The 72,089-nt window shown below is 45.8% G+C and overlaps 1 protein-coding gene across 2 annotated transcripts; it reads right to left on the bottom strand.

The window, feature by feature from the left end:
• Positions 1-25,854: 25,854 nt before the first annotated feature.
• Positions 25,855-57,494, bottom strand: LOC147673709 (uncharacterized). Of its 2 annotated transcripts, XM_086947629.1 has the most exons (4): positions 57,387-57,494; positions 45,271-45,429; positions 27,351-28,793; positions 25,861-27,320 (listed from the first exon to the last, which is right to left on the bottom strand). In XM_086947629.1, exons 1-4 carry the CDS (start codon positions 57,483-57,485, stop codon positions 25,959-25,961), a joined length of 3,063 nt encoding a protein of 1,020 aa, XP_086803755.1. In that variant the 5' UTR covers positions 57,486-57,494; the 3' UTR covers positions 25,861-25,958. The 2 variants fall into 2 exon arrangements, with proteins under 2 accessions (XP_086803754.1, XP_086803755.1); XM_086947628.1 differs by having other exon boundaries at positions 25,855-28,793.
• Between the last annotated feature and the right edge of the window lie 14,595 nt (positions 57,495-72,089).

Here is a 72,089-nt window from a genome sequence, read left to right as displayed (position 1 = left end):
CTGATTTGCATATAGCCATGTTCTGAGCTGGGATGGGGCAGTGAGATAAATAACGGTGATGGATCAAGCCCTGATCTTTGGACTGGGTAAGAGTGGTCTGCTCAATTCAGACACTCTGTTCATCACCACCCCCTTTTGTAAATCGATTTTGGCCACTATAGGTGTGGCAGGGTATACTCAGACATGAGTCCCTTTCTCACTGCTCCATCAGGATTCAAGCAAGCCGGGCCGAAGAGGCTGAAATGCCAGAAACCGGTCCCCGGTAGCTTGTCTCCTTTCTGGTAAAGAATTGGCTTGGTAGTTTAGTCTGCCCTGTTCCCATGATGCACTGGGCCAGGGACAGACTGATTTGCATATAGCCATGTTCTGAGCTGGGATGGGGCAGTGAGATAAATAACGGTGATGGATCAAGCCCTGATCTTTGGACTGGGTAAGAGTGGTCTGCTCAATTCAGACAATCTGTTCATCACCACCCCCTTTTGTAAATCGATTTTGGCCACTATAGGTGTGGCAGGGTATACTCAGACATGAGTCCCTTTCTCACTGCTCCATCAGGATTCAAGCAAGCCGGGCCGAAGAGGCTGAAATGCCAGAAACCGGTCCCCGGTAGCTTGTCTCCTTTCTGGTAAAGAATTGGCTTGGTAGTTTAGTCTGCCCTGTTCCCATGATGCACTGGGCCAGGGACAGACTGATTTGCATATAGCCATGTTCTGAGCTGGGATGGGGCAGTGAGATAAATAACGGTGATGGATCAAGCCCTGATCTTTGGACTGGGTAAGAGTGGTCTGCTCAATTCAGACACTCTGTTCATCACCACCCCCTTTTGTAAATCGATTTTGGCCACTATAGGTGTGGCAGGGTATACTCAGACATGAGTCCCTTTCTCACTGCTCCATCAGGATTCAAGCAAGCCGGGCCGAAGAGGCTGAAATGCCAGAAACCGGTCCCCGGTAGCTTGTCTCCTTTCTGGTAAAGAATTGGCTTGGTAGTTTAGTCTGCCCTGTTCCCATGATGCACTGGGCCAGGGACAGACTGATTTGCATATAGCCATGTTCTGAGCTGGGATGGGGCAGTGAGATAAATAACGGTGATGGATCAAGCCCTGATCTTTGGACTGGGTAAGAGTGGTCTGCTCAATTCAGACACTCTGTTCATCACCACCCCCTTTTGTAAATCGATTAGGTGCGCCAGCGGCGCGGCCGCACAGTCGCCGGCAGTTATGGGGAGGTGGGAGGGAGGAGCAACTCGGAGGCGGGAGGCGGGGGCAGCGAATGGCAGTGGGCAGTCAAGGGGGCGGGCTGCAGGGGACGCAGCGGCGAGGGACAACGAAGGTAACAGAAGGAAAAAGATGCACAGAAATGAGGGAAAAACAAGTGGCACCGAGGGCAGAAGGGCATAAAAAACAAGTGGCACAGAGGGCAGAAGGGCACAAAAAACGAGTGGAACAGAAGGCAGAAGGGCACAAAAAACGAGTGACACAGAGGGGAGAAGGGCACAAAAAAACGAGTGGAACAGAGGGCAGGAGGGCACAAAAACGAGTGGAACAGAAGGCAGAAGGGCACAAAAAATGAGGGAAAAACGAGTGGCACAGAGGGCAGAAGGGCACAAAAAAAAAGTGGAACAGAGGGCAGAATAGCACAAAAAACGAGTGGAACAGAAGGCAAAAGAGGCACAAAAACGAGGGAAAAACAAGTGGCACAGAAGGCAGATAGGCACAAAAACAAGTGGAACAGAAGGCAAAAGGGGCACAAAAACTAGGGAAAACAAGTGGCACAGAAGACTAAAAGGGCACAGAAATACCGGAAAAACTAGTGGCACAGAGGCAAAATCCAGAATACAGAAATACAGGATCAGCTGAGAACAGAAGGCAGAAAGGGCAGAGAGGCACGGGGCAGCAAGGGGAACAGAAGGGAAAACCGGGCAGGGACACGGGGGCAGCGAGGGCTAGAGAAGGAAAAACCGGGCAGAGACACGGGGGCAGCGAGGGGTACAGAAGGAAAAACCGGGCTGAGAGACACGGGGACAGCAAGGGGAACAGAGGGAGGAAAACAGGCACATACCACGTGCAGGCAGCGGCGGAAGACAGACAACAGCAGTCATAGACACAACAATGAAAATACAGGCAATACAATAAAAGCAATAAAGCGGAGGATGATCAAACCTAGCTATGGCCTACCACTGGCCACCAGGGATGAGGCGCGGGTGGTAGCCTGTGGGTGGTGGAGGGCCTCGAACATCCTCAGCAGTAGCAGCTGGGGTAGGGAGACACAGGCTGTGCTGTGCGGAGGGGGAGCGACCTACCTGGTATGGTCAAGGCTAGTAATGAGGAAGACATTTCTAGGGAAAGGGAAAACCCAGTATCCCACCCACTTGTATTGCTGCTTTAACTGCATGAAGAAAGAACAGATCAGACCATACTATTTTTATCTGTCTGAATCATATTCAACATTTGTTTGCATGTGTTTGTAGTATGCATTCCAAAGTGTGTGATATATGTTGTATCGACATCTGGAAAAAGGCAGACTTTACATGTACACTGAGGTATAAATGAATGTGCATTCCATAACAGTTATTTGTGTTATGGAATCAGAATATTGAGACCTAAAGGGCCAGTTTAGAGTTTGTCGGGCAGCCTGACTGTCTCCCATATTTAGTGATCACCGCCGGCTTTGCAGGGATCTCTGTGCCTTCAGAGTATCAGCCATCACGGCGATTCCTTTGAAAGTAGTGCAAGTTGAGTCCATGGCCGCTGACTTTCAGGGGACCGAGCATCAAACTTGTTTGTGTTTCAAAAAACTTCTCATGGCGGGAGCTTGTTATGGAAAACCAACAAAACTAATGCTTACCACATCTTGAGAATATTCTGCAAAGGTGTAGGGTCATTTTTTCTGATATTTCCCTATGGTGGAAGATAGAGGAAAAATACATCAGACTGCACCTCTAAATAGGTCAGGCGCTCTGATATCTTTACTCCAAAAGGCCGTACTGCATTGACCCGTCAGAGTAAGGTTTCCAACGTGCAGAGGGAGCAGGGCACTGCCATCAGAAAGATTGCAGTCCACCCGACCCAGAATAGTGCTGGCAAACTGTGGGTTTGATGGACAGGGTACTCCACCATGTTTGTGGTGGAATAACCTGCATGTCAAACTCGCAACAAGGCCCTAAATACTGTGCTACATACTATTGCAGCAAAAATATCAACAACCACAATATAATCAAGTGAAGTGTGCATATGGAAATATAGGTTTTCTTAGAAATGGGGGTCTCTAGTTGGCAATAGTTTGCACCTTTGTCCAAATAGGGACCCTTGCTTCTAGTCAGGGAAAGGGGGATACCATCCTGAATAACCTCTGCTTACCCCCTTGGTAGCTTGGCACGAGCAGACAGGCTTATCTCAGAGGCAGTGTGTAAAGCATTTGTGAACACATACAGGAATACAGTGAAAAGACTACAAATGGGCACCACACCAGTTAAGAAAAATAAATCATCTTTACTAGACTTAATACAAGACTGAAAGACAAAAATCCACAATACTGTAATAAAAATATGGCTTTAAAATGGTAGAAATAGCTTAGGTCAATGTAGATGGTAAAAGCGACACTTTACTCTCAAAGTACCTTGGATGCGTCATGCAAAACAAACAAAAGCGTCACAGGGAAGGTGATGTGTCAGTTCCTTGCTCCGGGGGAGTTGATGCGTTGGTTTTTAACTGCAGCGCAGGGGAGGTGATGTGTCTGTTCCTTAACTGAGACGAGGTGATGCATCGGTTTCTTACTGTGATCCGGTGCAATGCGACAAGATGGCACCTCGATGCAGTGTGACGATCCAGTGCGATGTGACAAAAATGGCGTCTTTGATGCAATGCGACAACGTCGGGCGAAATTGATGATCTTTGGAGCCGCGACATGGCCTGAACACGCTTCTCCGGTTAAGCGACGGCGCACACTGCGGCGGCGGCACGCTTCTCCGGTGATGCGACACGCTTTGTTGGTGATGCGATGGCGAACAGCTGCAGCGGCAGCACGCTTCTTCGGCGATGCAACAGCAACTGCTGCGGCACCGACACGCTTCCTCTCGTTGTGTCACGCTTCCAGTTCCCAGCGACACTCAGTCTCTCAGATGGCCCAAACAACAGCAGGCACCTCACTGCAGGTAGAATTCCCAGCAAGGGAGTTCAGGAGGAGCTGATGGTGAAGTATTTGTGTTCCTGAGACTTCAGACAGGAGGCAAGCTCAGTTCAAGCCATTGGAGATCTTCCTCAAGGTGGGAAAGCAAACAGCAAAGTCATTTTATCCTTTCCTTGGCAACAAGTAACCACTGCAGGCCAACCCCAGACAGCAAACAGCACAGGGGCAGTAATCCTCCTTCAACTTCTCCAGTTTCTTCTCCTTGGCAAAGGTTCCTCTTGATTTCCCAGAAGTGATCTAAAGTCTTGGGGTCTGGGTCCCAATATTTATACTAGTAAATCCTTTGTCCTCTGAAGGCAGAGGGTGCCTGTGCCTAGCCAAAACCAGTTCTGTGCAACTTCCTGGTAGGAGGTGGAGACGGCATTTTTGAAAGCATCTCTGGCCCAGGAAGCTGAAAGGAAATCTCCTCCCCCTACTCTCTATTCTATGCGGGTTCAGGGGAGTGAAAGGAAATCTCCGCCCCCACTCTCTATGCTGTCAAGATCCTATTCAGCCCAGCCCTGACTCATCAGACTGGTGGAGCCCAAGCCCTCCTGTCACTCACAACCCAGACATGCAATACACAACCTAGCAGAGGCAAGCTGGATGGTTAGGCAAGAAAATACCCACTTTCTAAAAGTGGCATTTTCAAACACAGAATCTTAAAAACAACTTCACTAAAAGATGTACTTTATCATTCTGAGTTCAGGCATACTAAATTTGGTTTTCTACCATGTTTCCTGCGTCAGTTAGGATTATAAGATGTTATAATCAAACTGCCCATTCCGGCCTATGGGGACAGGTAGCCTTGCAATAGTGAAAAACGAAATTGTCTGTAATTCACTATCAGGACATGCCACACACACCAGGCAGGTCCTTTTTTTTTTTTTTGTCCTCATTACGCAACAGTTAAAAGTCAGGAGTTTTCAGGGACCTTTCTCAGCTTCTTGGCGCCCTTAGAAAAAGAAAAGGAAACCCCTTACGTCCACATACTTATAGTGAGAAGGCTGGTTATACGTAGTAGGTTGAGCTAGCCATTTTTGCTACTCTTACATGCCATTCTCATCATTGTTGCGATAGCGTAATCATTGGACAGTGGACAGTGGACGGAGGAGGTGTTAGGGAAACCAGGAATGTTAGCTTCCTATTACATACACATATTATATAAACCACACACATTAATTCACCTCTTATGGTATTCTTCCCACAAGTCCCAGAATCTATATTTTTTAGAGGCATGCTTCTTATTTTTATCTAAATTAAACACTTTCAGGATTGAAGCCAACCATTCATTATGAGTAGGCGGAACCGGAGTTATCCATTTTACACAAATCTCCCTCCTTGCCAAAAGAATCAAGATAAAAAGTAAATTTTCTTGATTTTTAGTAAGAGGTCTTTCTACATTTGTTCTTGATATCCCAAAAATAACTAGGTCCATACTTACAGAGAGTTGTCTTCCAAATACCCCCTCTAAGGTAGTACCCACTTCCTTCCAAAAGGCATCCAGGCTAGAACAGCGCCAAAACATGTGTAGATCATCAGCCAGCTGTAAATTGCACTTTGGGCAGTTCTTCACTGTGGCCCCGTTAAATTTGGATAACCTTTTCGGTGTCCAGTAGGCTCTGTGTACAGTGAGCAAATGATTTCTTTTAAGAGCAGCAGAAGTTACAATTGACCAGCAAATGCTCATAGATACTTGCCATATGTTACTTATATCCAGCGTCGGCAGATTTTTCCCCAGATACCTTCTGGAATTCGAAACTCTTCCTCTCCAGCCGAAATTAAGGCCCAGTACCAGAAAGAAGTTTCTTTCCGAAATGGTTTATCCGTCTGCATCTTTATCTCCAGGGTGGTATTCCCTTTTCTAATTTCTTTAAGAGACTTACTCCAACTCAATAATTGGTAGTATTTGAATTTCGAAAGAGTATAGTTCGTGCAACGAGACAAAATATCCCAATCAAGCAGTTTGTTTTGAAACAGGAGTTGACCCCAGTCAATTATTCCTGCTGATCTTAGCGATGTTGCTAAGCTATCCTTAAGACAGTCTGGTGTGGTCTGAGAATCCCAGATCGGGGCCTTATCACTGTAGAAGGGGATATCCAATGTAGATCTGATACAATACCATACTCTAGCGGCAGATTTCAGGACCTTTAGTTTAATTTTTTTAAAGAACTTTGGATGCCCAAATTTGTATAGAAAATGGCTGGTATTGCTTGTTAAAACACGTAGGAATAGTGGGTAGTTTACATATGGACCCAACAGCACCCTACTACTTTTGAATTGGAAGGCCCTGCAGTATTCTAATAAATCTGGGCTTGCTATTCCTCCCTGCTCTTTAGATCTTCTTAATTTACGCCATGCAATTCTTGGTTTTTTAGATGACCATATGAAACTGGATAAGTCTCCCTGGATTTTTTTGATCTTATCTCTATTGAACTCGAGAGGGATAGCGTTGAAGATGAAGGTGAATTTTGGTAGAATTGCCATTTTTATAATGTTTGATTTCCCCAGGAATGTTAATGGCAGGGCTTTCCAGACTTTCAGTAACTTTTTTACTTCAACCTCTACCCTATGTAAATTTATTTGGGTAATTTTATCAATCTCCTTTACCAGATCAATACCCAGATATCTTATTTTATCTTTAGTAAAGGGGATACGAAGTTTTCATTCCAACTTACGGTTTCAGTTTTTGTTTGATTTATCTGATAACCAGATATCCTCCCAAAGCTTATCAAAGTCTCTTCTGTTGTTTTAAGAGCCTCTTCTAGGTCTAAGGTAAAGATCATGAGATCGTCCGCATATAACGCGACTTTCTTGTGCCACCCTTAGAAGGAAAATGGGGAGATTGAAGGGAGATTCCTAAGATGTTCTGCGATCGGCTCAATATAAAAATTAAAAAGTAGGGGGGAGAGGGGGCAGCCCTGGCGTGTACCTCTACCTATCAGAATATTATTTGTTAGGTGGCCGTTAATTAATATCTTAGCTCTGGGCGAGTTGTAAATATTTTCTACAGCTTTTACGATGTTTTCCCCCAGATTAAATTTCTTTAATACTTCGCTTAGATAAGACCAGTTTACTCTATCAAATGCTTTAGCAGCGTCAATCGTAATTATTGATAGTGGGATCTTTTCTACGGTAGCGATATCAATGGCTGCAATCAACTCATGCGTAAGGTCCTGTAGATGCCTTCCTGCCATGAAGCCTTTTTGATTAAAGTTTATTAATGTTCCCGCTATTTTCCCTAGTCTCTTTGCTAGGATTTGAGTAAAAATCTTGTAGTCGCAATTTAGGATGGATATTGGGCGGTAGGATTCGCATTGCTTTGGATTTTTACCTGGTTTCAGTATGATGGAGATGGTGGCGTCATTCCATGACTCCGGAATTTCAGCGTTGTTTATAAAAATCTTGTTAACTAGTGGTGTTAAATGGGGAACCAGCGTATCTTTTAACTTTAGATAGAGTTCGTTTGGGAGGGCATCAGGCCCTGCAGCTTTTCCTCTTTTTAACTCTTTAATAGCTTGGGCAACTTCTTCTGGTTTTATTCCACTATTTAAAGTTATTTTTTCCTCTGGGGTTAAAACTGGAGTATTTTGTGTTAGTAGGAAGTTAGTTATTTCTTCTATTTTTGGGTTGCAATCCTCAGAGTAGAGTTTGGTAAAAAAAGCCGAGAATTCTTCCTTTATAACTTTCTCTTCAAACCCATTTTGTGAGCTGTCTGTCGGATGTATATAGTTTATTTTATTTCTAACTTGGTCTGTTTTAAGCTTCCACGCAAGCATCTTTCCACAGCCTTCTCCATACTCATAATGGGCAAGTTTACTACATTCCCATCTTTCCCTAATTTTTCCTTCTAATAATGTCGATATTTTTTCCTTCCAATTAAGCCTTTCCCTCATTAGTTCTTGGCATCTCGGGGAGGAAGTGTCTACTAAAATCTGGCGGTCCAGTATTTTTATGTTTTCTTCCATTTTCTGGATCTCTTTTTTTGTCTCTCTTGATTTATGTATAGTCAAGCTACAAATCTTGCCCCTAATTACTGCCTTGTAAGCATCCCAGATCAGTTGCGGCGAAGCGCTCCCATTATTGTCTTGAAAATACTGATCTGTCTCTAGTGAAAGTTGATCGATTATTGTGGGATCCTGGAGTACTGTACGGTCTAAAGTCCATCTCGGTATAGTTGTAACATCATTTATTTTTAATGTCATTTGGACAGCCGAGTGATCTGAGAGATGAGCGGGAAGGCGGGTCATTTTATGAGTGTTTTCTACTAGTGCTTGATCTATTAAGAAATAATCAATTCTTGACTGTATTCTCAATTTTTTATTGTTAAACGTAAATCTATCCTGTTTGGAGCCCTTTTCGTCCCATACATCAAGAAGATTTAGATCTCTTTAATATATTATCAGCCATTCTCTCTTTCTGGTAAAGAATTGGCTTGGTAGTTTAGTCTGCCCTGTTCCCATGATGCACTGGGCCAGGGACAGACTGATTTGCATATAGCCAGGTTCTGAGCTGGGATGGGGCAGTGAGATAAATAACGGTGATGGATCAAGCCCTGATCTTTGGACTGGGTAAGAGTGGTCTGCTCAATTCAGACACTCTGTTCATCACCACCCCCTTTTGTAAATCGATTTTGGCCACTATAGGTGTGGCAGGGTATACTCAGACATGAGTCCCTTTCTCACTGCTCCATCAGGATTCAAGCAAGCCGGGCCGAAGAGGCTGAAATGCCAGAAACCGGTCCCCGGTAGCTTGTCTCCTTTCTGGTAAAGAATTGGCTTGGTAGTTTAGTCTGCCCTGTTCCCATGATGCACTGGGCCAGGGACAGACTGATTTGCATATAGCCAGGTTCTGAGCTGGGATGGGGCAGTGAGATAAATAACGGTGATGGATCAAGCCCTGATCTTTGGACTGGGTAAGAGTGGTCTGCTCAATTCAGACACTCTGTTCATCACCACCCCCTTTTGTAAATCGATTTTGGCCACTATAGGTGTGGCAGGGTATACTCAGACATGAGTCCCTTTCTCACTGCTCCATCAGGATTCAAGCAAGCCGGGCCGAAGAGGCTGAAATGCCAGAAACCGGTCCCCGGTAGCTTGTCTCCTTTCTGGTAAAGAATTGGCTTGGTAGTTTAGTCTGCCCTGTTCCCATGATGCACTGGGCCAGGGACAGACTGATTTGCATATAGCCAGGTTCTGAGCTGGGATGGGGCAGTGAGATAAATAACGGTGATGGATCAAGCCCTGATCTTTGGACTGGGTAAGAGTGGTCTGCTCAATTCAGACACTCTGTTCATCACCACCCCCTTTAGTAAATCGATTTTGGCCACTATAGGTGTGGCAGGGTATACTCAGACATGAGTCCCTTTCTCACTGCTCCATCAGGATTCAAGCAAGCCGGGCCGAAGAGGCTGAAATGCCAGAAACCGGTCCCCGGTAGCTTGTCTCCTTTCTGGTAAAGAATTGGCTTGGTAGTTTAGTCTGCCCTGTTCCCATGATGCACTGGGCCAGGGACAGACTGATTTGCATATAGCTAGGTTCTGAGCTGGGATGGGGCAGTGAGATAAATAACGGTGATGGATCAAGCCCTGATCTTTGGACTGGGTAAGAGTGGTCTGCTCAATTCAGACACTCTGTTCATCACCACCCCCTTTTGTAAATCGATTTTGGCCACTATAGGTGTGGCAGGGTATACTCAGACATGAGTCCCTTTCTCACTGCTCCATCAGGATTCAAGCAAGCCGGGCCGAAGAGGCTGAAATGCCAGAAACCGGTCCCCGGTAGCTTGTCTCCTTTCTGGTAAAGAATTGGCTTGGTAGTTTAGTCTGCCCTGTTCCCATGATGCACTGGGCCAGGGACAGACTGATTTGCATATAGCCAGGTTCTGAGCTGGGATGGGGCAGTGAGATAAATAACGGTGATGGATCAAGCCCTGATCTTTGGACTGGGTAAGAGTGGTCTGCTCAATTCAGACACTCTGTTCATCACCACCCCCTTTTGTAAATCGATTTTGGCCACTATAGGTGTGGCAGGGTATACTCAGACATGAGTCCCTTTCTCACTGCTCCATCAGGATTCAAGCAAGCCGGGCCGAAGAGGCTGAAATGCCAGAAACCGGTCCCCGGTAGCTTGTCTCCTTTCTGGTAAAGAATTGGCTTGGTAGTTTAGTCTGCCCTGTTCCCATGATGCACTGGGCCAGGGACAGACTGATTTGCATATAGCCAGGTTCTGAGCTGGGATGGGGCAGTGAGATAAATAACGGTGATGGATCAAGCCCTGATCTTTGGACTGGGTAAGAGTGGTCTGCTCAATTCAGACACTCTGTTCATCACCACCCCCTTTTGTAAATCGATTTTGGCCACTATAGGTGTGGCAGGGTATACTCAGACATGAGTCCCTTTCTCACTGCTCCATCAGGATTCAAGCAAGCCGGGCCGAAGAGGCTGAAATGCCAGAAACCGGTCCCCGGTAGCTTGTCTCCTTTCTGGTAAAGAATTGGCTTGGTAGTTTAGTCTGCCCTGTTCCCATGATGCACTGGGCCAGGGACAGACTGATTTGCATATAGCCAGGTTCTGAGCTGGGATGGGGCAGTGAGATAAATAACGGTGATGGATCAAGCCCTGATCTTTGGACTGGGTAAGAGTGGTCTGCTCAATTCAGACACTCTGTTCATCACCACCCCCTTTTGTAAATCGATTTTGGCCACTATAGGTGTGGCAGGGTATACTCAGACATGAGTCCCTTTCTCACTGCTCCATCAGGATTCAAGCAAGCCGGGCCGAAGAGGCTGAAATGCCAGAAACCGGTCCCCGGTAGCTTGTCTCCTTTCTGGTAAAGAATTGGCTTGGTAGTTTAGTCTGCCCTGTTCCCATGATGCACTGGGCCAGGGACAGACTGATTTGCATATAGCCAGGTTCTGAGCTGGGATGGGGCAGTGAGATAAATAACGGTGATGGATCAAGCCCTGATCTTTGGACTGGGTAAGAGTGGTCTGCTCAATTCAGACACTCTGTTCATCACCACCCCCTTTTGTAAATCGATTTTGGCCACTATAGGTGTGGCAGGGTATACTCAGACATGAGTCCCTTTCTCACTGCTCCATCAGGATTCAAGCAAGCCGGGCCGAAGAGGCTGAAATGCCAGAAACCGGTCCCCGGTAGCTTGTCTCCTTTCTGGTAAAGAATTGGCTTGGTAGTTTAGTCTGCCCTGTTCCCATGATGCACTGGGCCAGGGACAGACTGATTTGCATATAGCCAGGTTCTGAGCTGGGATGGGGCAGTGAGATAAATAACGGTGATGGATCAAGCCCTGATCTTTGGACTGGGTAAGAGTGGTCTGCTCAATTCAGACACTCTGTTCATCACCACCCCCTTTTGTAAATCGATTTTGGCCACTATAGGTGTGGCAGGGTATACTCAGACATGAGTCCCTTTCTCACTGCTCCATCAGGATTCAAGCAAGCCGGGCCGAAGAGGCTGAAATGCCAGAAACCGGTCCCCGGTAGCTTGTCTCCTTTCTGGTAAAGAATTGGCTTGGTAGTTTAGTCTGCCCTGTTCCCATGATGCACTGGGCCAGGGACAGACTGATTTGCATATAGCCAGGTTCTGAGCTGGGATGGGGCAGTGAGATAAATAACGGTGATGGATCAAGCCCTGATCTTTGGACTGGGTAAGAGTGGTCTGCTCAATTCAGACACTCTGTTCATCACCACCCCCTTTTGTAAATCGATTTTGGCCACTATAGGTGTGGCAGGGTATACTCAGACATGAGTCCCTTTCTCACTGCTCCATCAGGATTCAAGCAAGCCGGGCCGAAGAGGCTGAAATGCCAGAAACCGGTCCCCGGTAGCTTGTCTCCTTTCTGGTAAAGAATTGGCTTGGTAGTTTAGTCTGCCCTGTTCCCATGATGCACTGGGCCAGGGACAGACTGATTTGCATATAGCCAGGTTCTGAGCTGGGATGGGGCAGTGAGATAAATAACGGTGATGGATCAAGCCCTGATCTTTGGACTGGGTAAGAGTGGTCTGCTCAATTCAGACACTCTGTTCATCACCACCCCCTTTTGTAAATCGATTTTGGCCACTATAGGTGTGGCAGGGTATACTCAGACATGAGTCCCTTTCTCACTGCTCCATCAGGATTCAAGCAAGCCGGGCCGAAGAGGCTGAAATGCCAGAAACCGGTCCCCAGTAGCTTGTCTCCTTTCTGGTAAAGAATTGGCTTGGTAGTTTAGTCTGCCCTGTTCCCATGATGCACTGGGCCAGGGACAGACTGATTTGCATATAGCCAGGTTCTGAGCTGGGATGGGGCAGTGAGATAAATAACGGTGATGGATCAAGCCCTGATCTTTGGACTGGGTAAGAGTGGTCTGCTCAATTCAGACACTCTGTTCATCACCACCCCCTTTTGTAAATCGATTTTGGCCACTATAGGTGTGGCAGGGTATACTCAGACATGAGTCCCTTTCTCACTGCTCCATCAGGATTCAAGCAAGCCGGGCCGAAGAGGCTGAAATGCCAGAAACCGGTCCCCGGTAGCTTGTCTCCTTTCTGGTAAAGAATTGGCTTGGTAGTTTAGTCTGCCCTGTTCCCATGATGCACTGGGCCAGGGACAGACTGATTTGCATATAGCCAGGTTCTGAGCTGGGATGGGGCAGTGAGATAAATAACGGTGATGGATCAAGCCCTGATCTTTGGACTGGGTAAGAGTGGTCTGCTCAATTCAGACACTCTGTTCATCACCACCCCCTTTTGTAAATCGATTTTGGCCACTATAGGTGTGGCAGGGTATACTCAGACATGAGTCCCTTTCTCACTGCTCCATCAGGATTCAAGCAAGCCGGGCCGAAGAGGCTGAAATGCCAGAAACCGGTCCCCGGTAGCTTGTCTCCTTTCTGGTAAAGAATTGGCTTGGTAGTTTAGTCTGCCCTGTTCCCATGATGCACTGGGCCAGGGACAGACTGATTTGCATATAGCCAGGTTCTGAGCTGGGATGGGGCAGTGAGATAAATAACGGTGATGGATCAAGCCCTGATCTTTGGACTGGGTAAGAGTGGTCTGCTCAATTCAGACACTCTGTTCATCACCACCCCCTTTTGTAAATCGATTTTGGCCACTATAGGTGTGGCAGGGTATACTCAGACATGAGTCCCTTTCTCACTGCTCCATCAGGATTCAAGCAAGCCGGGCCGAAGAGGCTGAAATGCCAGAAACCGGTCCCCGGTAGCTTGTCTCCTTTCTGGTAAAGAATTGGCTTGGTAGTTTAGTCTGCCCTGTTCCCATGATGCACTGGGCCAGGGACAGACTGATTTGCATATAGCCAGGTTCTGAGCTGGGATGGGGCAGTGAGATAAATAACGGTGATGGATCAAGCCCTGATCTTTGGACTGGGTAAGAGTGGTCTGCTCAATTCAGACACTCTGTTCATCACCACCCCCTTTTGTAAATCGGTTTTGGCCACTATAGGTGTGGCAGGGTATACTCAGACATGAGTCCCTTTCTCACTGCTCCATCAGGATTCAAGCAAGCCGGGCCGAAGAGGCTGAAATGCCAGAAACCGGTCCCCGGTAGCTTGTCTCCTTTCTGGTAAAGAATTGGCTTGGTAGTTTAGTCTGCCCTGTTCCCATGATGCACTGGGCCAGGGACAGACTGATTTGCATATAGCCAGGTTCTGAGCTGGGATGGGGCAGTGAGATAAATAACGGTGATGGATCAAGCCCTGATCTTTGGACTGGGTAAGAGTGGTCTGCTCAATTCAGACACTCTGTTCATCACCACCCCCTTTTGTAAATCGATTTTGGCCACTATAGGTGTGGCAGGGTATACTCAGACATGAGTCCCTTTCTCACTGCTCCATCAGGATTCAAGCAAGCCGGGCCGAAGAGGCTGAAATGCCAGAAACCGGTCCCCGGTAGCTTGTCTCCTTTCTGGTAAAGAATTGGCTTGGTAGTTTAGTCTGCCCTGTTCCCATGATGCACTGGGCCAGGGACAGACTGATTTGCATATAGCCAGGTTCTGAGCTGGGATGGGGCAGTGAGATAAATAACGGTGATGGATCAAGCCCTGATCTTTGGACTGGGTAAGAGTGGTCTGCTCAATTCAGACACTCTGTTCATCACCACCCCCTTTTGTAAATCGATTCTCTCATTTTGGGCAAGGTGTTCAATTTCCCTTTTGGTATCCGATCTGTATTTGGATTTAAAATTATATTAAAATCTCCACCTAGGATCACAGGAAAATTTACCGATATTAAATGGGAGTATAATGATTGTAATGGGGTGGGATCGTCTATGTTAGGGCCATAATACCCGGCTAAAATAAAGGTATTGTTGAGGAAGGTGATCTTGGCTAGGGCCCATCTCCCTTTAGGATCAGTCTCGGTGGATAGTATTTTTGCCTTCAGGGATTTTTTTATGAGAATAACAACCCCTATTGTGGCGCAATGTTGGTCCGTACAAACGTAATCCTCAACCCAATAAAGTGTTTTAATGATCTCCTCCCATTCTGATTTCATTAAATGAGTTTCTTGTAAAATTAATATTTCGCTATCGGCAATTTTTAAATATTCAAAGATTTTCCTTCTTCTGCTCTTGACCCTTAACCCGTTAACATTCCAGGTGATTATTTTTATATTCTTCAGATTTTTTTCCATCTCCCTCGGAGAGGTGTGTGGCGCTCTTTACTGATCATCTGGTTCCTGAATTTCTCCTTTAATTTGGAATGAGGACATTTTTTTGTTTTTTTCCCTATTTTGCTCCCAACCCTCATGTGCTCCCCACCCTCCCCTTCCTCCCCTCTTAAGATGGCTAAAAGCCACTTGTGTATGTGAGAGTTTACCAAAATTATAGAAAAGAAAAGAAAAAAGGAGGGACGGGGAGACACAAACCCTCCCTGGGAAAGCCTCCCTTTCCTTTGGGCCTTAATTATAGCCCTCTATGAGCCCCGTGCCTGTAAAAGAAAAGAATAAATAAGGATGCTGGTGTTATAAGTGTTATAATTGTTATAAGTAAGTCTTAATTCTAGCTTTCATAGGATCATTTTAAGGTCATTTTAAGAGTAGTCACCATATCAAAAGTGTTTGACGTTTAATCTAGGAGTGAGTTTGAGAATGAATTTGAATCTGATCCCGCATCTGTACTAACAAATTGTCAACTTCTAGAGGATCTTTAATATTATACATCTTGTTCCTCCACATAATTCTTAGTGAAGCCGGAAACTTCATTTGGACTGTAGCTCCAAGTGATTTTAACTCGGGCATTTTTTGACCCAATTCCCATTGCCTATCTTGAGTCACCTTCGCAATGTCGGATCGGATCCTAAAAGACCAGTCATCTCTGTTAAGTGTTCCTGTTTTTAAAGCTTCACTCAGGATCCTCTCTTTGATGTTATATGATTTAAAATTCACCAAAATCTTCCTTGGGTTCTTTCTTTCCTTGGATTTCCCAAAGGGGTCACGGTGAACCCGTTGAATGTCATTTTCCAGGTCTGAGGATTTACACCACGGAAAATATTCATAATGAATTTCTTAATGTCTGGCCCTTCTCGCCCTTCTGGCACATTAAGAAATCTCAGGTTTGATCTCCTAGACTGGTTCTCCAAGGCCTCGAGCTTTTCCTCCATACTTTTGTCCTTTGCTTTTAAATCTCTTATATTTTTTTCTGATGCTTCCACCCTCCTTGTCAGGCCCACAGCTACAGCTTCTACTGTAGAGACTCTCTCATTTAACGCCAATAACTTTGAGTCTAAAGATTCAAACCTATCGTGAAGTTTGATTTGGATATCTTAAATCTAGATGTCATCTCCGTAAACATTTTTTCCATAAGGAACTCCATATTACTGCTAGACTCACAATGATTTTTAGCGGGATTATCAGCTTTATCTGCGTTGGAGTTAGTGTTAAATATATCTGAGGAAGAAGCGTAAGGTACAGCGTCAGAGGGTACAGACTCTGTAGCGATCTCTGGCTCTGGTACTGGAGACATAGTGGAACAACTAGTGGTAGGATCAGTTCCAAAGAGGCCTTGAGGTGTGTTTATTGTCTGACTCAGATCCTACCTTTTACTTACAATGCACCTGGCCTTTGGGCCTACCTTAGGGGTGGCTAACATGTAGAAAAGGGACGGTTTAAGGACTGGGAAGTGAGTGCACTTGCAAAGTCGACATGGCAGTCCCAGTCCCAGGCTGCATACAAGCTCTGCAATGGCAGTCCTGAGCCATATTTTACACACTGTTTCTGTGGGTGGCACAACCAGTGCTGCAAGCCCACCAGCAGCATTTGATCTACAGGCCCTGGGGACACATGGTGCACTGTACTAGGATCTGTAAATTGTAAATTGATACTTGTATAGCACACTACTCACCCGCAAGGGTCTCAAGGCGCTTGTACAAATACCGCTGTGGAACCCATCCTGGCTTTCCCTGTGAGGCGTCCACTCCTGGGCACCCCCAAGGTGGAGGCCAGGCATCCTTAGCGTTGTGGGGGCCGTTGTGGAGATTAAGCAAGCTATTGCCCAGAGTTGCAGAGTGGGACTCCATGATTGGAATAGGCACTGAGGCGAGAATTATCAGGTCCGTGGAATTTTGAACCCAAGACCCGCCGAGGCGGGGAATTGAACCCTGGTCCCGGGCCAGACCACTTAGGTGTTAAGGCTTTCACCACACCCCCAATGTAAAGCCCTTGTTTGTATGCTTCATATTTTTTCCTACAAAAGGTATCAGCATCAACGTTGTTTTCTTTTTCGAAGTCTCATCTTGACAGCGAATGCAATATGCTTTCAACACTTTTTGGGAGATTACAGTGGGCTTGGAACCCTTCCATTGCTTATCAATGATTGGCTTCACCGTCCCTCTCATTTTCTTGATTAATTTTGATCAGTGCATGCCAGATTCATTTGCTTTTTAGGTCGCGCCTAGAACCAGCGCCCATGCGCTGCTCCGCGAGGCTTATTTTAGAGGCGTAGATGAATAGAAGCTCCGCCCACTCTCCATCCATATTTGCCATTGGCTTGTGTCATTGTCTGTCCTAAATGATGGCTTCTGGTTTGTTGATAGTTTTGTTAGTCCCTCCATAGTACCCCATCCTCTTCCTTTGTCACCTCCCATGGTGACTGGCCCCTTTACTTCGGTTGTTACATGGTACGTGTTATTTAGACTGTGAGCACTATTTTCTTCAATGAGGTTCTCCTACTGTAGGCACAACGTGCTTTGATGCCTTCTTTACTCCCCCCTCTCTCTCGTTGTCCATGCCTTCTCGCTCCCCCCGCCCTCCTGTTTTCCGTGCCTTCTCGCCCCCCCACGCTCCCGTTGTCTGTGCCTTCTCCTCCATCCCGATATACGGGCCTTCTCCACCCCATCCGTTGTCCGGGCCTTCTCTCCCCGCTACCCCCCACCCGCCCTCCCTCCCGTTGTCCTGATGCCTAACATTTCCAATGCAATAGGTCTCACGTAAATGCAAGACCTATTGCATTGCAATGCTTCTTTACTTGTAGCTAGTATATGGAGGTGCTGTGTCACCTGGTCGATCCAGTCTGAATGAGACAAGGCATGCTCTGTGACTGTGAACATTAGCAGCTTGTTGCTCGTTATTACTTGTAAACTAGTATTTATCGCCGTGTGTTAATTCAGTCTGCATAAAAGTACCCCTATTAAAAATATAATTTGCTTTGTAGGACTGAGCAGAGGTATTACCTCTATATAAGTGTAGATGATGGAATGCACATTTAAACACTTTGTTTAAATTAAAGGATGTAAGAAATGAATCACATATAAAGCTGGGGTATAGGAAATGAACTTCATTTGTGGGGTGCACCCCCAGAATTTTTCCTTACCTGTTTTCGCTGACTGTAGAACCAGTGGTAGAGTGGCTGTGCTCTTACCAACATTATGACATCGGTATCCCCTAACTGTCATATAGCTTACTTATGTAAGCAAGTTAAATGTCAATTGTGGACTGTAGCACCCTTTGTTCCATCTGCTACAGTGGCAGTGCAAATATGGCTTCTGGTCTACCTCTGCAGCCTGACTGCAGCAGTGTTGAAACTGCAACTCAACTTGTCAAATAAACCCTTTTGACAGGTAGAAACCTTTCTTTTAAATAATAATAAGTCCCTCTACATAGACCTCATTTCCCACAAGACAGGATGCATGGTTTTTAAATGTAGAAAATGTAGAAATGTAATTTTAACATGTTCTTAAAGTCACTGGCACCAAGAAACACATTTTCACTGAGGCAGGTCTAGTTGTAATATGTAGAAAAACAGATTACGGATTTTAATTCTAATGCTGTATCTGGAGAATAGGACTGTCTAGAAAAATAATTAAACAACTATTATTAGCAGGAAGTATTCCATTTTGGGCATTAGCACTTCTTGAATTCGCCACTTTTAGTAATCAGCTGAAAGCAGTGGAAAGAGTTTAGACAACACAAACAGCCTGAAGTTGGCATATTTAGAAGCAGTCTACTCATGTTCATTGATAGATAGCTCTGAATCAAGGGTGATACCAAAATTGTGCTCTAATCCATCAGACGCTGTGGCGGTCCATATGGCTGCACAGGTGTTCTTCCTTTTTATACATCATTACAACCTGTTTTATTTCTGTGAAAGCACAGCCCATTCAATTTCATCCAGCTCTGATTGCCAACAGGCAATCTTGCACTCTCAGCATTTCATTGGAGCTACTCTTCACATCATCTAGCAGTAGGGTTTAATGAGTAAACATCTCTCTTCTATCATATGAGCCAGGTGTACAATATATAGGAAAATGCCAGTGGCGGCTCCTCCGCTAAGGTGGAGGAGCACCACCCCACTGCTTGAGAGGAAAACTAAAATGATAATAATGTAACGTTATTATCATTTTAGTTTTCCTATTGTAGTCAGTGACTCTCAGGGCGGGACTGGCCGGAGCAGGGGAAGGAGTGGTTTGCACTCCCTAAATGCGAAGGACGGCTTGGCCGACCCTCTTGGGCCTGGCCAAACAGTCCTGTGCACTTTGCATCTTCCTCTCCAGGCTGTAATACATGACCTTGTGAGGAACATGCTCAGCCTCCCATTCCCTGTCTGAGCACCGAACCACGGCGCTCAGACCAATCACAACGCTGCATTGCAGTTTTGTGATAGGCTCAGGGGAGCCAGGGAGCCGGGTGCTTCCTGCTGCTGGGAACGGAGACAGGAAGAAGAGGACGGAGGAGAGGCGGCGGCCGGCTGGTGTGTTTTTTTCTTCTTTTTTGCCCCCCCCCCCCCGCCGTACCACCTGGAGCAGCCGCTACCGGTTAATACAGAGTGGGGACAAGGCAAAGCCCTGTGGGACACCGTATTCTAAAGAGTATTGTTTTCCTAATAATGTCTCTTTTGTAATCTGTCTCTGATGACTCTTCTCCACTGCCTTCCAGAGTCTGGTCCCCAAGCTTGGGTTGAGTGGTGAGAACTAATGAGCAGCAGACCTCTGTTTGTGGACTAGAAGGAAAATGAACGCTTGCACATGGAAGGCAGCTTGAAACTATCCAGTTTTACAAGGATCTCTAAGGTCATTTGAATTTGTGGGATGGACATTTGTAGGTGAGCCTCTGCTAGGAAAGAATGTTTCTTAGGGAGTGGAGATATCCAGGGTGGAATGGTTCTGTGGAGGGCAGAGGCCTTAGAGGTAGTGGAGCTAACCATGGTGCATCAGGTTTCCCATTTGTGGAAATGACGTTCTTGAGGCACCTAGAATAAAGTTCCAGCTTTCATTGATCAATGGGTACCTTCCTAAACGCTTGTACAAAGCACAACCTTCGTAAATGGTGTTACAGTGTCCATCCTTTGCTTATAGAAGAATTAAGTGATTTTTCATTCTTTGCTTTGCATTTTTCAGGTAGTCTATAGAGATTGTATAAGGGACATCAGGACATCTTCACCAAAAAAGTCTCAGTTCCACATCACCACCAGTAATAAAAATCATTCTCGAAATTAGCTCGGTAATGAATACGAACAATTCACTGATGCTAACTCCATACTTCTATTTGATAGGAGCAGTATATATCTCTGGGGATTTATAAAACTCCAGCTTAGCTACAAAGCAAGAGAGCACTGGCTGAAGTGGGAATTAGAAGGAAGGAGAACAGAGGAAAGGGAATGAAGGGGAATGTGAATGAGTGACATAAGGATTACTAGCTGGAATACCTCCTCCCAATGGTTACATGTCAGTGAAGTGTGGCTTGTAGAGGAGAAGCTTCAGTTCCTTCTTGAAGACCAAGAGTAAGAGAACTTGACTTAGGTGGGACATGGTTTTTACATTCTGTGAATGTTGCAATATTGATTTGGCAATATCACCTTATCCTACCTGAATATTTTGTCTCAAGCCTTATGAGGCTGCTGCTTAAAGTGTCACTTATCCCACCAGATATTTTCATCTTGCTTGCCAGAGTTGACTAAATGCTTGTGGAGATTACTTTAAAGTTGATGGAGGCTGATCAAGGGAACTAGTGTATCTTTATAGGCATCCTAAGTCCCACGCTAAATTAGGTACACGCATCAAAGAACTCTCAACTCTCTTCTGTGGTGTCAAATGTGATGGTGGAACATTGTTGAGCGAGGCATGACCTCTGTCTGGCAGGAGATCGCGGCAGGGATGTTGTGAAGTCTGCTTCAGCAAAAAAAAAGAGCTTTCACTTTGCTTGTTATATTGAGTTGTTGCCATGCTGATTTCTGTCTTTTTTGAGCTGTGCGCTCTGAAGTGGTGTAGTGTTGATGTTGACACCTACTGATTTGCCATAGTTGACAAGTTGTGGAAATAAGCTGTTGCGATTCGTCACCGAGAGCCATTACTGCAGACATTCCTGGTGGGTGTCACTTGCGTTTATGACAAATTCTGTCTTCAGGGAGTTGAGCTAGCTCTAAGTAAAACTGAGATACCAAGTATTAGCGTCAGTAACAGAATCGTTAAGACAAATTACATCATGTCGTCATGTAATTTTTAACTCGTTTTTTAGTCTTCCATGTAATGGACGACCTTCCTCAAAGTGAAATTGTTAATATCTTGTCCATCTTTGAAAACCTTCTCGCTTGCTTACAGCACACCTAATCAACCAGTATGGTGGTTCCAGGCGCTGTTGGACCCAGTAGCATCTCGTACATCAGTGGTTCCATTAGCTAAATTGCACAGGAAGCACACATAACTTTACCTGTCCAATCTCTGAGATAAAGTAAAAGATTTTCCAATATTCAGGCTTTGTATTCCTTAGTCAAGGGTTCTCCAAAATGTATCATAGAGGGCCGGATTCATCCAGATTTTTTGTATATCCCCTTTTAGATGAATTTAGTTATCTAAAAAATCTGGCATGGATCTGGCCCTCCGGGACCGACTTTGGAGAACCCTGCCGTAGTCTATAAAAGGCTCTGAATTAGAAGACAAGCATAACAAAACTAACAGACGCTTCATTTTACCTACCAAAAATTAAAGATTATTTGAGTATAATGAGATTACTTCCAATCCCAGGATGTACGCGACCTCCCCTCTTTAAGGAAAGCACAACACCTTCACCCTCATTCCAAGCTCAAAGCCATGCTCCACGTTCTAAAGGCCTTGTTATCCATTGTTTGACCTAATATTCTCTGACTGGATCATAGCTATTTGTTACATCAACAAACAAGGAGACAAATGTGTAGGAGATGGGCCTGAGGGATGTAGTCTGGTGCATCTTGTAATCGGAGAAAGGCATCTTTAGACAAATTCATCACACAGCCTTTAAATCCCATTCTGGACAAATTCATCAGACAGCCTTGTAATTCCACTCTGGACAAATTCAGCAGATAGCCTTTTCATCCCACTGTGAACAAATTCAGCAGACAACCTTTTAATCTCACTCTGGACAATTTCAGCAGGCAGCCTTTAAATCCAACTCTGGACAAAGTCGTCAGACAGCCTTTTAATACCACTCAGGACAAATTCAGCAGACAGCTTTTTTAATCCCACTCTGGAGAAATTCAGCAGACAGCTTTTTAATGCCACTCTGGACAAATTCAGTAGACAGCCTTTTGATCCCACTCTGGACAAATTCAGCAGACAGCCTTTTAATCCCTCTCTGGACAAATTCAGCAGACAGCCTTTTAATCCCACTCTGCACAAATTCAGCAGTCAGTCTTTTGATCCCACACACTGGACTCACTCCTCTTGTTAGTGACTATCTTTGAGTCACACAGCCATAGACATCTCTAAAACACTGGGAACCAAATGTCCCATACATGCATCCTGGATAGCAAAAGGCAAATATTCTCTTGGGTAACTCTAGAACTATGCTTCTTTTTTCCCCATTCAAAATCTTATTAGCAGGTTATTCTTAAGATCCCCCTAAAGAATGACCCTAGTTGCACTCAGATCCACAGATCCATTAGAGAAGCGCTTGTAGGACATTCTGGTCCATGAGGACCTTCTACAGCGGTGACAACAACACGTTCTACTACTGTGAAAGCTCATGTCCAGGAGTGAGGCCCATTTTGGTCAGATCTTGCCCAAGTATTATTTTGGTTAACCTGTTGATGGACCTCCTGCTGCATCTTCCCACACTGTACATCATAGGTGCCGATTTTGATGTCGGACAGACGGGAGTCCGTCTGACATCGGTCAGGAACTGTAACCGAACGACCTCCTGTCGTTGGTTAAAGCCCTAGAAGTAAGATGCGACGGACCCCTGTTCAGTCGCATGCCTACACCTTTCAAAGGGAGCATGCATTCAGAATGGAATGAATGCTCTTGTTGAAAGAGCAGAGGTACATTTCATCCCTGCACCCCGTGGCAGGCACCCCAGGGTACCTGCCACCGGGTGCAGGATCAACAGAGGGGCACCATAGGTCCACCCCTAGGCTGCCATTTTGTGGCCTTGCACCCTCGGGGCCCTGCTGGGGGGCCCCAAAACTGTTTCCCAATGCCTTTCTGTGCCAGAAAGTCCGGCACAAAAGGCAGTGGGAAACTGCCATCGTAATCTCTCGGCTAGAAAGAGCCGGCTGGGGGATTACTGAGGGCCTTCCGAATGGCGGATGGTCTCTCTGAGGCCGTCGGAAGCCATTTGGAAGACCGATTTGGTTTCCCTTCCGACCGACCCCATTGGAAACTGAATTGGTGACTCTAATGCGGTTAGATTGGCTCCGAGGGAAGGAGGGTCGAAGCCATCCCTAACCACATCGGAATCGGCCCCTTAGTTGGGAATCGCTCTCTCTGGAGAACCAATTAAGTTGGCATACAAAAGTAAGTGGTGCTCTTCATCCTCCAGGTACTTTAGTCACAGGACACATCAATCAACTCCCCCATTCCCAGCAGGGATTTAAAATTGTATACAATTATGCAAAGAAAAGAGCCTGACCCAACGAGGCACAGAAGGCGTATGAGAGATTGGCAGATCTCCTTTTCCTGTGCATCTGCTTCTGGTTGGTCCAGCGATATTGGATACCCTCTGAAGGGCCTCAGCAGTTAAGAGTACATAGTCACTACAGCGCATAGCATATCTGTATTTATCGAAGTAATGATAGGTGCGATATTATGATGTGGAATCCTAGAGTCCACAAATACTTTCATGAATCGCCTTTGGTTAGCGATAGAAACAATGCTTTTGGTATAGACCACATATCTTGATTTTAAAGTTGAACATTGTGGTTCTCTGCAGTATTTTGGAGAAACTGTGTCAATTTCTGAGCATAAAAAGTTTTTCGCAGAGTAATGAAATACTTAGACCCCAATTTGTGGTTGGATGAAAACAGAGTAGAGATAGTACTAAATCCACAGGCGAATCACCTCAATGGATTTCCTCCACTGAATTATCCCTATTGTGACTTTAAATTTTGTTCTTGAATTCTCCTCCAGACTTTGCATTTCCACAAATTTTTATTTTTTTATCACCCAGATCAAACCCATGGGGCCCGATGTAGGTAATTCCTATTTACCTACTCTTGAATACCGAATCATACCGATTCGGTATTTAAGAGTAGATAAATAGGAAGGGGGCAGATGTAGGTAATTCTTATTTTAGAATTACCGAATCTGTAAGATTAGGTATTTACTGATTCGTTAAATACCGAATCGGTATTTCCTATTGATTTCTATGGGCCTTGAAGCCCATAGGAATCAATGGGAAATACCGATTCGGTATTTACCGAATCGGTAAATACCGAATCCTGCAAGGGTGAACGGGGTGTCACTTTGACACCCTGTGGCACCCCAATTCCAGGCTTGTGTGCCATGTGGCATACATACATGCCCTAAGGGCATGTCTGTGTGTCACATGGCACAGGTGTGCATGCACAGATGTGCATGTACACCTGAATTCGGTATTTTACCACCCAACTGTATTGGGTGATAAAATACCGAATTCTGAAGGCCTGTAGCACAGTAAATAGTGCTACCTACATCTGGGATTTACCGAATCGGCAAAATTACCGATTCGGTATTTTACAGAATCAGTAAATTTACCGATTCAGTAAATTTACCGATTCTGTAAAATAATGGCCCCAACATCTCAATCACCAAATACCGATTGGTAACGGCCGAATTCGGCCGTTACCGACCGGTATTTGGTGACCTACGTCGGGCCCATGGTATGATTGGAACTTCACCATTAAAGAGGACAAAGAGGCAGATTTACAAAGAAAGTGACTCATTGTGTGCCGCACGTCATTTGGCTGCACAGCAATGAGTCAATTTCAAAGCACAGGGATGCAAAATATTCACAACAGTATGTCACATCTCTGTGCTTCCCCCTGCTCTGCTGCACAAACTGCTTCCATGCGCTGGCGCAGGCACTCTTGCACCATGGGGCAAGGATGCCTGCAATGTGGGGCGGTTGTTTATGTGCAGGAAGGGTTCCCTTCCTGTTCATAAACAATCAGCAGAGGTTATTTCCTCTTTCTATGTGTGTTGTAGAATGCAGCACGCATAGAAAGAGGAAAACAATGAGGAGAAATGTATACATTCCTCCTCGTTGCACCTCCCTACGCCTTCCCCGAGGAAGCAAAGCATTCAGTCGCATTTCCAGATTTACATTTTCTCATAAATCTGGACATATGTATGATTCCATGGTTGTTGCGTGGGAACACCCCATTCACGTAAAAGTGCTGCGTGCCAAGTGGCCACATTTACAAGTACAGGAAAATGAGACACTGGTGCGTCATAAAATGTGACGCACCGGTGGCGCAAGGGGCTTGTAAATATGCTCCTAAATCTCAAAGTCAATCTTTCATCCATTAATAGTGAACTATTTGGAGTGCGTTCACCCTTCAGCCTCCGACCAAATCCTTTCTCATGTTTGCAAAACAGCTACAAACTGCACTTGGTCACCTTGTTTTACAATTCCTGGATTTACTGTGTACTTATTGTTTTGATTGTTATGTTTGTATATTGTGTTCTTTTGATCTAAATAGCTTTGATTCCAATTGATACCGCATATGGCCTGAACAAGCTATAGATTGAAACATAGAGATGAAATAATCAGCTATTATGAAGCATGATTTCTGTGTTTAAACCACTGTGAGAAATGTGTTAGTCAATTACAAATTTGGACTATGGTGCATGAGTGTTGATGTAACTTTGTATACATTTAATAATATTAAAATACAAAAAGAAGTTAATAACAACTGTTCAGGGAGGCTGCTTTATAATGTCAGATCCTGTGCTCTGGGATGTGGTGTTTGACAATAGACACAAAAGCAGCAGACACAGCATTATTTTTATCATTGCTTTAATAGTTGAAAGACACAGTCTGGAACATAAGCACCCAAATCGAAATTTTAATTTCTGTGATTATTTTTTTAAGGAAAACATTGTGTTTTGATCTCACAGTGGCCCAGGAAATCTGCGCTGATTTGGTGACCATTGGTACTGGTAGTTATATTGGTATTGACGGTACGGAGCTTGTACTTGTGGACGTTGTGGTTGCATTGGTAGCTGCTGTTCAGGTGGTGAGCTCTCTTGGGGCTGTTGTTCTGACTCTGCTTCTTGCGTCCCACTGCATTGCAAAGATGGGTCTGGTTTAGACTGATATTGTGGAGATGGCTCTTGCTTGCCTTGCTCTTTCTGTGGGGGATCTGTCTTCCCCTGATATTGTGCAGATTGCTGTTGCTTGGCTTGATCTTGCAGCAGAGGTGCATCTTTAACCTGGTATGGTGAGGATGGCTCTTGCTTATCCTGCTCATGCGGAGTGGGGAGGTGTTTTTCCTGGTATTGAGTAGACAGCTCTTGCTTGTTCTTATTTTGTGAAGGAGGGATGTCTACATTCTGATATTGGTAAGATGGCTTTAGTTTGTACTGGTCAGAGGGTGATGAAGCTTGCTTTTCTTGATGTTGTGCAGGTGGCTTACATACATTCTGATCTTGTTGTCCCTGAGCTTGATATGATTGGTTTTGTTTGTTCTTGTCCTGCAGGGCATAATCTTGACCCTTAGAGTAATCCTGGTCTTGCTGTGAGCCATATTTCTTATCCTGGTCTTTGTCAGAGCCCCCTTTCTCACCCTGATCTTGTTGTGAGCCATATCTCTGACTCTGGTCTTGCTGGGAACTGGATTTAATGTCCTGATCTTCAGAGGCACCAACTTTCTTACCCTGGTCTGGCTGTGAACCATATCTCGTACCCTCTTCTTGCTTAGAACCATATTTATTATCCTGATCTTTGTCAGAGCTGCCTTTCTTACCCTGATCTTGTTGTGAGCTATTTTTCTGATTCTGGTCTTGCTTAGCGCTGAATTTCATGTCCTGATCTTCATATGCACCAACTTTCTTACCCTGATCTTGCTGTGAGCCATATCTCGTATCCTGGTCTTGCTGAGAACCATACTTCCTGCCCTGATCATTGTCTGAGCCACTTTTCTTACTCTGATCTTGTTGTAAGCCATATGTCTGACCCTGGTCTTGCTGAGTGCTGTCTTCTTTGTCTAGATCTTCATAGGCCCCAACTTTCTTAAGCGTTTTTTGCTGTGAGCCATATCCTGCATCTTGGTTTTGTTGAGAACCATATTTCTTGTCCTGATCTTTGACCGAGCCACCTTCCCTACCTTGATCTTGCTGTGAGCCATATTTTCTATCCTGGTCTTGCTGAGAACTATATTTCTTGTCCTGATCATTGCCAGAGACACCTTTCTTACCCTGATCCTGCTGTGAGCCATATCTTGTTTGTGGGTCTTGCTGATAGCTATATTTCTTGTCCTGATCTTGGTAGGGACCACCTTTCTTATCCTGATCTGTGTCAGAGTCTATTTTCTTATCCTGATCTTGACGTGAGACATATTTGTGACTCTGGTCTTGCTGGGCACTGGATTTGATGTCCTGATCTTCATAGGCACCAACTTTCTTACCCTGATCTTGCTGTGAACCATATCTTGTACCCTGTTCTTGCTGAGAACCATATTTTTTACCCTGATCTTTGTCAGAGCTGTCTTTCTTACCCTGATCTTGTTGTGAGCCATATTTCTGATTCTGGTCTCGCTGAGCACTGGATTTCATGTCCCGATCTTCATAGGCACCAACTTTCTTACCCTGATCTTGCTGTGAGCCATATCTTGTATCCTGGTCTTGCTGAGAACCATGTTTCTTACCTTGATCTTTGTCAGAGCTGTCTTTCTTACCCTGATCTTGTTGTGAGCCATATTTCTGATTCTGGTCTTGCTGAGTTCTGTTTTCTTTGTCCTGATCATCATAGGCCCCAACTTTCTTACCCTGATTTTGCTGTGAGCCACATCCTGTATCTTGGTTTTGTTGAGAACCATATTTCTTCTCCTGATCTTTGACGGCGCCACCTTTCCTACCCTGATCTTGCTGTGAGACGTATCTTGTATCCTGGTCTTGCTGAGAACCATAATTCTTGTCCTGATCATTGCTGGAGCTACCTTTCCTACCCTGATCTTGTTGTGAGCCATATTTCTGACTCTGGTCTTGCTCAGTGCTGTATGTCATGTCCTGATCCTCATAGGCACCAACTTTCTTACCCTGATTTTGCTTTGAGCCATAGCTTGTATCCTGGCCTTGCTGAGAACCATATTTCTTGTCCTGATCTTTGACCGAGCCACCTTGCCTAACCCGATCTTGCTGCGAGCCATATCTTGTATCCTGGTCTTGCTGAGAACCATATTTGTTGTCCTGTTCCTTGTCGGAGCTTCCTTTCCTACCCTGATCTTGCTGTGAGACATATTTCTGACCCTGGTCTTGCTGTGAGCCATTTGCCTGATCCTGATCTTGCTGTGAGCCATATTTCTGGCCCTGGTCTTGCTTAGAACTGTATTTTGTATCCTGATTTTCGAAGGAGCCACCTTTCTTATCCTGATCTTGAAAAGAGTTCTTGTCCTTATTTTGCTGCGAACCAATTACCCTGCCTTGAACTTCAGATGAACCACCTTTCTTGTCCTGTTTTTCTTGAGATTGGCCTTGTCTATCTTCATGTGACTTCTGATTACCCTTATCTTGATGATACGGTTCTTGTTTGCCTTTCTCTTGCTGATGTGGTTCTTGCTTTTGCCCGGGTTCTGAACTGCAAGTTTCATCTGCTGGGTGGAATGTCTTGTAATAGGCTTTAGAAACTGTGCTGATTAGATCCATAAACTCATTGAAATCGACTTGTCCATCATCATTTTCATCCAGAATTTTCAGCATTGATGCAATAGTCTCAGGGTCTTTGGGATTCTGCAAGACAATACACAGAGAACCATTATGTTTACTACATTTCTTTTAAGATTGAAAGTAAGGGATATTGGTGTTGTTCATGACAGGCATTCCAGTAACGCAACAACTCAAATTCTAGAAGTTGGGGCCTAATAAAGAGTTTGGAAGACACTGAAAATACCCCCTTTTTTTAAAGAAACTCTTAATACAGACTAGATTGTGTCAGCTAAACATTTGACGCAGTAATATCCCTACGGGGGAAAGAATTCAGCCGGTGGATTCTACTATGAATTAAGAGTATCCTCCAGAAACTGGTGAATTTTCACTTTCCTCTATATTATAAAAGAGGCTGTTATCATTACTAGTGGATCTGTCAAGCACCTATGGGGTATTTTGGATTGTATGACATTACCCGGCATGCATTTACCCTGCATGCTTTTACCCCGCAGTTTTTACTCTGCAAAATCTTTTACAACACAGGCCTTTACAATGCACTCCATTTCTCTTGAGTTGGAATGCAGACCTCAGCGTAGACCTTACTATCCTTGAAGCATGCGTAGGCACCTGCTTTTACTATAGCGTGAACTGTGGTGGGTCCCTGGGAGGTGGCGATGGTGGTCTTCTGCTGGACTTCTGTCTGAAACGTTAAGTCAGTTAATGCTGCAGAGTCCATTATATCCGCCAAATTCTTAATCATGCCCAAAGTGTATTGCAACAATTCTTGTAGTTCCTGACACGGGCGGTGGCAGCAGATCTATCTGTCCATGTGGCTTCAGCCGCCAGTTTTTGTAATTTATTCATATATCTAACGAGCTCTTAATTTTGCCAAGAAATACCAATGGCGTTGCACCATTAAAACCTGAAGGTTGTGTGGATCGCATCAAATGTCTCTGGTGATGCTAAAACCAAAGTGTTCTGCGTTTAAAGTCTTCTTTCAATAGCCATACTTCCACTACTACCTTCTAGTGCATTATTATTATTTGTTGCGGTGTTATACATTTGCTGTGAAGGGTCAATAGGGTTAGAAAATCCTGATGTGAAGAAATTAAGACAGGTACATTTTTGTTATGCCCTGTGCCAGAGCTAGAATGGGGATTTCAGACTTGTCTATTTTGGGCCTGGCAAGCTGACGGTAGGTCTTGCTGAAAACCCCAGCCAATGCAGAATATCTACACCAGCAAGTAAATGTATACTTGCTGCGGGTGACTTGAATTTGGGGGGAAAGGGGAAAGGGAGTAAAACGGAAGCACCGGACTGGAGTTTGCTGCCTGTTGCAGAATCTTTTTAGTAGTGGAATGGCACACGCTGCCTCAATATGGTGATAGATTAAAAAGATTCTGACAGAAAACAGAGAAGAATAATTGGTATATGTGTTCAGTTGAATTGGAAAAGTGCCATATGACATAAAAAAATGTTAACAAGGCTTCCCAGCTTCAGCAGCATTAGCTGTTAAATTAGCCATGGGCTGACCTGGAAACTAGACTTGTGCCCAGCACTCTCCCGCCAAGAACACCGGACAGAACAAGAGAACAAACCAGGAGGCAACGCACACCAGCTAAATGAGCCAAGGCAGATGGGGCCCAGAGAAAAGCAAACAGGGAACTGCGGCAACTGAGTAAGAAGAAAACAATAAGGATGAAGATTTGACATGATTGCTAACTGGTATGTATACGAAGAGCCCGTGCACCCAGCGAGACCTTGCTAGACAAAGACTATAAGCGGTGGCTAGACTCAAATAGGGCTCTGCCATCATTTAACTGGAAGTGACATTAACCCCATGAAGTGAGTGAGTGAGTTAGAAGTCTTGTGTTCCCATTCCTTTGAATTTCCATTGACATGTCTTCCTGTTTCTATCCCTGCCGGTTGTTTGCATGTTATCTGAATCCAAACACAGTGAAAAACTCAGGCTGGGCTAATCTTCACCTCACCTCCTTCTCCCTTAAGATCCCTTTAAGACTCTCAATGTCTTCAACCCATTCAATACCAAAATCTGGAATAAGCTGAATATGTATTTCTTAGATATTCATCTAGTCACTAGCACACAACTGGAGGCAATAAACTGGGTAAAGAAGTTGTATGACGGTGTATCCGTTGACAAAACAATCGCTGTAAAAACATGAAAGTCTGCCAAAAAGAAAGCCCTTTGATAAATGACGACCTAAAAAAAGATAAAAAAGATACATCTCAATACTTCAGAACACCTAGGAAAAATCAAGGGAAACATCCTTTACGACACAACTTTTACCACGCAGTGCCTTTACAGCGCAGGTTTTTCAACGCAAGTCATTACAACGAATTGGGCTGGGGGGCGCTCTAGGATAGGTAATAGTTTAATTTACTATCCAACACCTTCCCTACTATCCACGGGGACCTGAGTTGGAATAGTAAATTAAACTATTCACTATCCAGCACCCCCCAACGCAAGTCGGTGTAACGACTTGCGTTGAAAAACCTGCATTGTAAAAGCGTGCGTGGTAAAAGCATGCGTTGTAACAACGTACATCCAAAATCAAAGAACCTTACTGACAAAATGTATCTTCATAAGGATAAAACATACAAATCATACATCAAAAAAGTCAAGATAATCCACTATTTAAGAAGTATATACAACACCTAATGCCCTGTCAAGGAACTCCATAAATACTACCAAAATTCCAGTGAAAGCACTTGAACAAGTTTTCCTCCTTCACAAGACGTCTGCAACAAACTGGCGATGCATTATTTCTCCAAAGCAGACACCTAAGATTGTTATCTGGAAACACCTCTTAGGTGGAGATGCCACTTTGGACAAGCACTCCAGCAATAATGGATGGTTTGCTATAGTTCTTCTGAGAAATAACAATGACACAGTTTCCAGACCATGTATAAGCCAGTGGCCCTTTGGACCCATGCCCACTACAAATATTCAATTCAATGGAATTCTACTATCATCATCAGCGGCTATGTCAGCATTGAATGCAATCAACTATTCTCTACATACAGGAATCTTTCCACAAGACTTAAAGAGAAAATACACAGAACCATTGATCAAGAAGAATAAACTGAACTGAGAAGGCCGTCTTAATAAGAGACCAAATTCTACTGGACTATTTATAAAGAGCAGCATTTCAATAGATCTCTCAATGTCTAGAAAACAACCACTTACTCTTAGAATACCAACCAGGATTCCACCCAGGAAGAGACAAAACATCTGCTCTAATCATTATATGGGATGACTTTTAAAAAAATTAAAAAGCAAGTGTAGCTACACACCATCTCCTGGATTTCTCTGTGTCTTTTAACACAGCTCACCTTCCAATCTTACATCTCAGTTTTAAAGAAATTAGTATTGATGGATAACTCTAGATTAGATCTCCTCCTACCATCATGACTGGGCAAACATGATATATATGCCCCTCATCTCCTTGGCACTTTACAAAATGAAAAGAGTGTTTCAAGGTGCTATCATTTCTTCTCTCTTCTTCAGAGTATACAAGAAACCATTACCGGAGCTAGTTCACTATTTTCACCTTGTTTGCTGCAAGTATGCAAGTAACACACAAATAATACTCAAACTGGAAAAGCCAAAAGATCTACAAAACTCTAAAACGGCCACAAAGACGTAGAGCAATGCATGATGTGTGACTATTTTGAACTAAATCCATCAAAAACTGAAATACTCACTTCTTGAAATTGGAAAGTTATCATCCATTAACCCTGGCCAGATTATCTAGGACCCCTACCAAAAATACCATGAGAGATTTGAAGGATTGAGATTTTCATGAATTCTGCTTTTTCAATAAAAGCATCAGCAAGCAAAACTGCCAAAATTACCATAAGAAGTTTGGAAGCTTAAAATTGTCATGGACACTGCTTTCTCAATGAACGCACAAGCGAGCAAAGTATCAAAGTCAACATTCTACACTATGAAGACACTTTATCAAATTTTCCCCATCCAAGATTTCCACAAAAAGTTCAACTAACAACTCATCCACTGAAAAGTTGACTACACAAATTGTCTGCATCACTAGTTCCTCTGTCAGCCATGAGATGATTCCAGTGGATTTTCAGATCACTATCAAGATAATATATTTTGGTAGATTTCTAAGCATAGTCGGATCGCATAGCAGACCGTTCTTAAGGTTTTTGTCACTGGACTGTGCTTGATACAAATACTCCACTGAGCTTGTCTTTATTTCTTGTCCGCCCTATGCTAGGATGCTCACTGTTGATATGATGACAGTGAATGGTGTGATATTGCTTGTTTTATTTATGTACAGCTTTTTAAGGTTTTTAACTGAAATAAAGTATCTTGTGAGTAATTCGAGTGGATTTGAAACTCAGCTGCAAAATTGCTTTTACATCTAAAGGTACTGCCACACATGCATGGAGAAGTGTGGCTCACTGGTTAGAGGAGGCAGACCTGGAAGCAGAGGTCAGCCCGGGACCAGGGTTCAATTCCCGGCTCGGTGGGGGCTTGAGTCCTAAAATGTCCACGGACTCGACAATTCTCGCTCCGGTGCCTACTCGATTCACAGGTTCACACTCTGCGACTCTGGGCAATAGCTTGCTTAATCTCCACAACGGCCCCTCGCGGCGGGGTGCCTGGCTTTCACCTTGCGGATACCCGGCCGGAGTTATCTCACAGGGGAATGCCAGGACAGGTTCCCTAAGCAAGCGCTTAGAAACCGCTCGGTGATTTGCACTATATAAATTCCTGTACATTTACATTTACATTATACAACTTCCGTGCCCTGAGGGGCATATTATCAACAACTAGCGATATTTATCGCTAAATAAGCTTAGCAACGTTTTTTCTATTGCCATGCATTGCCGGATTTTATCCCAGAGATAACGTGCTATTAGCAACGTTTATCTCAAATGCGATAAAATATCAGGCGATAGCGGCTTAATGCTTGAATATCGCTGGAAATCCAGCGATATTCAGGCATTAATGCCAATAGGGTCTTAACCTGAATATCCACCTCCCATTGGATATACAGGTTAAGAAGTGGTCTGAGCAGGCGTTCGTTTTCAGCGATATTCGCGCTCAGCGCACATTTTGTAATCGCTACGCCTGCGTTGATAATAGGCAATAGTGATGTTAACAACTGCTTTCAGTTGCTAACAGGTTGGGTACGCCCACTTTGCATGTCATTAGCGATAAATATCGCTGACATGCAAAGCGGGCCCCAAACCGCTCGCTATCGCCTACAAATTGTTGCTAACTGCTGTTTGCGACAGCTTGCTAATAGGGCGAGGAAATTATCGCTGCTTCACGGCTGAAAACGGCCGCAAAAGCGGCGATAATTTCATATCGCCCACCTTGCTAATATGCCCCTGAATTCCTAAGAATGAAAATCAACTAATACTGCCTAAGAATGCATGTTTCAGTTGAGCGCCACAATGAATCATTCAACCTTACAAAAAGAAAACAGTCAGCATCATTACTTTCTTTCTGCAGGCAGCCACAAAATGAATTCCTTCCAAAGAAAAATTGAATCCATTGATAGCCACAGGACTTTAAAAAAATGTTTAAGAGCTATCCATTTCCCAACCTGACCATCACAGATTCCATAATAACAATCTTCTACAGATTTGGGACACATAAAACAGTTAAGCTGGCTCTTTCCACAATCCGAGACTCTGGCCAAATTGTCAAGTCTTTATGCAAGAACTTAACCAGATGCACCTGCCAACATATCATCCTCACACCCAGTGCCTGTATAATTACGCAAAGTTCTACCAAACCTGAAAATATTATGCTTTTTTCTATTTTTGCCTATTCAGGATTGCGTGAAATCTAACAAGCTTCCTCTCGCTTCTTTACTAATTCCTGCAAATAACAAAAAGGGCTTTCATTTATCACCATCGAATATCTACAATACTCTGCATGCTCTTCTCTGCTTATTCCACCCCTATTCAAAATGCATACCTTTTTTGACTCCTACACAAAGATGTCTCCATCCTTGCATTTTTTTTTCTATATGTAACTGGGTGAATTTCCCCCATCTTGACTGATAGCCCATGCCCGCTTCCTTCTTGAAACCTGGTAATCACCTGCTTGCATCTATAAATCTTCTTCTCTATAAATTCACCCCACCAGTTATGCTCACAAACTAACTTACCCCCAAACCACCCGCCAGCTTTTCCATCCAATTCCTCTGTGGGAGTTTCTTCTATGCTATTGATTCAGCCCCACCAATCATTCACCTGGGGTAACATATAACATGCCCCCCCCCCCCTATATCTCTGATATATCTAATTCCATCTGCTTACACCATGAAAAATCTGGGGTAATGCCTGTAAGGGTTCCTTCTGAGAACACAAGGCTAAACTCAAAAACCAAATACCGTATTAACCACTAACGTTGGGTTCTGGAGTAGCGTGTTACTCGCCATAAAGTGCTTCAGTGCCTCGTCGGGGTATTAAGCACCATGCAAATACAATATAATACAACTACAAATACAACATAATTGTGAAAACAAAACAGAGAGCAAAGAGGAATCAATTTTAGAGATGCCACACCAGAGTCTAAGATAGTTGAAACAAGCTAATTACTACCAAAGTGGCAGGGTACATAAACAATTTTTTGGGTACTGCAGTTTTTCATATTGCAATTCTTTCACACTGTGTGTGTTGGGTGTCCTTGTTTGTGTGCACATGTATGCATTCTCACATATGTGGGGAGAGTATGTAGACTTATGGCCAGATTGGTGGACCTCAAAGCTGGGGAACCTGGTTCGAGTCTCGGCAACGACGCTCAACATCCTGTGGTTCTGGGCAAATCACCTAATCTCTCTGTGCCCAACAAAAATGAATGTGTCTATCTGTAACGAAACTGGTGCTCATGTAAAGCGCTCTGATACCCAATGTCTCTGGTCTAGTTTGCGCTATATAAAACTAAAAAAAAATAAAAACATATATTTTTTATGGGTGTCAGTCGCCATTGTGTGATTCAGCTAAATGTGACATTTTTTAAAGCTCAGCCTCAATGATTAGAAGATTTTCTCAAGCCTGTGTTTATAGATGGTCTATAGACAGGGTTATAACCCAGTTATGGTTTAGATACAAAAACTTTAAAACCATTCCTCTTTGAAGATATTTTAATGGCTGCTTCACATAGTCTAACACACATATCTGTTATTGATGTGCAATTCCTATTGTGCATTACACTCACTGGCTATGCGTGGCGTCTCTCTTCACTTCAGCGTGAATGTGAGATTGAGGCACATTCATATTTAGCAAAGTCTGTAGGCAGGATGATTTAAAATGTCGGCCAGCACCTGCACTCTGCTGAATTTGCTGATGCATGAAGGATCTTTATAGGAGATATCAAATATTCAGGTAGGTTAGAAGTAGATCTGGGCTCTCATCCCAGTTTTACCTCTAGCCCAAGTTGTCTGATTCTTCCCAAGCCACTTAATCTCACTGTACCTCTGTTTCCTCATCAGCAGATAATGGGATTTTTTAGGTAAGGTCAAAGCACCATTATTGGGTTTATCTGTTCTCTCTCTCTCTGACTCATTCTCTCTGACATTCTCCAGCCTTTTCATCTCTCTCTCAACAGTAGTTAGTTAAGTTGCAATTACAATTTTCTGTATATTTTTCTGGCCTTAAAGATGTAATTGCTACATTGAATTGTGTTGTGCTATTGGCAAACTTACTTTGATTCTTACACATTTTGTACCGCTCGGTTCTACTACTGAAAAGCACATGTGGCACCAGGGGGTTACCTGCCCGGTCTGCACATGGATTGGTGCCTGAGATGATTAAATTGTTCACACAATTGAAAGCCAAGGGAGACTTCAGGGAAGATTGCAGGCTGTCAATCTGATCAGGCTAATAATGCCAATTTGTGTTTGTCCCTCATAACAGTGGTCACACTGATCCTCTTCGGGTAATATCTCAAATATTGAGGGACAAAATATTGAAAGGTAAGATTCAATACATTTTCTATATGTAATACTATATATGTACTATGGTGATATATATACATCTCCAAAAGTACGTAGATGTGAAGTTAAGAATAGTCAATCCTACCTCCGTCTGTGCATTTCTCCTTAAATATTTTGTCCCGCTATGCTGTTGTAATGATATTATGTCCCGTCAAAATTCAGCATTCGATATTCACCTCTACAATCACTCCCAAGAATACAACTGACCTCGGGAGAGACCAGAAGAACCAGAAAAGGGCATCTGCTGCTGGCTGATTGCTGGAATCTAGAAGGACTAAGGGAATCCTGCTCCCTCATGTAGAGAGAGGCAGTGCTCTCAATGGCTTGGCCCTCTCTTACCGGCTTCTCTTCTTAGAAAAGGGTAAAAAGAGAGAAACCTCTGTGGAAAGGACCAGCTTAGAAGTTAGCAGTGGATTGAACTGACCTTTGTTAGATCCTGTGCTGGAGAGAGTGTTTGGGCTTGGTTGAAGGAGCCTTGTTTGACTACAACATGCAACCGTGTTACACTACATAATTTTTAGATAGAAAAAAGTGAATGAGCCAGAAGTTAAAACGTGGAACTGGGAAAGAACGTGAAACTAATTTCAGTGGCAAAGCGCTTCAGCAGCTACAGTTCAGTTGGTTACAAAACTGAAGGCGTTAATGGGAGCATTGACTGCAGGACTTCTGCGACCTCAAGGGACCTCCACCTGCTCCAGAATCTTGCCGTGATCCACTAGACATGTTGTATTCTATAAAAACACCTGAGCCCCAATGATAAATCTTTTGACCGGTGCCTTCCGGAAGGGTTACTGACCGCAGTCTAGTGTTGTTGTACTGAAACAACATCTAGGCCCTGGTCAACAGTAACCATTGACTTACATTGGGGCTTTTTGTTTCTTTGAAAATTTTTAACTTAAAAATTGAAAAGTCCGGATCTCTAGTTTTCTTAACCTGATTTTGACCACTTTGCATCATATCACTTATTACCTTCTTACATTTTACTTCATTACTGGAAGAATGTTACTGGTTTCTTGACTCTAATATTGTTTTGGCGCTGTTTAATAAAATAGTGCACATTTCTCTGCATACAATTCTGCAGTTTGCTCCATAGCTACCGTGGCTTCAATCAAGGTTATCTGTTTTTGACTTAGCAGGAAACTTGATTTCTCATTTGGTGGGACCCTTCCCCATAACCAATAATTAACCATCTCACAAACATGTTGTGCATATTCGACATTTAACTGGAGCTGTTGTTTGTCGCGGCACACATTTCACCAGGTAAAAGCTGAGCTACAAACCCAGAATAATGTTTTCTGTGTTCAGAGAGACAATTAGTACAAAATATGGATCTTTTTCATTACCCAACCCTTTGTGAAATTTGTGCAAGAGAAAATGAAATTGTCTACCTTTTGCAGCTCAGAATGGGGAAATGTCTGCTACTGCCACATGATATTCTATCACGACCCGCAGATCTCTCAATGATGTGGTACTAGAGCACCCATAAAAAGCAAAGGATCAAGTAGGTGAGTGATAGACTGAGCATGGACAGGCGGCTTGTGGAGTGAGGAATACCTAGTGTGGTTAACAAAATAGAGAGAAGAAAACAATGGGGAAAGACATCAGACTGAGGAAGATTGGGAGACCAAAGGATGGTGAATAGATTGAAGAAGGAGTGAAGTCTTCAAGAGAGTAGGGATTGTGCTGGTTAATGGTACACTTAAGGGACACTTGGGAGAAATGTGATATTTGGGGGGTTGAGAGACAGGAAACGTTAGTAAAGAATATAGACTTGGAGAGATGTGACTCTTAGAGGAGGAGAAGAGCTGAGTACAGATAGAATATGAATGGAGGGTTCAGAGATGGGGAAGTGATACAAGACATAGAGAAGGCAGGCAACCTGAGGAAAGAAAACAGATATAGGGAGGGTGGAATCACACTAGAAAGATGTGAGACTTAAGGAGGGAGAAAATACTTAGGAGGGGGTGAAAATACTGATAAAGTATGGGAGGCTTTGGAAGCAGAATTTGTAGAAGAGGCTATGATTGGATGATTGACCTCAGGATGGTAGAGATACAGGACAGGGATGGGAGATACACAGAGGACTAAGAGACTATAGACTGACTGTACACTTATCAGCATCCAAGAGTCAGGGAAAGGTTAAAAGACTGAATGGAAGAAAGAATAGCTAGAAGATCTTTGGATGAAGGCCTCAAAAGCATTGGGGACAGGAAGAGGTGGAATCCTGTGGATGAGCAGGGACAAATGAGTAGTGAAACTTTTGATGGGTACTATGGTTAAAGCAAAAGATGAGGTCTGCAGTAACATAGAAGACTAACACCCTTTCACGGATATTCTGTTACCTGCACCAGGACGCTTGTGGAGCGCGGCGGACCTGCTGCCCAGCGGACCTCTTCTTTCATCATCACACCCACGACTCGCCGGACCCGCTTCGCGGGTCCCGCAGCGCGTCGTTTGCTTGAAGGCTGCACCAAGGAGTTAAGGAGGAGCGCGGGGTCAGGCAAGTGATCCAGCGGGGCTGCGAGCAAGGCAGGGGACTCCAGTGACCAGGAGCCCCTGCGCGCCCAATCAGCAACACCTGGGCTGCTCTCCCCGCTGGCCACGCCCCCCGCCTATCACCCAATGAATACATAGCTGGAGTATCATAAGGAGTGCAGTATCTCCGCTTCGCGGGAGCGAGCGGGAGCGACCGGGAGAAGCCCGGGACAAGGGCGGGACCGTTTGTGACCGTTCGTGACCCGGAGTGACCGGACCGGGCCACCTCTCTAACCTGTGTGCGCCCCCATCCCTAAGGACTATGGCCGGCAGAGACAATAGGATTAAATCCTCCTTAACTGGCAGCCTGTCAACCGCTGGAGGTATGGAGAAATTCCTCATAAGGGCTAATAACATTATTGATAAGGAGATAGTCATATTGGAAAAGCGTTTATCCACTGAACTTATTTCTCTTAAACGATCATCTATAGGACCCCTTGCTTACGCTAAAACGCCCATTAGAGACAGCGATCAGCCTGCTATTGCGGATACAATATCCCCGCCCACGGAAGACCCTAGCCACCTAGCTACCCCGGTTATATCAATTGACATTGTCACTGACCCTAACTGTGTACCGGTAAGCGATAATGTCTCCATTTTATCCCACCCTGATGTGAGTATTACTGAGTCTAAGAGCTGTGGGGAAAGAGAGGGTGCAGTGAGGAAACGGAAAAGAGTATACAACAAAAAAGAAGTTAAATCGGGAAGGGCTGCAAAAACAGCTAAGGTACGGGAGGTACCACCACCCCAGACCACCTTTACCCCCTGTGATGCTCAACCTCCGAATAGAGAAATATCCATGGAATGGGCCGTGGCACTACTTAAATCAATCATATCCCCATTAGAGGCTAAACTGGATAGGCTTTGCTCCAGAATATCTAATGTAGAGAAAACATCTGCCTCCATTTTAGCCACCCTTGGTAACCTTCAGAACCAACACATCCCCACGACTACCATAACCCCTGCGATCCCCGCTCCCCCCAATCCGGTTTTGAACCAACCTAATATCCCTCCACCTAATACCTGCATACCACCCCTTATCCAATCTCAGCCCAATAATCCAACAACTAACAATGTGGCGAGTCAACAACCAAGCCAAATTAACCCAACAGACCATACGGCCCAGGGAGCACCAAGTGAGGCACTCAATACCCCTAGACCTAGACGGCCCGATTTACCACCGGAGGCAAACCGGTTTACTGTCATCTTAGCCGGAGTACCACCACTAGAAACAGGGGAATCAGAAACCTTTAGTTCCTTGAAGAACAAAGTTATAAAATGGCTCAACTGGAATAGACCGCTCCCGGGCCACCTGCATAATGAAATTATTATGGTAAGGAGGGTTCCATGGATAGGCAAGACTCCTAAAAACATCAATGGGGACTGCCTAACCGTTAGTTTTAGAGACCCCCGTACAGTATCCCATATATGTGCAGGTTTCAACAGATCTTTTGACTCAACGATCCAAACCCTTCCTGTTTCCTATTTCTTCCCACCAACCAACATTTGCTATCAACAAAGAAGAGGGGATTGGTCCGTTGTGGAACGGAGGGGCAGACAACGAGCATATGATGCTAGACCACCAAGACAACCTCAATACGCACCCCAATTCCACCCCTTTATGGATCATAACCGCTATGCTTGTTTAGATGGCCTGGAGGGAGTAGACTGACTACACCCCGTCTCTCGCTCTCTGAAGCCGACCAACATTCCGGCTAAACCTGATGTCCCATCCAAGGTCCATTTATCCACCCCTACCCAAGCTATCTCCACTAATCCGGCCCAGATTTCACCCGTTACGACCCCTACCACACAATGTTCCGAAATTACTCCCATTACCCCTGCCCCAGCTACCCCCACTGTACCGGATCTGGTCCACCTAGATACGACCCGTACTACACCCTCTGTCTCAAGTAACCACATTAATACAGTAATGGACCAAAGGGTTAAGGGTTATTCATTGATGAGCTGGAACATTGCTGGGTGGCGGCAAAAGGTTTCAGCACTGGGTTGGAGGGAACACATTGTGGATTTTGATATTTTATGTCTGCAGGAAACGTGGTCAGTGGAAGATATTGCTTTCGATGGTTTTGTTTCTTATAACTGTAATGCGGTGGAATCTGCAATGGGGAGGGCCAAAGGGGGATTGTTGATTTTACTTTCTGTACACTTACCTTTACGTGTAAGGAAAAGCCATATTGTGGGGTCCCATTCGCAAATTTTGGAAATATCGGTAGGCAGGGATAGAAATCTATTATTGATTAACCAATATAATAACACCTTTGACCCCTCCAGCACCACTGTAGTAGATGAACTCGAATCGGCTCTGGATTCCATTCTTTGCAATACAACTGTATCTTATGATATTGTTTGGGGAGGAGATTTTAATACTAGAACTTGCCCCCTCTCATACTCAACTACTTGTGGTTATGATGGGGAAAATTTACTCCACTTTTTACACTCTCCATATGGCACTTCCCTTAACAATCTAATGTTAAAAATTGATATATCAATCCACCAACATGCCCCTGATAATGAGGGTAATCTGGCGCCCACCTTCACGGGGAGAAACACCACCTCTATTATTGATTTTCTGATCATTTCCAACCGGGTAGCTCCCCATTGTTCGGTCCCCCAGATCTTAGATCACGACCTGAGTGACCACAATGCACTTACTATGGTCTTATATTGTGAGCTCCATAGGGATGTATTCTCCGGTAGGGTTGTCGATGACATTACCCCATGTAGACCAAATGGGACTCGCATAAAGTGGAGTGGGGAAAAAGCAGAGAATTTAGATCGCAGGGTGGTGAAAGCTGGCCTAAACACGATACTTAGTTGCCTTGATATGGAAGTCCCCCCAGAACAATCTGTAAATAACTTTGAGAAGCTGGGTATCATAATTAAGCAAACTCTCACCTCAAAGAAGGCTAAAACCAGACAGGCCACACAGGGTTGGTTCAACCAAGCATGTACAAGGGCACTAAAATCCCTTAAACTTGCCCTCTCAACTACCCCGAGAGACAGGGAAGCGGTTAAATCCCTGAGGGCTAATTACAAAAATGAGCTCAAAATCAGGAAACAAGAACTTAGAGAAATAGCCTGGGAAGATCTGAGCAAAGCTGCAGCCCTCCGGGACAGTAAACTATTTTGGAGTACCATCAATAGCCCATTCCTGCAAAAAGTGGAATTCCCTGTTCTCACTGCCCAAGTTAATGAAGATGGATGGGTGGCCCACTTCTCAGGGATCTTCGACCCAACTGGAGGGTATTTTGCAAATTTTAACACCATTAGCACTACCCCAGTTGAATCCCCGAGAATTACGACCTATGAGGTGGATTTGGCAATAAGGAATAGCAAAGGGGGGAAAGCCCCAGGCCCAGACGGGGTACCAATCGACCTATACAAATATGATCCAGCGCTCTGGAGCCCATTACTGACCATAGCCTTTAATGCTGCTATGGATAACAGGACCCCTTCTACCTGGGGTGAATCCATCATTATCCCAATCTATAAAAAGGGGGATAGAGGAGAGGCTAAGAACTACCGCCCTATCTCCCTGCTGGATTCCTCACTAAAAATCTTGAGTAGGGTCCTGTTAGCACGCTTGGAAGATTGGGCCTTAGATAATAACATTCTTGCCCCATCCCAATATGGCTTTAGAAAGGGCCTTGGTACGATCGAACAATGTATTAACTTGAACCTTTTAATAGGGAAGTATACCAAGGCCAAGCCGGGATCATTATTTTTGTGCTTTGCAGATCTTTCAAGCGCATTTGATTTGGTCGACCATGCCCTGTTATGGACAACTCTGCTGGGTATGGGAGCCCCCCCCGATATCATCTATTTCTTAGCCACACTCTATTCTAACTTATCCGCCCAAATTCGTTATGGTCCTGAGGGTGAGTGCACACGGAAGATTAGAGTAAGATCTGGCATTCGACAGGGCTGTGTATTAGCCCCGTTGCTTTTCTCACTCTTCATTAACTCGGTGGAACAAGAATTAAAGCAAATCCATGCTGATGCCCCCCAAGTAGGAGGCACCCCTATACCGGTATTGCTTTATGCCGACGATACAGTTCTTCTCTCCAGGACCCCTATAGGCTTACAAAAATTGATGGATGGGTTCCACGATTTTATATTGAATAGGAAACTCAAAATTAATAACTCTAAAACGTTTGTCATGGTGTGTGGGAAAAAGCTGAAACTTTTTAAACCTTTTTCTTTTAAGGAAAACCATATTGCAACTGTCACTAATTTCTGCTATTTGGGAGTTACATTTAACGACAGAGGATCATGGGCCCCTGAGGAAACAAATGTCAAAGCCAGAATGGGGAAAGCATCCTCAGGCGTCTTCCGCTTTGCCTCCAAAGTAGGAAGCCGCCGTATTGTTGATATGCTGACCATATACAAGCACAGATGTACTTCGATAGCATTGTATGGCTCGGGGGTATGGGGACATTGCAATGCCAAGGCCCTGCAAATTGAAGAAAACAAGTTCATTAAACGTCTCCCCTCCTCGGCATCTACTGTTTTAACCCATTCGGAACTAGATCTGGATTACCTGTCCGACCTCACCGGATTGAGGCCACTGTTGGTATGGAAATCCATTTTTACCAAGACGGAAACAGCATTTACCAAAGATATCATCAAAGACTGCTTACTCTTGGATAAAGCTTTAAGTATTCCATGGTTAAAATATGTAGTTTCGACTGTTAAAGACCTGTTTGACATGGACCTAGGAAATGACCCTACCAGTCTGAACACTCTAGACAAACAGGAACTAAAAAATGTCTATCTTAGGGCGAAATCGGATGTGCGAAGTTATGCTACTAGAGAATATTCTACACATATTCTCCACCTGTCCTTGAATGATGATAGCCGGGGTATTCCTATGTACCTTAATGTTATCCACAGACAGTCCCACCAGTTTGTTCTTTCAAGGCTAAGATTAGGTATAGTACATAACTTGGTTGCTTTCCCGATTATGAAATCTCACCCAGTTACCCCATGTCCATGTGACGGTTCTTCCAAACAAAGCACAATGCACTTTTTATTACTCTGTCCCTTGTATAAAGCGCAACGCACCTGTTTCCTCAAGCCTATGTTCCTTAAATACTCCATGTATACCACTGATAGCGCTTTGAGGCTTCTCTTTTCACTTTCAAGCCCAGATATATGTTTTTATACAGCAACTTTTATTTTGAAATCTATCAGAGCTAGACTTAGCATGGTTTTCCCGTAATTTTATGTGCAGCAATCCCCACAACATGTGACAAGGTTATCTCTGTTTCTGCATTTTGTGTACATTGTATATGTAATGTTTTAAATTGTATACTTTTATGATGTTTTTTAAACATTCGAATAAAGTTATAAAACTGAAACTGACTAACAAACATTAGCAAAAGAATTCAATTGATAATAGTTTTAGTAGCTTTGAAAAATAACTAATACATTAAGTTGACTAACGTGCATGGATGCGATCTTGGACTTTTAGATTTAATCTTGCAATAGTTTTTTTTTATCTCAATTGATGTTGTTTTACCCTGCTGATGTATGTTTGTGGTAAAAATGCTTTACAATTTAGACAGCGTGCTTTGATTTGCTATGGTAAGTCTCTTTGAGTTATGAGAGGGCTTCCTATCTGTGTGAGAAATACTTGGAATTCTGGTGTTGGCGATGTTCCGTGCTTGTGGTGTCCATGTGGTGCCTCATTAGAAGGTTGACCAGATAGCATCTAGAGCTCCTGAGGGTTTTGCATGAGACACCATCCAAGATTAGAGTAATGTTTGCATGGACAGCCTTCATTGCAACACACGCCTACGGACAGGAGCCAAACACTTCGAGAGAGAGTAAGATGTTCACTGTAGAGCCCAAAAAGCTCTTGTCCTGGCATTCCCTTGGTTGTGTGATCCTTAACACCTCACTTGAACACCCTGTGCTTCAGGTCCTCATCTCTAAATATGAGAATGCGTAAAAGCGAAAACAACAACAATTACATTTTCAGATTTACTACTCCAAGTTACCTTAATGACATCAGCAAATTCATTCTGTATGAGGGAACTGAGCTCGTCCTTGCTGAGCTTGTCTTTGTCACATCCCTTCTCCGAGTATTTGAGGAAGACCATGATCATTTCATTGACGGCGTGGATCAGCGACGGCATCTTGTCTGAGTTTGATTGGTACTGTGAAAAGGAATGAAACCCCCATTCAGTGCGAAGTCATGCTTGGAAACCGAAAATCAATACATAGTCTAAGTGTTTTTTACTTATGAAAAACTATTCCCTCCAGCCACAAAGTGGACTTTTCCTCTCATGCGTCGAACCCTCCTGTGAGGAGAGTGCCCCACTTGAGTGGCAGTGCCAGGGGCTGCTGCACCGCCCACTGCCAGTTCTCCCCATTGCAACTGATGGTCCAGCCCCCATCATTCAGCCCTTGCCTTGATATTGTTCTTATAGTTTCCTAAAGATGTATTCAGCAGTATGAAAATACCACTGCATTCACTACAAGGAACATGTATGCAGAGATAGGCTAACCTTCAGTTGTTCGACTTCAGGTTTGCGTAGCTTGCTCAATGTTGTTTTATCTTTGCGTTCTAGTAATTGTAGTCCAGCATTTATTATGGGAACTAGTTCGCAAAGATCGGAATACAATAAAAAACTAGGCCCAGGTGAAATTTTTGTTACACCAGTGTAATCATGTGTCATTTCCTTCATTTCTTGTTAGGTTTGATACGCGAAACTCCTGAAATTACGCCATTATTCCTGATTGCTTAGTTAAAAAACATTGGGGTAAAAAGCCTTCTGCAAGAGTACGAGAACAAAGCGAACAAACAGAATTTGACTGGTTCCGGTTCACTGCATTTGTGTTTTTTGTACTATTTTTGGGCGCTAAAAGCATTATTGCATCCAAAATGGACACGGCGATGCCTTTGGCACTAAAATACAACAAGAACTGCTGGATAGCCATTTTGTTAAATTTTGCTTAATTTTTCAAACATTTCATGTAGGCAAAAGTAAATAACATGAAATTCCACCTCTCTACCCGACTAGATATGTTACTTGCCTGCTGTGATGCAAATTGAGCACTCTTATTTAACAGGGCTTCGGAATCTAAATCCAAATCTGAAAAATTCGAATGACAGCCTGGCCAGCTGGTCCTACATTGCTGAATGATTCATAAGGGGGACATAGGGGAAATATTAATGATCCTCTGGTCCATCCTGGCCAAAATCAGAAATGTCAGGCGAGCCAGTGACTCTCCCTTGTGGTGGTGAGACAGTCGCTGTCCACTTTTCATGGTAGCAGTGTCAATAAAAAAATATATATATATATATGTGTTTCTTAAATTATACATGCTGGTCAGCAGCGGAAATTATTTTATTCAAAATGTACTACTATCAACTGCAAAATCGATCCAGTCATGAATTCAAATTAATTAAGTGGTAGTACTTGAAAATGAATTCTGTCCTGACCTGCAGTAGCCCCTCCTCACACAGATTACTTGAGAAGTTGCTTTTTTCCCCAGGGGTGTAGCTTCTGGTGGAGTGTTGGGGATGTTACACCCCCCTCATAAATGCATTTTCTGATAAATAGTTGGGTACATGTGCTTTCAGTCTGGTATTGTCAGATGTCTGTTGCATTTCAGCAGAAATGTTTACATATACACAGAAAAACACACACTCTCTGCCTCTCTGTTTGAAACTCCTCAAAAATATTGTCTATTTTAGAAAATATTGTGTTTTCTCACTTAGTACTCCTACCAATTAGCATTCCTCTCCCTTTCAACTGCCCCTCAGGCCCCTCTTATGTACCCTGCTTGTCCTATAATGTATTTAAACATTACATGCCAGCTTGATTGTCGGAAAAACTGAAGCTCAAACCCCTCCAATCTTACTGACCAAGCTAGGCCTCTGTTTCTCCCCTTTCATGCTGCTTCTCCTGGGCCCTGTCCCAGGCGCCACCCCTCAGAATCTGAAGAACTGCACGTCGGTATTTGTATCGATTCAGTGTTTGTTCACCTCCTGGTGGATTCAATCTTTGTTTACCTCCTAGTGGAAATCGAGAAATCGGTGTGCTTCACAAAATTAAGAGGTGGATGGCGCTCTATGTAAATAATCCAAGAAATTGCTTCAGGCTTTGCAAGGGGAATAGATGGAAAGCACCAACACGGTAGAGAAAAGTTCCCTGAACCCCAGAATATGCAAAAAAAGATGAGTGTCAGCCAAGCAAGGCTCCTCAGACAAACAGTGCAGGTGCACCCTGTACAGCAGCAGTGCAAGCTTCTTCCTTGATGTGCGGTGCATTTACTGAAACTGCAATTCAAGCATCCACACACACACAGTCCAACCCCAAACTCACACACCAGCAGCTGTGTAAGCTTCTTCCTTGATGCGCGGTGCATTTACTGCAACCGCAATTCAAGCATCAACACACACAGTCCAATCACACACACACACCAGAAGCAGTGCAAGCTTTTTCCTTGATGCGCGGTGCATTTACTGAAACCGCAATTCAAGCATCAACACACACAGTCCAATCACACACACACACCAGAAGCAGTGCAAGCTTCTTCCTTGATGCACAGTGCATTTACTTCAACCACAATTCAAACATCCACATGCACAGTCCAACCACACACACACACACAACAGCATGAGTGCAAGCTTCTTCCTTGGTGTGCAGTGCATCTACTGAACCAGCAATTCAAGCATCTATTGCACAAGCAATTCAAGCATACACACACACAGTGCAAACACACACACATTGGTAGCCATGAAACCCTCTTCATTGATGGGCAGTGCATTTACTGCAACCGCAATTCAATCATCTACTGCACCAACAATTCAAGCATCCTCACACAGGGCAAACACACACACACCAGCATCCATGCAAACTTCTTTCTTCATGCGCAGTGCATTTACTGCAACTGCAATTCAAGCATCCACACACACACAATCTAACCACACACACACCAGCAGAAGTGCAAGCTTATATTTTGATGTGCAGTGCATCTACTGCACCAACAATTCAAACATACACACACACACACACACACAGTGCAAACACACAGATGCGAGCTGCAGTGCAATCTTCTTCCTTGATGTGCAGTGCATTTACTGTAACCGCAATCCAAGCATCCACACACAGTGCAAACACACACACACCACCAGCAGTGCAGGCTTCTTCCTTGATGTGCAGTGCATCTACTGCACCATCAATTCAAACATACACACACAGTGCAAACAAACACACAACGGCAGAAGTGTAAGCTTCTTCCTTGTTGCGCAGTGCATTTACTGTAACCGCAATTCAAGCATCCACCCACTGTGCAAACACACACACACCAGCAGCAGTGCAGGCTTCTTCCTTAATGGGCGGTTCATTTACTGCAACCTCATTTCAAGCATCCACACGCACACAGTCCAACCACACACACACATAACAGCAGCAGTGCAAGCTTCTTCCTTGATGCACAGTGCATTTACTGCAACCTCATTTCAAGCATCCACACGCACACAGTCCAACCACACACACACATAACAGCAGCAGTGCAAGCTTCTTCCTTGATGCACAGTGCATTTACTGCAACCTCATTTCAAGCATCCACACGCACACAGTCCAACCACACACACACATAACAGCAGCAGTGCAAGCTTCTTCCTTGATGCACAGTGCATTTACTGCAACCTCATTTCAAGCATCCACAAGCACACAGTCCAACCACACACACACATAACAGCAGCAGTGCAAGCTTCTTCCTTGATGCACAGTGCATTTACTGCAACCTCATTTCAAGCATCCACACGCACACAGTCCAACCACACACACACATAACAGCAGCAGTGCAAGCTTCTTCCTTGATGCACAGTGCATTTACTGCAACTGCAATTAAAGCAGTCACACACACAGTCCAACCACACACGCACAGTCCAATCACACACACACACACACCAGCAACAGTGCAAGCTTCTCCCTTGAATCGCGGTGCATTTACTGCAACTGCAATTCAAGCATCCACACACACACAGTTCAACCACACACACACACACCAGCAGCGGTGCAAGCTTCTTCCATGATGCGCAGTGCTTCTACTGCCGCAGCAATTCAAGCATCCACACACACACAGTTCAACCACACACACACAACAGCAGCAGTGCAAGCTTCTTCCTTGATGCGCAGTGCTTCTACGGCACAAGCAATTCAAGCATCCACATGTGCAGTGCAAACATACACTCACCAGCAGCAGTGCAAGCTTCTTCCTCTATGGGCAGGGCATCTCCTGCACCAGCAATTCAAGAAATCACACACACAGTGCAAACACACACCAGCAACAATGCAAGCTTCTTCCCTGATGCAGAGTGCTTTTACTGCAACAGCAATTCAAGCATCGACACACTGGGCAAATCACTTAATCGTCCCGTGCCCATGGACTGCACATGGACACCCTCATGGGTGATAAGCTGTGCTATATAAGTCTACAAACTTGCTAACTTGCTACACACACCGGCAGCAGTGCAACCGCCCACTTAGATGCAGCCCATTCAGTGCCGTTGGTGCTTTTCTACCACAAAATACTTGCAGCAGAAGCAGCACCAATGCAGGCGCTCCTTAGACAAAGAACAGAGACAGCTCAGGCATGCAGATCCCCTCTCGTCTCAATGCACGCATCTTCGCATAAGGAAAAGACACAGCTCTGGCCTTGCACCTTTTCTCCTTGTTTCACAGGTCATCTACGGCTTCGGAGGCGTTGTAGGGGATCCAAGGGAGCAATCAAATGGAAGGTACCCCAGGAGAAGGGATGTGGATGGAAGAGCTCAGATGTGTGCAATCCAGAGTGAAGATGGAGTCAAGCTGACGTCACATATAAGTGAGCGGTTGCTGCAAACAAGCAACCCTGCATGTGGAGATAAAGCAGCAAGAGTCTGCCTATGGGAACTTAGTACAAACAGCGCTCACTCAGAGGAGACTGAGTGCATGATCAGTGTCTTAAAGGAAGGTGGGTCCAGAGACCATGGTAGCATCTGAACAAGGAGGGCCACTGGTGGATCATGATGATCAGTAGCAGCTCAAGTGAATACAGAATTGGCCTGTATGCTAACACACCCGTTTTCTCCCTGACAAACAGGGACAGTGAGGGGCAACTGCAGAGATGTCTCAGAAGGCGCTCACATTTTCCTTAAAATTATATAGATAACATTTTACCAGCTCATGATTGGCAATTCTGAATGTCTTTTTTGTGTTTGCATTTAGTTCAGAAGGAGTTTTGAAACTGATTTGGCACAGCAAATACATACAGAAATGGTTATATTTAGAAACTCTTCACAATGCCTCCCTTTTCCAAATGAGAATAGCAACAGAAGACATGATGACCAGCTGAGGATGTCCTGGAAAGCATTCGCCATCTCAAAAAGCTTACATTCTTTATCGTCCCCTGATGAAGGCGTACGCTGCTTCCTCACTGAGCACCAAATCTGACTACCTCAATGACTCGATTTAAAAGATGGTGGATGTAAGCCATTCAGCTGATCACAATACAACGATTAGCTTGCAAAGAAATGCAGTAACTAAAAACATCTTTGAATGGCCAACAGAATGAGAATGAAACAGAAGTAAGAGGACATTCCGGGACAGAGGGACGTGAAACAATTCGAGGAAGCAAAGTTAGTTGATGGGGCTTGCCAACAAGAACGCATTGGTCTTCAGGCAAAAATAAAATCAGAATTAATATTCTAACTGGACCTTGGTCCTAGTGTGCTTGATTATATCTTGGAATGGTTCACATGTTCCATCTGAGTGCACCCACGTCATGGGTGTGAATTAGCTTTTTCTGTGGCGGCGGGTGCCACTGGCTTGCCTTAGCCCCTACTTAGCTACTTTGCCAACACGGGTGGAGTTGCTTGCTTGCCACAAACATTTAAATATGACATCAGTTTCCACCCACATTCCTTCTGCTGGGGTACCTTCTATTTAATGGCTCCATTGCATCCTCTACAACACCTTCGATTCTGTAGATTGGACCCCTTGGGAGCTGCGATTAGACCCCCATGAAGCTAGAGCATGAAGGCAGCCAAGAACAGAAAGTAAAATGGCTGCTAAAATCCATCTTTACTTAGTGTTGTTTCCAATTCTTGTCCTTCCCCTCAGAGGAGGCTGTTGAGGGATAAGGGTGTGCTGTGTGGTCGACCGCTGAAGTCATTAGGTGACCAACAAACATACTGGGTTCTTTCTGAGTCTTAAACACAGTGTACTGTATCCATACCTGAGCCTGAATTGATGGATCTGAGCTGATTTAAAGGACCTTTAAGTCTGGAAATATAAACCACAGGTTCCAGTTCAAAGTATGTTTTCTCCCCAAACCTCACTTTTTTAATTTATGTAAAGTAGATATGTTAAAACATCTAAACTTTATGCTAGTAACTCCCCAATAACTCATTACAACCCATCATTGCCTTCACAAACTAGCACTGTCATTCTTTCTGAACTGAACCCGCACCCACACACACAGGACTGTCTTTGTACAACATCTTGTTTTCCAGAAGCTCCAGCTACTATATCATTTTTATTTTATTTCTTAAAATTAATGAGGGATTTCCAGATTTAGTTTTAGGGGAAACTTGATCAAAACTTGATGAATTATTAAAATAACATTAGTTTGCTCCTCCAAAATCCACTTTCATCTAGTAGATTTTTCCAGTACTCAAAATTGTCAGTGAAATACAAATGTTATAGTTTCTCTCAACATTTCTATAAACATGTGCCTGTTCCTGACCAGCGTGTGGGATTTTCTTTACCTTTCCATCCATCATTTTGTATTCTGAACAATAATAGAAAAATATGATCACAATAATTCACGTGCAACTTGCACATTTCTGCAAAAAACTATAGCTAGTGGATTGTCAAGATTGAGTTTGCTCCTGCTGTGCGTCTATACTTTCCGATGTGAAAGATTATTATCCAGTTTTGCAGAGTTTTGCAAAGGTGAGAAACTTTGCACCTCTGATGTTGCAAAGTATGTCACTGTTGTAAACTCTACCTGCATATTACGATCTTTGCAAAAAAGTTTGATTTCAAGAATTTCCAGTCATATTAGATTGAGTGAAGGAGATTCTGCAAAAATCTTTAATTAAAGGATTTTTATTCCAGCACATATTTTGTTACTAAACACTGCATCCTTCCTTTTGATTTCTGAAGATAGAGAACTTATAAAAATAATTTACACCTTGGATGGAATAGCATTGCAGCTTCTCACACCACTGCGGGTCCTCGTTGCGAGTGGCTTCATAATTCCTAGTAGGTTTACGACCCTGTTGGAGTTATGTTTATTCATTTTGCAACCACAGTTGACAAAAAAGTGTAGAACTCAGCCTGGTAAATCCGATTTCTGCATATTATTCACCACAAATCTCATAATTCCTGTCATTTTCCTTCCTCTGGTATTATCTGGACCCCAGTATTTGTACTTTTGAAGTGGAGAAATAACAGAAATGATTATGGGACACTCGTAATGAGAGCCTTGAAGTTATACTTTGGGGCCTTTCATCCACATCATGATCGTTTCCCCATTGAAGAGTGCTTTGTGAAATAGAAATCTCAGTTGAGACAACATGTATGCTAAATGTGAGTCCTTCGCGCAGCAGGGTCTTGTTCCTACACAGAGGTCCACTGCAGCTGAGAGTAGGGCAGCCCTGGCCGCCACTGCTGCTAATCCCGGTTTTCTTGAAGAGTCTGAAGTTTGACTCCACCCCTTCCTCCATTCGTGAGCAATAAGAACTTGGCAATGGTTGCATGTGTTGCCACACCAGGAGGGAACTCCCATTCACGGAGGCGGCACACCCAGCAGATATTTCAGATGCCAGGATTGTTTTCAGATTCTGTGGGTCAATGTCTGATGACAAGGAGTGTAATCCCTGGGAGATGGAATGAGGCCAGGGCAATAGATGGCATAAACAACGGCTAGGTAGTGGGTGTGGACAGCAGGAGCTGTGGCATAAGATTGACAATATACAAAGCAGGAGTCGCACTGCCAACAGGTACAGTGCAATGCTTAATTTGTAACGAAAAAAGTAAGTGCCAAGGCCCTTGTTGGGCTCTGCAGCTTGGAGCACCCAATGCCCATGCCAGGGATGTCAATGACAGTACCAACACAACTACCAAGCATCGCATTCCTCTAAGTGTGACGGTTCAGGCAATTCAGACCCCCAAAACTATAATAATGGCTTGGCCTTTCAGGTATTAGTCATTTTTAACGTGTGTTGATTTAATAAAGAACTCTTGTTGTGCACTTCAAACAGTGCCACCATGTGGCAGTCTGTCATAAGTGCCGGTGTTGGCAATTAAGTGCTGGTGCAGAGCACCGGCTCAAATTAAGCACTGGTACAGTTAGACAGCAGCAGTACGGATTCACTGCAAACGAACATGCTACATCACAGCTTTCTTGAAAGCCTCCCTACATTTAAAAAATGTTAAGACCACATCCTTGAATGCCTCCTCGTCATCATTGAATGTTTCCTCATGATATAAAACATGAAGACAGTAAGAGACAATAGTGCGGGATGTGCCCCACACAATGAAAATGCATCACAGGCAGCAGCACAGCAAAACCCCTCATGTGCCCCCCCAAATTCTCAGAATGCAACTCACCTGCAGATGTGCATCTCAAAGATGCTCCTGGCATTAACATGTTTACTCCGCTGCAAATGAAGTTGAATATGGTGGAAGGCACCTGCTAATGTTCCCTCTCTTCCATTCTCTCCTCCCTGAAGTCAGGCTCTGTCCTGTCTCTCAATCATATGTCCACTCCTAACACTCTCGAGAGATGCATGGAAGAACTAGCCCTGTACATTAGTAAAACCAGGGCTTTAACCCCTTCGTCGCGGGGCTAATTCCCCCGCGGTGTGGGGGGGGTCGCACGCCACGGCGCTGGTGACGAGCTCAGCTCGTCACGCTGCACAATGGCGCTGAGCTCGTCTTGAGCGCGTTTCCGTGGAACGCTCAGTACAGCAGGGGAATTAGCCCAGCGTGTGAGCGCCGCGGCGGTCATGACGAGCTCAGCTCGTCTTGAGCACAGCGCAACCGTGCCGCATGACAAGCGGAGCTCGTCATGTGCACACAAGGTGTTAAGTGGGATGAAAAAAACTGGGGGGTCTCTCAAAGGGGCGATGCGGTTAAGGGCGTGGCTTAAACGCATATGCTGAAAATCTGTGCTCAGCACAGTGCGCCGCCTGACTGGTATTTGCTGCTTCTGTGATTGAATCCAGATATATAATACAAGAAGTAAGATTTCCTACAACAAGCTAGGGCTATTGGCTTTGTCAATGTCTGTTGGTTGGCTAAGATACATGAGCAACAGCTATGGCTTTGTTGTATGGAATATTGAAAATGCTTCCGTTCTGAAATGGTGAGACTGTGAAAGAACTATAGCGAGTCTCTTTGAAGTCACATCAAAGGCAGTGAAGGGTGGTGCTGTTGCAGAGTTAAGATTTTGTTTTCACCCCGAGGGTGAAGATAAAAATGGAGAGCCCGATAGAGACTCGTTTCGGCACCGGCTTTGCAAGATCCGGCACACTTAAAGCCCTGAGTATAACCATGTCCTAGCAACCTCACAATCTGGTTTCCACTTTGAATGCAGCAGTGAAACTCTCTTCTTATAACAATTACCCTGGGCATCTTCGACAAAGACAGTTCCTGCCTCCTCCTCCTCCTATCAGAGGCCTTGGACACTGGAGATCATCACATTGTCCTCAGGAGGAAAAATAAGCACTGGTGATGCCGTTTTTTATTTGTTCGGTACTAATAGGCCACAATGTATTCAAATTTGTAACTCTCTCCCCATCCCAACCAAAGACATTTCTGTCATCTCTAAAGACTCCATCCTGTTCCCTCCATTGTTGTGGCACCACTGCCTGATGCTCTTCTGAAGAACAGAATTTCCTTCAAGGAGTCTGCTTGACAGCTCCCTGTTTGGCATCAAGATTAAAAGATCTGACAATCTCAAGCCTCTCTCAAGGAAATTCAAAAAGGATATCAAGCTTGAACCTTAAAAGAACCCACACAAGACATAATTGCTCCTGCAATCCCCCAACAGATGCCAATGCCTGTTGTATTTCTTCCATGCTGACACTATGGTCATGTAATTCCATATCCCACTCATTCTCATCATCTTCAAGCACTGATTTATGTACTCGGTAAAAGTACTTGAATTTGAGGTTCTTCACATAACATATCAAGACATTGTAATTGTGTCTACATGAATGTCCATCTTTTCCTAAATGTTATCATCAACCGGAAATTGTAGCCTTTCTTCCAATGCTCTGATATAGGTTGCAACAATCGCCACCCGCCTACTTATTTCATGTAGAAAGTAACTGATGCACTGTAAAGCACTCTGACACATTTATGCAAAAAATTGATCACACAATACTAAGAACTTTCTTTTTTAATTCTGCTAATTGGCATATCCTGCTTTGCTCCTGGGAAAATGTTTGTGAATGTGACCCTTCCTGCCTTTATCAGTCCAATCAAATGATGCTGTGTCTGTTTGAAAGTGAACTGAGCATATCTGTATGCAAATTTGTTTTATTAAACCCACTAAATCTTGCGAAATTAGTTAGTTCAGGATTATGCAACTTTTACAAGATTTCCTAGGCATACAACTTCCTGTGTCCTCGAGTTCAGTTTTCAAGCAAGATACTGCTGAGTACATTTCAAAACATTTCACATAAATTCATGCAAATTTCGTGACAGGTCATGAAAAACAATTCACAATTCTGCTAATCCCCTCAACCTACCATTGTTAGATGTGCTCTTTAATACAAACCCACAAACCTTTCACTACCTCCAGCATCAAAATGGGAAACACATGCCACCAACGAGACAGTGAGTGGTACTGCAAATGCTAGGTAAAGAGGAAATGCCAACCAAGTTCTTTATCTGAAAGAATTGATGGGACATCATTAATGTCCCACCTCTCTTCCTCTGTTGTTGCCAGTGTTCTCTGTTAAATTGCCTGAGCCATGCCAGTCTAAAGTTGAACGCGGCTGCATCCTTGTCTTAAAACAATTTAGCCCAGATGTGTTCATTGTAAACCCTAAAGGATGGAATCTATACTAGAACTTCTCATATCACCTTGACTATGCAAATCAGTTCCAATTAAATTCATTGTAGGTAAATTAATCTTATGCACCTGTGGGGATGGCTCAGTGACTGAAAAGAGTCTTCTGGAGGGCATGAGTTTGAATTTACAGAAGACAGACTCAGATGTCCATGCTACCGAGGTGAGGGAATTGAGTATCTTTCTCCATTAGGGAATACTATTACCTCTCATTTACAGCTTTTCAAAAGATCATGAGTGATGGATTAAGCAATTTTCTAAAATTAAGTTATTTTTGTCATTGTTGATATGGCTGACTCAACATGAAAATCTGGCATGGACTTTGCCCTCCTAGACTAAAATTTTGCACCCTAATTCAATACATTCAACTGTTCAATCTGAAAAGTGAAAAACTGCCTTCCTATGGAAGGAAGAAACGTATTCCCGGCTGATCTCCAAACTCTGGCCAGAATGCGAATCCCTCTGTTTGACGCTGAAATTTAGAGACTTATTCCAAGTTGCCTAGAGTGGTATTCTACAAACAAATGCAAGTTTTTCTACTGTTATAAACTCACATTCTGTAATTATTCCTGCTTTTCCCAAAGGCCGAAATTCTGGTAAACATGCAGAATAGGGCCCAGTTATTCTTGGACCCACATGTTATGCCCTATTTTTGTCCTGAAAAGTTGTAATTGCCTTAAACAGTAATGCTGACCTGATACTTCTGTGCTCCTTGCACGAAGGAACTTTTTCAGCCTCTGAAAGCTTCCCAGTCCTCATTCTGAAAGTTTCAAGTGCTAACATTTCTTATGAAAGATTGACAAAGTTCCTGTTCTGACACTTTTTCCACTTACTCCTCTTTTTGCTACCCAAACTCCATCTTCCTTATGTTACTTTGAAGGTGTCACAGCTATTCACCATTCTTTCTCCTTCCAAGAATATCACACTTTAACACGATTTGAATCAAAAGCTGGTCAGACCCACAGCCATATAGAATGTCAATGAAATAAAGGATACATAAATAAAAACTAAAACAGGAGCGCAAGCTTACCCAGTGCACCAGAAGAGCAGCAGAAAAGGTATACCCCAGGGACAACGTTTGGCCAGGGACGGATGCTGTTTTATAGTAGCTCCATGCTCCAGAATGCATGGAGGAGACACCCTGTGTTAGATGATGCAGTGATGTAGCCCAACCCAGACCAGTTCTGCAGGCCGCCACCGCCTGGTTTGTCATAGCCGGAGATGCTAAACGGTGGCACCACCTGTACCTACCAGGTGCAAAATTGGAGCCACCCCAGGGACCAGGTGCAACAAGCATCCATAAAAAGCTTGCCCAGACCTTGCTGCCCACAAGATGGAGTGTCATGACAACAACCAGAGACTCTCTATGTCACCGCCATGAGTAAGGAAGCCATTGGCTGTCACTTCCCAGATACCCTTGCCTGTTATGGTATGTTATGTTATCGGATTCTTCTATAGCGCAACGGCTACTCCAGTAGGAGTGTCCCGGCGCTTTGGCGAAGAAGTCCTTTAGGGCGAGGAGACATAACTACAGAACATAAGGAGCAGTGAAGTTAACTGGTAAAAAGCCAGGTTTTTAAAGCCTTTCTAAGTTAAGCTGCCTCTGCTCCCCAGTGCCCATTGACCCCTGCTTACTCTTTCCCACTATCTTACTTCAATAAAATCATTTTGAACTTAAAAACACTTCCTTTATTTATTTGCCTTTTGGTGGGTAGCTTTGTGATTAATTCCTTACAAGTGTTAGTTCATTTTCTGCTGCTCTTTAATGCTTGAGTGCTGTTCAATGTGTTTGATGCTCAAAGAAGCCCCAGGCTGAAAAGCACACATGATCTGATAGGTCTTCAAATAACTCTTATCTTTTCTCTCCGGACTTTGCAACCTCCTGCTGTGTATGAACCCATTCCATTCAACACACAGTTCAGAATGTGGCCATTCCCTGCTATTCTGTCACAACAGTCAAGAAACGAAATGGCTTTCGCTGTTGTGATGTCACAGCAAAGCTTTTGCTGCCATGTTTTTCTCCTGCCTCACCATGGGTTGCAGAGACCCAAGCTAAGGTTTTGATTGGTGGATGACAGTCCATCGCCTGCCACCTCTGATGTGTTGCGAAAGACCCAAGGGAGTAGAACTTTGGCATAGCCACTGGCACCTTCGAGAGCAGCCCAGTGGCACACAGGGGGGTGCAGGCAGCAACTGGGACCAGTGTGCAGGCACTTTGCTGTGGAAGGAGAGAAGTGCAGTGGATGGTGGGGATGAGAGACAGCAGAACACATTTTTAAAAATATTTTTGGGTGAGATGTGGGATTGAAACAATTAGTTGAAGGGGGTGGCATTACACCAAGTATTTCTTTTTTTAAACATATTTAGAGCAGGGAGGGAAGGAATGAAACAGAACATATTTAAACACTTGCATGACGGGAAGGTTTCAAGCACTTGGGAGGTCTGGGTTGATGGCTCAGAAAACCAATTCGTTCCTCCTAGAGATCAGAGTTTGACCTCATGGTCACAGGTTCGAATCCCACGTTGATCCTTCAACGCTAGATTAACGAGTGCCATTGACTCGGATAACAATGCACTTCAATGCACTTCTGGTATTTCAGTGATTAGTGCCTCAAGCTTGAAGGACGTGTGTGCTTTACAATGCACAAGGTATGCTGTTCCCTTATACAGGTGTAAAAGGTGTTTGCACCAAGCACTGTCTCCAAGGACGTGCAGTGGAGCCAGTCAAAAAGGCTTAATCCGTCCTATTATCTTTCAAGACGTTAATTATCTCAGATTGCACCTACATTTAGAATAAACATTTTGGGAATTACTAGGGTTTTGCGAGGTCACTCGCACGGTTTAAAGCAAGGTAAAGCTTCATTCTGATGTGTGTAGCGTTGTAAAAGTCAGCAAGTGCAGCCCAAAGTTGTGCAGCCTCACACAAGCGACCACTCGACCTTTGTTAGATAACCCCCGGTGGCGTAACAATGGCCCCCCGGGCCCCGCAGCGCGAGGTCTCTTTGGTGCCCTCCACGACGACCCCTGGCCTGAGAGCTCCTGGCTGGTTCTGGAGCATGGAGGGTTGGGGTTCCATATACTTTGCAGGGGGGGTCCCAAGTTTGGTTATGCCACCTATAAGCCCCATGGTGTGCTGTGCCCCGTGTTACACAGAATGGCCCTTGCAGTTGTGCACAACATTAGCTATTGAAACCTGGGTTAATAAAAATGGGAATACCCAGAGAGATGAAAGTCAGGCCAGTGGAATTCAGTGATAACCGCAAGAGACATTTTAAGGCCTGGGTAAAGTGGGCTCTGGCCAGGGCCCCAGCCTTTCAGGGGGCCCCCTGATAGAGCCAGCTCTGTTCTGCAATGAGTCTTGACCTGATGACCTTGAATAAAACAGTTTGTTTTAACTCCTTCACTGCGGCGGCTATTCCGCCGTAGCGCTAGTGGGGAGGGGGGCCGCGCGGCGCTCCCGTACTCGTGACGGAACCGCTCCGTCACGAGCCTCGGGTGGGCTCTGCTTGTGACGGAGCGGTTCCGTACCGCTTAATAGAACGTGCCGCGCAGGGGCGAAATCAGCGCCGCGCAGGCGCGGCAAGCGGGCCGTGACGGAACCGCTCCGTCACCAGCACAGCCCAACCGAGGCTGGTGACGGAGCGGTCCCGTCACCAGCGTCAAAGGGGTTAAATACCGTGTTCCTTTAATTTATTTTTAAGGTGGGTGATGTGTGAGAGTCTATTATAGACAATTTGCAGAGAAATGTGTTTCATGCAACAGCCATAAAAAAAGTTTATTTTAGATCAAAACAGGGCCTCACATATGAGACATGGGAGAGTGTCATAAAGATTATTTGCAGTAATATTGGTGAGCTGCTGCTGTGTTACAGTATTGAAAACACACATCACTATACCTAAATATTGGATGTAAACACATTTAGAATTTGGACCAGTGTGCCTGTGCACTGTCAGCGACCTGGCCAACGAGGGCGTGAAAGAGCTGAAACTGGATCATAAATTCCAATCTGTTCTGAGCTTTGGCCCAGGGCCCCCCAAATCCTTAAGATGCCCCTGGCTACCACTGGCTGTGCAGACATGGCGTCCAGGGTACTCTGACATGTTCAAGGGCCAACAATCTCAGTGCTATCTTGGGAAAAAAATAGCTGCAGGGGCCCCAAGGTTTTCCTAGGATCTCACCGCCAGCGCTGCTGGATATTAGGGTTATCAAGCCTGCCTGGCTGTGAGTCCATCTCAGATCTCTTTTTCCACCACCCTGCATCTCTTGTCTCTTTAGTCCACTCGTGCGGATTCTCTATCACCTCTTCTTTCTCCCGCTGTCTATTTTCCTTTCTTTGTCTTCCTGCCCGTTCTACCTTTTCTTCCCTTTTCTCTCAAAGTCTGATGATGAAAAAAAAAATCCTGATTCACAAAAAGGAGTACTGCCCCCAACTGCCACTACTGGTGTACAGATGAAACACTGTCAGTCCTGCCCCTTCTGACACAGCTAGGAGTGAAGCAGCAGGTGCAGTGGCACCAGGGCCCAGAGTCTGCCCTGCACCAGCTGAACATATTTTAGAGACTGCCTGTCCAGATTGTTTTAGCCGCGAAGCATGCTGGGGCCTGGTTCTGTGTTTGCTCTGAAGGGAGAATGGAAGGAGGGGTGGGGAAGCCTTCACTGTCCTGGAAATGGCGGATTGTTTTCCTGTTCATAACCCCCGCACTCTGCCCCACTCCTACATGCACATGATATCACATTTATTTTCCAGTACTCCCTCTTCCGCCAAGAAAGCCAACTACACATTTTCATCTTGTGGTGGTCATTTGTTGGCTGCAGTTTAATAGGGATTCAAGGAAACATGTATATACTTTGCATTTCGCATTTTATGTCATTATACACTTCCTTGGTATTGTCTCTTGGCCCTTTTTCGCCGGTTCTTTTGTAGGTTGGAAATTTCTTGTGCCTCATTTGCATGGGAAGGGGGTAGCTTCTGTCCCTGAGTTAGGCCATCTCGCTACCTTGTCTGACTTTGTTGTGCCCTGCCATCCGGCGGGAGCTGGGCTGCGAGCGCTGTCTCTGTTTGCTACCCCTTCCTTTGATAGGCCAGGTTACCCAGTCGTGAGGCATCCCAGAGTCGCTGTCCTCAGGCTGCCTCACCGAGCAGTGAGGCATCTGAAGGTGAATGGACCTATTCTGGCGCATCGCCCTCCAGGGTGCCTCCGTACAAACCGATCTCAGCGTAGTCGTTCACCACGCCGTCAGGGAGGCTGCCGTCTTCCTGCGGCATCCCCCCACTACATCCTGACTCTTTATTGACAAGCTGCCAACACAATCGCGCCCCACAGGTTGTTCCAGAACATTCCCATGCCCTCCTCAGAGAGGTGGACCCCATCACTAGCATAGTATTCCGGGTGGCCCGTGTCTATCAGCCCATGCCTGATTGATCCCAGGCCTTTTGCCCTGCAGAACTTGCTCACTGCGAGGTTCAACTTTTTCCTCGAGTTCTCGACCCCTTTGTAAGATTCCGCCTGCGCCATTTACTTCTGCTAATCAGCTCGGACCAGATTATTGCTGTGCGTCCAAATGCCCTGGAAGTCTATATGAGGTCTTTTTGAATCCAGAGGAGGAGTGTTCTCCGCAAGGTACCGGCCAAGTCGTTCCCCCCAAGGTGTATGGTCAGTGCGTCTGGGTGCCGCCCGCATCCTCCCGTAGGCCCTTGAGGGTCGCCGACAGTTGTTCCCATCGCATGCCTGACCGGCCGAACCACCGGCTGCATGTGTGCCCTGGCCTGTCCCCGAGCATGCGGCCCCTGTGTTTCCACCAGGCATCCATCCGTCTGATAAATGAGTGCCTTACCACCCATACCAGGTGCAGTCTTCTTCCTGTTGAAGCAATAGCAAAATCGACCAGTCACTCCTTTGTTCACCCTGCGTGCCCTCAGGTTATAGCAGCTGAGGCCTCACGTATGCTATGTACGCCCGTGAGCGCCACCTCCCTACCGCCTGTATTCCTGCCTGCTCATTCCGTGTTATGCCTCCGTTGTGGCTGCCCCTATCCAGAATGAATGGGACCCGAAGCCCCTCGGGGTAGGCCAGCCCTGCTGAGCGTGAGGCGCATGACTGCTGTGACCTGAAACTTGCTCAGCCGCGTTTCGTCTCTGTGTTTGAGCAGGGGGCACTCCCCTGCTGGCTGTACGGCCATGAAGGCGAACAGACAGCATACTGTGCAGTGTCTCTGGTCTTAGATGCATTGTAACCTGGTTCCCTTGCCGGTTTGGTCTGTTTTTGACCATCGTAACACCATCTCCATTCCTTTTGCCCTGGGTGTTATGTCGTTCGCCTGTAGGCAGTGTTCTGCCTGGCCCTCCCTGGCAGGGGCTACTAGATCGCTGAAGCGGAATGCCCCGAAGAAGGCCGTGGTGAATGCTTCTTTAAAGAGTAATAGCTCGTAGGTGTCTGTCTCTATGCCCTCCAATGCTCCCAGCAGCGCCCCCAGTTTTTCAAAGTCTATTGGGCGCCTTGTTTCCCCCTTCTTGCCTTCTTTCTTTTTCCAGCCCTTCATCGCTGTTCTGATGTAGTGGGATGCAATTGGGTTTTGTCCTGTTTCTAACTTTGCGTGGTGTGCCACGGCAGCCAGGTGGGCCTGCACCCAAGACCTAGATCTTTTGCCCTCATAGGCCCAGACAATGAACTTTTCTGCCGCCCTCTGTGTGTCTTCCTCGTTGCCCAGTGATTGAATGCCCCCCACCCTCATCAACGTTGCTACGTATTTGCTGTACCGTTTTGCTGCCGCCAGGGCGAGTGCGTGTATGATCAGTTCTGAAAGGTCTACCCAGCCAGTTCCCACAGCTGTTTCTGGAAGGGGTTCATGCTTGTCTCTGCCCTGGGCCCCAGCTCCCTGAATTTGCTCATCTTGGCTCTGGATAGGGCGTCTGCTATTTCGTTCTCCACCCCTGATACGTGCCTTGCTCCTAGTTCTATGTTGCCCTCCAGCTGTAATGTAACCAGACGTCGCATTAGTCGCTGTGTGTCTGGGCACCTGGCTGACCCTTTGTTAATAGCCTGCACTACCCCCTTGTTGTCAGACCATAGGGTCAACTTCATGTCTCAGAGTTCCTTTTTCCATATTATCAGTGCCACTATGATCAGGAATAGCTCCAAAAATGTTATGTTCCGCCCTAAGCCCGCTCCTCTTCAACGTGTACCTTAAACCTTTGGCGAAGATTGTCGAATCATGTGGCGTCAAAGTGACCTTCTACGCCGACGACACCCAACTGGTGTTCTCCTTCAAAGACCATTCTGAAAAAATTTTCAACAACTTTCGCCATTGCATGCCTCATGGATGTCTGAGAACAATTTAAAGCTCAACACAGATATGACTGAAGTCTTATTTTTTAATCAGAAATCACCCTTACCCCCTAATATCTGGTGGCCGACCGAACTATGCCCTCCCCCAGTACCTGTCCTAGCAGCCCGAAACCTAGGATTTCAATTCAACACTTCCCTCTCCTGTAAAACCTAAATCAGCAAAGTCACCTCTGCCTGCATCGGGAAGCTACGAATGTTAAAAAAAATCATTCCCTACTTACCGCTAGACTCTCGAAAAACAGTAGTTCATGCCCTGATAACCTCCCATCCAGACTACGCGAATAGCCTGTATGTAGGTTCTCCATCCTACCTCATTAACCAGCTTCAGAGAGTTCAGAACGCTGCAGCCAGGCTGATTAACAATATTCCGTATCGTCACTCTATCTCACCCCATCTTATCAAACTCCACTGGCTCCCAATAAGACTGCGGATCCAATTCAAAGCCTTAACCTTGGCTTTCAGAGCCCTTAATGACCGAGGCCCCACATACCTACGGCGCAGAATGAAGTTCTCACAGTCACAATGTAACCTAAGATCCAATCATCTACGCCTCATGATATCCCCCCGTTTTCGTCTTGGCGTACGGGGGAAGGGCTCTTGCCGTTGTCACTTCCAAACTCTGGAATCAGCTGCCCACAGAGCTAAGATTTACGACTTCAGAACCCCTTTTCCGGAAAAAATTAAAGACTTGGTTCTTTTCCGAGATCTAAACCCTCCTTATTCCTTCTCCCCCGACCCTTCTGAGATAATGTCTTCAGCGCCGGGACACCTCCGTCGGAGGTAGCTGTGCGCTCTACAAAATCCTAAATAAAATAAATAATAAATGTTGCCCGTTATGTCCTGCCTATGCCATCTGCTGGGCCACTGTCCTGCGCTCCACATGTCCTTCAAGATTGCTCCAAAACCTGTGCTCCCTGACACGTCAGTGTATAACTCGATTTGTTTACTAGCAGTCCTGCCAAGCGTCACGCAACAAGTGTGACGCCCACGCATTTCAGTGCGGTGATCCGCATCACCGCACTGAAATGAAATGACACGCATTTTGCACCTGCCAGGCGAGCCAACGGCGCCTGTCACTGTGCCCGTCACCGTGGCTCTTTCTGCTGCTTGAGGTGCCGCCTGTGTCCCAAACAGTTAACATCAGCAGACTGTGTAGCTCTCTGAGAGCCGGCACTACAAATGTATCGAGTACTGCACTTCTGTCTGTCAGTCCCGATACAGTGCAGCCAATGATGATCACCGACGTGTCACCAGGGGGCCGGGATTAAATCCGGATGTGCGGTACTCCAGCGTCACGTCCGGCCGCCAGGAACAGGAAGTTAGTACGGTCGGTGGGGCAATCTGAGTGAGCGTGCAGGCTGCCTCAGTTGCTCACTCTCACAGCCTCTCATCATGGAGCCACCAGGCAAGCCGGGCCGGCCGCAGGGGGGTGTCCCGACCGTCCGGCTGCATCATGAGCAGCTCAGCTGACCTGAGCTCAGACTGCCTCAGAGTGGATGAAGACAGCACTGGCAGTATGGCAGTAGGCAGTGTCTGTGCTGCACAATCGTGGCTGGGCAGCAGCAGGTCAGTCAACAATAAGTAAGTGGACAGTCAAGTGCCAGCTGCCCAGTGTTTTGCGCGGCTCCACAAATTTATTCAAATATGGCACTTGCAGCGTCGCGCTGCCTGCCACAAGCACAACTCTCACCGGTGCCGCCGTGCGCTATCAGCCTCCTCAATTCAATAATGCCAGAGACCTAAGGGAGCCCGAGAAGAGTGACCCACCATTAGGTTGCAGCGGCTGCCAGGACAGTCTGCGGGTCACCCTGACTGGACAGCCCAGCCCCGTGACTCACTGGCCTGCTGAGCCTGGAGGGTGACTATAATTGAGGCGGCCGGCAAACCCAAATTACCGCGAGCGCAGTGGCTTGAGGCCTAAGTGAGCCTGCAGCCACTGCCTTACAGAGCGACGGCGTCGCATGTCAAGCAATTGTTAGAGCGCCACACTCTTCCGGACATTGCAACTACTACTGCCAAAGTAAGTGCCACCAGCCTGTGTGATTTACCGAATGAATGGCAGCGCATGGTCAGGCACAGCTGCAGCCTTCAGTCAGTGCTGGCGTGTGTTAGTACTAAGCTCACAGGTGACACTACAGGATTATTTCCAATTAAGCCTCCAGTGCTTTGCAGTGTTCGCAACCATTCTGTCTGGTGTACTGCAAGAAATCCGAGCACAAATATATAACTAGCAACTGGGGGCTCAGGCCAGCAGGATAATCGAAATTGAAAGACAGAATGGTTGTGAACACTGCAAAGCACTTCAGTTTCACCCCACGCTATTGCTTGCTTAATGGATGAACTACCTATATTAAACACTTCAGCTGCTGTCAAAGAGATGAGCTACGAATAACAGTTTCTAGACTGTAGTACCCACAAAAGAGTCATCGTGTTGGTATAATGTGTGTCTGATGTGAAGTGCCCTGACACCCTACATTGGTATGAGCATAACTATTAAGCAAATGAACTGTTGGTGAGTGAGGGACCGAAAGATGTTAGAGTGCTTTAGGAATTAAATCGATGATATAAGGCACATAAATGATAGGTACTACACAATAGTGTTGGGCCATATATGATAGACAAAGAGCATTCAGTAGAAATTACAGCAGTCACCAATAGTGAGTAACAGCAAAGCCATAGGTCAATTGCAGCAGTTTTAAGATCTTCTTAGAGTTTCTCGTTGCTCAAATGTGTGTAATTTCTGATATTTATATATGCTTCCCTCATTTTCATTGCTTGATTTTGCTTGAGCGAAAGTGTCACTCATAGTCATTGAAATGTCACTCATTCAGTTCAAAAAGATTTTATTAGGCAGAGAAGTAGGCATAAAAAGAAATAAAAGGAGAGGAGAAGAGAAGAGGGGGAAAAAGGTTAACAATAATTACACTGAAATATGAAAATGTCACACTTAAGCAATCTGAACCCTTGGCAGTTATGCACTAGTCACCCAGCCTTCCCTCCATATCAGTATCCCATTAAAGTCTGTTAGGAAGGCATCCCACATCAACAGGTCCCTTTTTACTTCTGCCCTGAGCCTGAGGTGGTTGTGTTTTTGGGTGAGGCCGCGTGTCAGCTGTGTCAATCGCCTAGCGAACACTTTGCCTGCTGAGATGACCCTGGCTGCGAAGTTCAATTTTCCTATGAGCTGTTGGAGGTCCCTCAGTGTGGCTTTCTCGCACCTGCATAGGCTCCTGATGTCCTGTCTAAAGTCCTCTACTTTCTCGGGGGGTAGCCTAGATGTCCCGGCAACCGAGTCCAACTCGATCCCCAGGAATGTGATTTTTGTGGTCGGTCCCTCCGTCTTGTCTTTTGACAGGAGAATCCCTAGCTCGCCTTCTAGCTTCATGACTGCCCTCAGGGTGTCCTTGCACCCAGAGGATGCGGCTGGGCCCATGAACAGGAAATCGTCTAGGTAATTGAGTTTCCCGCCCGTGGGGTGGCTATCGTGCAGCGCCCATTCAATGAAAGTGCTGAATATCCCAAAGTATGCGCATGATACTGAACACCCCATTGGCATTGCTTTGTCATAATAGTACTGTCCTTCCCACTGGAAGCCTAACAGGTGAAAGCTGTCAGGGTGTACCGGGAGTAGGCGGAACGCCAACTCAATATCAGCCTTTGCCATGAGAGTCCCGCTGCCCGTTGTCCTTATCAAGTCTTTTGCATCATCAATTGTGGAGTAGCTCACCGAGCACACTTCAGAATTGATTCCATCGTTTACTGACATGCCGTCTGGGAATGATAAGTGGTGGAGCAACCAGAAATTCCCCTGTTCCTTTTTTGGTACCACCCCCAATGGTGTAATGACCATATCCCCGCCTTTTGTGGTTTGAAGGGGGCCCTCGATCCTGCCTAATTGCTTCTCCTTCTCTATCTTTTTGGTTACTACCCCTGGGTGCTGCATTGCTGATTTCAGATTTCTCTCGCAGCTGGGGGAAGGGGGCCTTTGAAAGGGATGGAAAAACCTTTCTCAAATCCGTGCACCAGTATCTCTGCGAATGTCTTATTATGGTATCTGTTGGCTAGCATGCGCAGTCTCTGGGTGTTAATGGGGGGCCATGCTAGCGGGGCACTTCCCTATCTCGCCATCCTCACACTGACCCCTCTGCCTGCCTCATTGCTTCTTTTTCTCCCTTTTATCACACTTTGGGTCCTCTTCGCGCCTGCATCCTCCACATGTTGAACATATGTTTTGTAATTTACATGCTGCCCAGTATGTACATTCTTTGGCCTCAAATTTCCAGCATATTGCTGGTGGCCTGTTGGAGGGTGCTCCCTTCGCCGCGCTAAATTGTTTGTACCTTTGAAAAGGCATCCCTTTCCCCTTCTGAAAGGGCCCTCGAAAGGAATGCTCGCTCCTCCCCACCCATGTCCTGACCTCCTTTGCCACCATCATCTTGAGGATGACATCATCAACACATCCTTCAACACCACCATCTTCCCTGAGAGCTGGAAACACGCCGAACTCAGCGCTCTACTCAAGAAACCAACAGCGGACCCCACCGACCTCAAGAACTATCGCCCCATCTCGCTCCTCCCGTTTCCAGCCAAAGTCATCGAGAAGACCGTCAACAAGCAGATGGCCGCCTTCCTCGAGACGAACGGATCCCTCGACCCCTCACAGTCCGGCTTCCGAGCCAATCACAGCACCGAGACCGCCCTCATCGCCGCCACCGATGACATCCGAGCCCTGATGGACAATGGAGAAACAGCGGCCCTCATCCTCCTAGACCTCTCCGCGGCATTCGACACGGTCTGCCAACGCACCCTAGTACGGCGCCTCAGCAACATCGGAATCCAGGACAAGGCGCTGGAATGGATCATCTCCTTCCTCGACGGAAGAACACAGAGAGTCCGCCTACCACCGTACAAGTCAGAGGCCTCCGAAGTCATCTGCGGCGTCCCTCAAGGATCATCTCTGAGCCCCACCCTCTTCAACGTCTACATGAGCCCCCTCGCGGCCATCGTACGCAAACACAACCTCAGCATAATCTCCTACACCGATGACACCCAGCTGATCCTCTCCCTGACCAACGACCCCACCGCCGCCAGAGCCAACCTGCACGAAGGGATGAAAGAGGTAGCCGAGTGGATGACGACCAGCCGCCTGAAACTGAACTCGGACAAGACGGAGGTCCTCATCCTGGGCCCCTCACCCTCCGCCTGGGACGACTCCTGGTGGCCTCCCGCCCTGGGCACCGCACCCAAACCGACAGACCATGCACGCAACCTGGGCTTCATCCTGGACTCCTCCCTCTCCATGACCAGGCAAGTCAACAACGTCTCCTCGGCGTGCTTCAACATCCTACGCATGCTACGGAAGATCTTCTGGTGGATCCCCACCGAGACCAGGAAGACCGTCACCCAGGCCCTCGTCACCAGCCGACTGGACTACGGCAACGCCCTCTACGCCGGTACCACCGCCAAGCTCAAGAAGAGACTCCAGCAGATCCAGAACGCCTCAGCCAGACTCATCCTCGACATCCCACGAACCAGCCACATCTCCGGACATCTGAGAGACCTTCACTGGCTCCCCGTCAACAAAAGAATCACCTTCCGCCTCCTCACCCACGCACACAAAGCCCTACACGACCAAGGCCCGAGCTACCTCAACAGCCGAGTCAACTTCTACGCTCCCAAACGCCACCTCCGATCAGCCAACCACGCCCTCGCCGCCGTCCCCCGCATCCGAAGAGCGACCACAGGAGGAAGGTCCTTCTCCTACCTGGCCGCCAAGACCTGGAACTCCCTCCCGACCGACCTGCGCCTGACCCAAGACCACCTCTCCTTCAGGAAGAAGCTGAAGACCTGGCTGTTCGAGCAGTAGCGGCACCCCACCTCCCCCAGCGCCTTGAGACCCTACGGGTATGTAGCGCGCTTTATAAGTGTCATTGATTGATTGATTGTCATTGATTGATGAACCCGGATACGTCTTCCTCGTTCCACTCCATCTCTGGGTGTGTCTGCATTTTTAGCCTGAAACCTTTATCGTATTCTAGCCATGCGTCGCCTTGGAACTGTCACTGTGCGCTGTGTATATTTGCCTCCTAAAGCCATAGGTCGGCCGCGAAGTGCGGGAACTTTTCCACTATGATGTATGCCATGATACAAATGCATCTAACCAATTGTCAAAGGTCCTTTCCTTGTGCTCCCTCCTCCTATCTTCCTCTTTTTTGTCGCATGTTGTCAGGTCTAGCCCTTCAGCTGTATTTCTAGTAAGGAAAAGATATCTATGAACTCTTACCTCCAGATTCTCTCCTTTACTGCTAAGGGTATGACGCTTGCTAGCCCCGTAGCCCTGGTGGTCATGGACGCCGGACATTGGCGAGGGCCGTGTGTATGCCTCGGGTATCTCAATTGCCGAAGTGGGGTATACTTGCGGGGTGGGGGTCCCCCCATGCCACCGTTGGTGACCCTACCTCCCCCCACGCTCGCTGTGGCCTGTTCCCCTATCCTGCGGTCGAGCAGGTGCCACAGTAACCCTGTGGCCTTCCCTCCCTGTGGGTTTGTGACTCCCTCTATCTGCAAGGATCCCTGCCATGAGCTCGCTTGCGCCCTTGGTGGCCCCGTGCCCTGCACCCTCAACCCTTTCAACAAAAGTGGTGCCATAGTCCTGCAACATTCCTGAATGAGCGCGTGTGAGGTGGCGCCCCCGCGGGCCCCCCAGGAGGGCTGTTCTACCCCTCACCTACCTCAGTCTTTTCCACCACCGGGACTACAAAAGCACACACCATATCCTATGGTAAAGACAGAACTCGGCATTCCGGCCATAACCCACGAGGCTCCGCCCTTCTCTCTTCCCCAGGGACCAACCAGAACCACGAGCCCGGAGGAAGTATATCCCTCCGACCCCGGAAGTCCCGCCTTAGCGGCAGAGTCAGCACAGGATAAAAGCGGGATCCGAGTAGAACACCCCGTCGGAGTTTTGTGGCAGGAGATTCGGACTGGAGCTGAAGAAGGAGAGCAGACGTGTGACGGAGAGGTGTGGACCGAAGAGTGGTGGAGCCCACAGGAGGTGGCTGAAGAGCGGCCGTAACTCACTTGGAGAGTTACGGCGGACCGGGTGATTGTCTTAAGCCTTCCTTACCCCTACTCATTAGGAGTCCTATTAGCGCCCTGTAAATAAACCCTTCTCTTTAGCATCACGTACCCCGCACTGTAGTATACTTGTATAGCACTCTCACTGTTTGAAGTGGCCCCCGTGTCCCCGTTCCCACACACCCCTTCCCGACACCCTTTCTAAAACTCCCTTGTGTTCCGGCCTCCCTACACCCTACACCCTCCTTTCCTCACGGTCTCTTTTCTCTTCCCGCCCCCTCACGACCCGGGTGACGGTGTTCGGTATAGCAGCGGATCATAAGGATAAGACTAACAGTCCTTTCTTTCTTCCTCTTACTGCCCTCCGTGGAACTCCCCTACACCGGAGCTGTCGTCGGAGAACCCCAGACCCTGGACTACACCCAAGACCCGGAGCGGACGGCGGACCCGGAACCCTCCTTGCATTCCTTTTGTTGTGACATTGATTCTGCCTCCTTGTATAATAAACCTACAGAATAGCACACTACATACGGCCTCCTCGCTTGCTTTTCCGGCCCGCAGATCGCCCAGCATTACAGCGCGCTAATATGCTGACTGTTAGTTGAGGTGTCACTGCTCCCCCGGTCCGGCCCCCCGCCGCATTGCTGGCTGCAGATGGCTGGGCCCACTTTTGTGGAGCCTTCGTGGTGCTTGCAGCATCTGCGAATTTTGCTGGCGCCCTCCTACTTTTCTTGGCTGCAAGTGGCATGCTGGCGTTGGGCTGTTGTCCGCTTGTTCCTTCCCCTGGGTCGATCCCTAGATGTGGCTGCAGCCAGTCGCTTCCATGCACCTCCGAGGCTGCCCGTATTTTCCTCAGCAGGTCATTCAGGTCATCTTGCCCTTGCCGTGTGCTCCCCTTTCTCGCCATTCCTTGTGAGCAGGGTGCTGCTGCTGTTGTTATGCACCAATCCGTGTGGTCTCGGCGGGGTGCTAAGGTAAATGCCCTTGCACCAACTTGCCCGCCTTAAGTCTTTGCTAGTGGGGTGCTGCCGCTGTGTTCTGCACCAAATCTGGCTCTTTGTTTCACTTGTTGCTGACCTGTGCTTTTGCCTGTCCCGCACTTTAAACCCCCAGGTTCTTTGCCCTCCTCTCCCCTAGAGGGCACCTGGTGTCGTTTTGTTGCCTCTCCTGCACTCCCCAGGCCAGAGGGTGCTATTCCCGGCACTTCCTCGGCCTGGAGCACATGCGCGGGACGCTTCACTGTACACTCCTAGCGTCCCTGCTCCCTCTCAGTCCTCGTGCCCCGCCCGCTCACCTCCTGCTCTCTTCTG

The sequence above is a fragment of the Lissotriton vulgaris genome, chromosome 12 (genome assembly GCF_964263255.1).
Source record: "Lissotriton vulgaris chromosome 12, aLisVul1.2, whole genome shotgun sequence".
NCBI classification, from domain to species: Eukaryota; Metazoa; Chordata; class Amphibia; order Caudata; family Salamandridae; genus Lissotriton; species Lissotriton vulgaris.
This window is presented reverse-complemented; position numbering and strand designations above follow the sequence as displayed.

Coding starts and splice junctions, on each gene's coding strand:
- LOC147673709 (XM_086947628.1), bottom strand. CDS start 57,485: ATGCATTCTGGAGCATGGAGCTACTATAAAACAGCATCCGTCCCTGGC. Junction 45,430..57,386: donor CTGCTCTTCTGGTGCACTGG/GTAAGCTTGCGC, acceptor TCCTTTTCACAG/TACCAATCAAACTCAGACAA. Junction 28,794..45,270: donor AATTTGCTGATGTCATTAAG/GTAACTTGGAGT, acceptor ATTGTCTTGCAG/AATCCCAAAGACCCTGAGAC.